This window comes from Lytechinus variegatus, chromosome 4 (genome assembly GCF_018143015.1).
Source record: "Lytechinus variegatus isolate NC3 chromosome 4, Lvar_3.0, whole genome shotgun sequence".
NCBI classification, from domain to species: Eukaryota; Metazoa; Echinodermata; class Echinoidea; order Temnopleuroida; family Toxopneustidae; genus Lytechinus; species Lytechinus variegatus.
Window position 1 is genome coordinate 30,841,784 of NC_054743.1, and position 65,892 is coordinate 30,907,675.

Below are 65,892 nucleotides of genomic sequence, written 5' to 3' on the forward strand. Positions count from 1 at the left end.
GTCCTTGGTTTAATTATGTTACGTTGTGCTAAAATAATTAATACCATTTCATTAACAAAATATCCAAACAAATTTAATATTCACAAGAGCCGCAATACGTGCTGTCTGAGGACTTCGGGGTAAAACTACGACAAGGCTATAAAGTACATGACCCCAATACATGTGAGAGTAAAGAGAACATTTTGGTTCGTGTAAACTATACCCATCTAGGCAATTAATATGCTGAAAATGATAAAATAATAACAATGATTATAGTTTACAAATGCAGGGTTGTCACATCAGCTCTAAGCAGCTTGTTCTTCCAGCGGGCTCTGCATAACATAACATATTATTATTACTTTTCTCTCCTTTCTCATACGTCGAGCGCCAGACAAGAAGGGTGAAGGTCAAATTTTTAAACTCTTTGGTAAGACTCGGCCGGAAATCGTACCGTTCATGATGCGGGCGCTCTACCACTGAGCCTTAAATGAGTACCAAAAAAGTGTAGTGAAACGTACATTAAAGTAAAGTGAAAATTAATAATAACATTCATTAGTATTAAAAAAAAACTGTTCCCGGTGTTTAGGTTTAAATTTGATATCATTTTTGGTGCTGTATATAATTTAAATCTTTCTATAACATTGTACTCTTTCAGGTAATGAATAAAGGGAGTCTAATTATTATCATCAAAAGCCTTTTAATTGTTATCATTATCATTAATATTAGTATCATCATCATTGTCATCATCTTGGCCGTCATGTTCATAACATGATCATGATCATATCACCATATACGATAAAAAAATATTGAAATATTGTACATGGATATTATTTGCATGTATCATTAACGTGTTGATTCCAATTAATTTTTGTTGGCACCGATGTAAGTATTACTTTTCACTTCTCTCTTTTGTGTCCCCCCATTAGAGGAAGGTCATGTTAGATTGACACCAATAACATGAATAAATCGACTCCCAAGGGTTATCTGCGACCCACGCATCGACAGATACATTACAATCATTTTCAACGTAGTTTGGTTTTCCCTCCAGAATTGCGAGCACTTTCATAAGATAATTGATGTAGTTATCACATCGTCCGCTATCAGACATAGCAATAAAAGCATTGGAAGTGAGAGATCAAACTGGACGAAAGACGGTCGTATGATGGCACGGAATGAAGGATAAATGAGTGTCCGCGGCAATAAGGATAGAAACCAGATGACGTAAACATTAAAGAAAAGATGATTCAATCAAAGAAAAAATACGAATAAGAAAGAAAATGAAAGAGAAACAAATGTGAGAGGAGGGAGACAAAAAGAACAAGGGGAAAGGAAGAGAGGGGGAAATATTAAGAGGAAAGACAGAAAAGGAGAAATAGAGAAAGAAGGATAGAAAGAAAGGAAGACAAAACAAAAGAATAAAGGAAGAAAATGTGAGAAATTTGAAGATTATAGCAAAATATTTTACCCGAACCATTCTTAATGTTGAGATTCTAAATGGCTGTTCCAGTGTTGTGACTTTTCAAATGTTGACAAAAAAAGTCTTCAACATTTTTTTTTTTTGGGGGGGGTTCTGAATTCTTATGGGGGTGGTGGGGTATAAAAAATGTAAGGGGGTGATCACCTGTAACCCACCCCCCCCCCCCCGCACTTCCCTGTGTACGCCACTGGTTCCAGATGATCAGAGCTAAGCTATGAAATACAGATGACCTTTTCGTGCCCTTTTTGCCTGTTTTCATTCCTTTCATTTCTTTATAACCTTTAAGAATTGTAAAGGTTTATTATCTCACTTTTCTTCAAACTCTTACCAGAACTGCCTTCCATTCTCTCTCACATTGCAACCTACAAGAAGCACACACATACACACACTCATGCGTCCTTTTAACATAGTGGCGTAGCTAGGATTTTTTTTCCTGGGGGGCACTGGGGGGTCCTTGCTTTTTTCAGGGGGGCACCATTTTTTTCCGGTGTGTATGTGTCACAAGGGCGGATCCGACTTTCGCCAAAAGGGGACGGGGCCCGAAATTATCTTCACCTATATTTTGCCCGATCAGTCACTTCTTAACTTTATTCTTATAAAAGAACATATATGAAATAATGTCATAAGCCTTATAAAAAGTGCGAGCGCGAAGCGCGAGCAATTTTCTCTTTTACTTTCATGTATTTTGTCCTGAAAATTTAATATTCTGGGCGATGTAATGTGTGATCCTGAAAAAGATGTATGTAACAAGATGGTTACTGCGAACGCCAAACGCGAGCGGAAATTTTTATTAATTGTTTAGCAGTTTTAGGGACCTGTTAAGGACAGCTTACAGTTACCCATGAAGACGGTATATATTTCAATAATGCGAGCGCGAAGCGCGAGCAAATTTTTTTGACATCCAGACCAAAAAATGGTCATTCTAAGCACTTTTTGTATTAATAAATGGGATAGGTGTGTAACTAAACAACTGATGCGAGCGCGAAGCGTGAGAGGCAGAATAATTGAGATTTTAGACGTAAAAGCGGGACACTTTAGTCATATTTTGTAAATCATAAATAGGATCTAGTTAATTGGGTATCATTAATAATGAGGTCGTGAAGCGTGAGCAGACAATGATCGATATTCTGATGTAAAATTGGATAATTTAAGTACATTTTGAATGAAGAACATACAGGCTATCGCGCATGTTTAAGATTTAGACCTAGAATATGGGCATTCTGAATATATTTGTTTAATGGAACATTATGGGAAACACGTAGCCAATATGAACTTGGCAAATCAAACAATGTGACCGCGCAGCGTGAGCTTAAAATGCTCATATGTAGACCCCCAAAAAACCCGAACATTTTACATAGCACTTAAATATGTAAATGAAAAAAAAAATAATGAAAGCTCGATGTCCGAGCTAAAATATGTTTTGTATATTGACTTCAAAACCTGCTCCATATCAGCCAATTGAGAAAGATATTAATCTCATCGAACAGGCAATTCTGGCGCGAAGCGCAAGCAAAAATTTTATATGGTAACATGAAAGATTTGTTTTGCAAGTCTCCCCCTCACATTATTTCATTCACTCGTCTTCCTACTCTTATTTTCCTCTTCTTTTTTCTTCTGTCTCTCTTATTCTTTTCTTTTCTTCCTTCTCCCTTTTTTTGCTCTGCCAATTTGTTTTCAGGAGGGGGGCACCTGGGGGCACATCAAATCTCAGGGGGAGGGGGCACGTGTCCCCCAGGCCCCCCGTAGCTACGCCACTGTTTCAACAAATCATCATCATTATCAAGTTCATTAACACTCACCGCCATACACATCCCTACACCCGCACACACACCCTCCCATACACCCACTCAAAAGAAATCACCCACACACCCTTATTTCTTTTCCGAGTGTGAGCACATACCATACACACCCTTATACTCGTATGCTTTCGAGCCCCCCTCCCACCCCCCCCCCCCCCCCGCTCTCTATATTTTTTACAACCCTAATTTTTCTTTCCCTCCCATCTCTCAAAAACACACTTTCGCACACCGCCCCGGCAGAGACACCCCACCTTCCTTCTCTCTGTCTCTTTCTCTCTCTCTCCTCTTTATTTTATTTCACTCTCTTGATGATTTTTCCCTTCACTGGCTAATATTACAAGAAACTCGAAATTAAAAACATTTAGAGCGTATAAAGCATATCTGCTAATATGTTTCATTAGTTTATTATTCGTAATTAGTGTTTGTTTTTCTCAATGCAATGAAGAAACAAGATTTTGCGTAACAGTTAATATAACTACGACAATACAGCTCCCGAGGCAGTGTGTTCCTGCCTAGATTTCCGACTGGTATATTTCAGGACGCGCACAGCACGTATACAAGAAATACACCAAATCTATAGAACAAAAGCTAGCCCGGTATTCTTGTTATTCGGTATGCTATTTGAAAGGGAAAATCAGGCCATAAATTATGCATGTAGTGTATATAGGCCTACATGTACAATCGCATTAATTTATCGAAAAATGACAAGACAAAATGCGCTTCTCTTTCTACACCCTATCCTAAAGAATTACGAGAGTTACAATAAGTGTGTTACGTGTGATAATGATAAGTAATCATTCCCTCAACTTTATTAGCATGATTAGAATAAAACATTGTGTCAGTTTCAAGCTATAGCGTAAAAACCCTGGTAATCTGAATCAGAATGAATATAATTCACGGCGGCTCAGGCCGATGGTTTGAATCGATTCTAGCAATAGGCAGAGCAAAGAAAATGAACCAAAAATCTTCTCTAAATACACATCGCAAGAAATACCTAGCCTAATATCACTAAACATTACCTTACAGATTCGTAATTAGATTGAAATCAATTCAGATTTTTCTTCTTTTTTTTTCTTCAGTAATGATTGACGATATACCCCTCATCAAAATAAACCATCATGGTATTGGGAAATACTAATGGTACTATTATTGATGATCACAATTTTCACCTGTGGAGGGTTGCAAGAAACTTATACAATCGCCTGCAAGTCAATTTTCGGTCCCGAATTAATCTTAAGTCTTGCAATTAATTCAAAATTTGCATTTTTTTGGATGGTCTGTTTTCTTCATTTGTACCAACAATTTTACATCGGTTTTCTTTAATTGTTAGTTGTTCGTTCGTTTGTAGATTTACAATTGTAATTTGCAATTGATTGCAAATATGTTCTTGCAACATCCCCTAAGGATCATTGGCCGGGTCTACTGGTAGTAGGTATTGTCATCAATTTTTAGCAGGACGTTATTAGATTGAAGCGTGCCACTGGTGGGCAGACCGTCGAGGAGTCCCTTTGTGTTTTCAAGGATGTCCCGAACCAGACTGGTCATCGTCTCAGTACCAGTAGGATTGAGGGTTGTGGTGGAGAGGATCATGGCCGCAGCACCTAGGTGAAAGGGAATGGAATGACATTGAATTATGGCCGTCGACCCTTTCTTGTGCTGAAAAATGTACACCAGGTTTTCATTGGTGTTTGTTTAGTTCCTAAGGAATGGGCACAAGTCCTTCATAAGGTCATAACGTACGAACAACGTTTTGAAACACCAACCCCGAAACTTCACTTTTCGGCTTTCGACATCCTCGAACGACACTCTGGCCCATGTTCTGAACTCAGGTATGAATTTTAAGATGTGTTTTTACTCTGGAGAGCCAATTGGGGCACAGATCCCTACCAGTAACAAATTCACTTAATTATCTCATTTTACACTCACATTTTTAATAATTGTCTGGGAATGGTAGATGAGGTATTTTTTTTTCATTATGAAAGCAAACCGAAACGAAATATAAAACATAAGAAAAATACAATGAACAGAATTTTGGCTCCTCATAACTTTAGCACAGAGTTAGACTGTAGTCCAAGTTAAAGGTCTAGTCCACCTCAGAAAAATGTTAATTTGAATCAATATAGAAAAATCAGACAAGCACAATGCTGAAGCCTTCATCAAAATCGGATGTAAAATAAGAAAGTAATGACATTTCAGAGTTTCGCTTATTTTTAACAAAATAGTTATATGAACGAGCCTGTTATATCCAAATGAGAGAGTTGATGATGTCACTCACTATTTTTTTTTATTGTTTGAATTATACAATATTTCAATTTTTACGAATTTGATGATTAGGACCTCCTTTGCTGAAGCACAAAATGTTAAAATAATGGAATTCCACGTGTTCAGGGAGGAATGAAACTTCATTTCACATGACAATGACGAGAAAATCAAAATATTTCATATTTCAAACAATAAAAAACAAAAGAAATAGTGAGTGAGTGACATCATCGACTCTCTCATTTGTATGTAAATGGCTCGTTCATATAACTCTTTTGTTTAGAATAAGCGAAACTTTAAAATGTCGTAACTTTCTTATTTTACATCCGATTTTAATGAAATTTTCAGTGTTATGCTTGTTGATTTTCTCTTTTTATTCAAATCAAGTTTTTGTTGGGGTGGACTTGTCCTTTAAACCCGACTTCAGAATACGGGCCTCTCTCTCAACATGGATACTGGACAGTAGTGTTAGGAGGGAGTCGCCATCTAGACGGAGTGGGGATGCGTGGGGAAGGGGGAGGGGTATGATATCCGTCCACACTCGAAGGAGAGAAAAAAGGAAGATGTAAGGAATTTAAAGAAAAAAAACCGGAAAAGAAGATAAACGAAACTTTCTAACTTTCTTTCATTTTCTTCCCCTCCTACCGACTTATTTTCTTTCATATTTATTTTTTTCACAGTTCAATCGAACTTCCTTCTTCTTATTCTTTTATTTAAACGACTCTGGCAAATTTGCCGAGTCGGACGAGCATTTAGATTGCAAAGGCATTTCAACCAGATTCCAGAGATATTGATTATATTTTTTTTCTATGAAGATCGCCAGTATGCATTATATTTGTCAAACCAAACATATTTAATTCGTAGAATAACATGTAAAATATAGCTTTCTTTGTCGCCGCCTTTACTAGTTTTATTCAGGTTGATCATGTTGATAGGTTCGCGTAATCGGCTTCATAAAGCAAAACAATCAGATATCATTGCAATATCATCATTAATAAAGGCCAAAGGTTTTAGATAACTGTGGTATAAAAGGGAATATAAAATGTATAACTTGGATAACATTGGACCGTAATAATTTGCTTTGACGACTCAATTCTGTCCTCTAATATTGCCTGTTATTTTCTTGCCCTGCATGCATTGAGATACAGACGCCCTATTGTGAAGTCGGGTTTAAACATAAAATACAATCTTTTTTTCTCTCATCTTTCGGGCCTGAAATTACCATGATTCCATCATCATATAACGAAAGGAATTCATGATCACCAAATTAAAAGCCATCGATACAAGATAACAAGATGTTTTATAACAAACTAATTGAATATGAATCAACACAAGTCTGAAATCTATCCATCTTGCGAGCTAATGAAAAGGAATTTAATACTAACTTTATTTCAATCATTCTCGTTTTTAATTTATATCATAATAAAAAAATAAAGAAATGACTGGAGTGATGACTATTCAGAATATGAATCATGATTGGCATGTATCTTACCTGCCACTGCAGGAGTAGAAAATGAAGTGCCGCTTGACCTCCCGTAGTAGGAGGTGGAGCCAAGCATATTCAGTGGTGGTGGGGAAGCAACGTCGATTGATTTCCCAGGGGCGTATATGTCGACACATGGACCGTAGTTCGATATATCGAAACGACGCTCGACCCTAACACCGTTTATCTTAATTTGTTTGGACCCTCCGACTGTTATCACCTAAGGTCAATAGCAACAAAATTTTAGATAAGATGTATTGTTTGTTTGGTTTTATTTATATCCGTATAAAAAAGATAAAATATATACATGATCAATTTAACATAACACACAGATGGAGGATGGTCCATTTCAGCGGTATCAATAAGATACCACTGTTCTTCCATGGGGTCCTTTAAAACATAAATACATGCATATAAAACAAATATACAAACTATGCACAAAACTTAATCGAATGCATGAAAAGAACGAAAAATCACTACCCACCCCCCCCACAAAAAAAAAATACAACAGGCAAAATGTATGTGCATGTCCCAAATCTTCCTAGGATTCTAACCGACGTCAGCCAGTGGTCTCATCCAGGAGAACGTACACCCCTCGTCATCAACGGGATTTCGCTGGTTCGATCCCCAGTCAAGGCATACTAAACACTTAAGTCCCAGATGGGAGCAAAAAATACAAATTAGAAAATCTATGATTTACAAAGCATAACAATTATTGGTCTACTTCACAGTCTAATAGGAAATACCGATTTTTATCTATGTTATTATTTCGTCTAAAACCCAGATGGTCTAATTTTTCACTTCGGATGTTGATTATTTTGCACTTTGTCAGTGAAATCCCGATGTATACCATTTTATCAAGTCATAATAGACTAAGACTAGTGGTCATATAGCCAAGACATGCCAGAGGAAAAGGGTATTACCTAACTGGAAATTAATTAAACAAAACGGTACAAAAGGGGATAAATTGACAAGTAGACCAAATGAAACGGCTAACAGACTGATTAGAATTACCCTACTGGGAAGGACACATCGTATTCACACATAGTGGACTGTCAAAATATTGTTCACCCTAGGAACATGCTCAGGTTTAACAGTGTGAAGATATTTTCACACTGTGGACACCTCGACAGTGTGAATGTACACAGCGTGTTCACATTGTCGACTATGTGAATATGAGATTCACACTGCTGTTAAAATGCTCGAATCAAACAGTGTGAAGGTGAGTTCACATTGTGTTCTGCACTGTGAATACACTGTGGGACACTGTGTTCTTTTTAGCAGAGTAGATGATCTGGGATGAAACTGAAGCCAGTGCTACACCAAGGCCGAATTCTCTCGACTAAATTCGGACCGATTCTGTTCGATTCGTCAATGAAACGGGGAGCTCCCCGAATCAATGGCGAATATGTCCAGAATGGGTCCCGAATCCGAGTACAATCACCAAGAATTGACTGCTCAGAATACCCCGACTGCCTCCCAGAATCCAACCGAATTCCATCCGAACACATTCCGAATGTGGCCCGAATGAAATTTATCTTGGCCACATGCCGGAGTATGTTGGAGGGTATACGGCTGGTTTTGAACATTTCAAAACGAGCCGAATCCGTGTGTACCGAATCCCTAGCGAATTTTCTTGCATTCGGGGAGGGAGTACAGCATGCTCCAGAATATTCGCAAATACGTGAATTCGGATGGATTCGCTGCTGATTCGGTTGTCACCTAGACTTAAACGGAAAGTAGACAAAGTGGGTCTGGGCCAGGTGGCAATTAACCAGCACACTTACCTCAGGTACCGTAGAAGGAGAGTAATCGCATGCGTCAGCAGTGAGGATGTTTGCTCCCTGGTTTCCCGCAGCCACGACTATTACACAGTCTGTATTCAGGGTGAGGTTCCCGAACGCATAGTTGATAGTCGCAGTATTCGAATTGGACGACATGGAGTAGGACACGACACATTTCTTGTCAGTGTTGCTGTTCCACCATTCCTGTACGTTGTTGACACCTGGACAGGATGTCAAAAATGCGCAAAATGGTGAAAGTGAGCTGCATCCGTAATCTTATGTGGGGGCGGGGGGCAAGTCATAGGCGGCGGAAGCGGGGGGGCAGACATGAAGTGTTGTTTTGATAGTTTGAAAATAAGTTGATTTTTATTTGGCACTATCATATATGACGAGCAATTTTATTAAAATAAGAGGGGTGCTCAAGGATGAAATATGTGATTTGAACCGATGCTGTGTAGTGGGCGAACAAAACTCTGAACATTTCATCAGAATCGGACATTGCGATTTGAGAATGGGCTGTCTCAATTTTGCCTGTTTCTAAAATTAGATATCCACAAAAGCTGTAGAGGTTTTAGCCTACCATACATTTTCATCAATGATCATGGAAGACATCATACAGAATAAAGAAAAGTTAACTTCATTCGCCTCCTGAATAAATAAGAGCGTCCCGCAAGGCTACATCCTTGCTCCCGCATTATTTGGCATCTTCCAATCACTGTTCCCTGGCCAGATTTCTGATATAAAACGAGATGTGTGTGTTTCTACACGCTACAGAAATGAAGCAAATAAGGTAGGCCTGTATTCCAATTGCATTTGAAAATGGTCTTCTTGTACATTTCGTCACCTTGTTAATTTTAGTGATTCTTGATGTTACTTTCTAATTTTTATATACATGTAATATCTTTTAAAATATATTCGAATCATTCACACAAAATAGGCCTATTAGGGACATTTTGCCTGCTGTATATTCGGGTTTTGGTTCAAAGTAGATTAATCAACCCACACAGTTTGGATCCCTTTTATGAGTGGTTGTAAGAGTGACAAACCTGCAATGACGTCATCAGCATTGGCAGAGCCCGTCGCATCGGCTACCCGAATGCTCCTTATGGTGGCGTTTCGAGCTATTCCGATATGACTGCCAACGGCCACGCTGGCGCAGCGGGTTCCATGGCCGTTCATATCGAACGTGATTGGTGTCTACAAATGAGGAATCAAGGTTATGATAGGACTGTACAACATTTTTCATTATAAAATCCCAGAAATATCATGTCGTGGATCAAACATTCAATAAATATCTATTGGTGAAAATAATGTTACAATTAGACATCGCTTGCGCGACCTCCCGTTCATGAGGCAGACGCTCTACCACTGAGTCACCATGCCCGGTCTTATGTAACAAAAATGTATCCAAGACAGTACCAAGTGCAGCTCATTTAAACAATATTCTGCGCACGAAACACTCTTTCTGTTCAGACAATGATCCCCATCCAAATGACATTAACCATTTTGCCTTTCACATGTAAATCAAGCAATAATATACACTCACCTCTGGTGTTATGGTATCGTTATGAAATATAATCCTGCTATTGCCCATGTACTGGAACTCATCATGCGTAGGCATCACTCCAGTGTCAAGGATGAATATAGTCACATCAGAGGCATTGTCTATCAAAGAAAGAAGATTGAAAATAAAAATTGGATAAAAGAAAAAAGTGCTAAGACCTGTGGAAATACAAAAAACAAGATTGATTTTGCACTAGTTTCAAGATGAACGGGGTGAAGAAATGCCACCAAGAAAGATATTGCAGTTTTAGCGGTGCATTCCGCCAATGTAGACAAGTACTCTCCTTTCCGCTCACACTCAAACATGCACACCCACTCACTTAAAAACACACAAACCTCCAACATGATGGTACCAATACTGTCCTCAATCCTTATAACAAAAGACCATGATGGCGATGACTTAAGTAATCATTACAGTCCGACAATTGTGATAACAAAAAGGATGAAAATAACAATCTTGATACCTATAGAACTATTCAATTGTCAACTTTATAGCTACAATCATCATTTAGTATCATCAACATTGTTAAACCTACTTTTCAGAGCTGTCGATTGTGGTAATAATGATAATATGACATATGATAACTATAATGATAAAATTACAAATTTGTTGAACTATTAAGTTGTCATCTTTTGAAAATTATCAATCAACATCGTCATTAATATCATCATCAAAATAAATATTCGCAGTTGACATCTATACGTACTTCTGGAGTAACTGTTGGTGGACGGATTACCGGGGTAGATTCGTTTCTGCATCTTGACGGGTTGGCTTGGCTGAGTTCCGCCGATTTCTTGTATCGAATTCTCTTCCACCAGGTACCCCTTCTTAGCCAGCTGTATGTAAGTGGATGCAAACAAATATCAGACCATTCAGTCGGTGAAAAGTAAAAGCTAATGGGGAATTCTTCACGCCAAGACGTACGGAGGGGAAGAGCAAAAACGTTCTGTCAAATACCCTTCATGATAAAGAACCACCGAGAAGTGCTCGTCGAAAATTATTGCTGAATCAAGACCGAAGCTTTGTCCGGGATTCTGGACAAACGACAAATTTGCAACTTTCCTACGGCTTAGAAACGTGGGTCGAAACTCTTGTTCGGGGTAACCAATCCCCCCCCCCCCCAAAAAAAAAAAAAAAACCTCCTCCGAGTAGGTCTATGTCATTGGTGTGCATTTTTATTGCATTTGCTGGTTTCTTGAACCCTCTGCACGCCACGGCGCAAAGGCCTCCTATTGTAGCTGTATCATGTATATAGAACAACTTTCGGAAAGAACATCATTTACCGTTGTTTACTGTTTGATATTATCACAACTGCGTTGTGCCCTATTGTCTGTAGGAACGGGATGATATCCCTGAACAAATCCAATGGGAATCTCAGAAATTGGTATTTAACAGGTTGATTTGCATTATGATGTATATAGGAAAATTCCGCTGTAGTTTAAGGCCATAGCCTAATTACAAAACGTTCAAACATAATATTTTTTTTTTTACTTTGTGATCTAGGTCTGTGTAATATCGTGTTCTCCTTTTCTGACGCTTATACCGTGATCACTTCATCACTATAATCATAAATTTGAAAGAGGGCATGAAAATGCCATTTCCTTTGAAGAGCACTTTAAGTAAATCTTGCAGCTGCTGCTTTATGATTTAAAAATAGATTCGGATTACTTTCATGGTAATAACAAAATGCATTGGAAACTATTACCTTTAAAGCGCACTCCTCTGAGGTATCGAGTGAAGCGAATTTGAGAACTCCGTTGAACGTTCGCCTTATTTTGGTACACTCTCGGCATGCAGGTATTTTTTCAAGTTTCCTGAACAGCCTGTTGTAACCGGTGTGTCCTGTGATGAAATCAATAATACAAATCCAAATTCAAAATGAAAATTACATCACTACGGACTTTTGGCGATGTTTTAGGTATCAGAAAACATGGAAGGGAAATAAAATTAATGGAGATGTTAGTAAATGCTTGAGCGTTGCAATTTCGCTGATAATTCACATTGGGATCTTCAAAACGAAATTATGTTCAACAGAACTGAACCCTATGTGTGACACCCCCAAATAACTTCACTGAAAATATAGCATTTATCACCCTTATGGCAAAAGGAATGATATATCTCTTTATTAATCATGTTGCTACATAAATACACTTTACTCTTACATCACAACTATAGGTATTTCCGAGTCATGCAAAGCCACATATTGTCAAAATTATTTTTCGACACTCAAATTGTTCATAATAGAGTTAGGGACGTATGGCAGCCATTATATATAAAAGCACAGCATTTATCACATACATAACATAAGTAATGATATCATGTTTTCAGACAGTACTTCACTCACAGATAACAATAACGTGAGTTTTTGTGCTCACTGTTGTGAAAATAATTTTTTACCCATTCATAACGGAGTATACAGGGGTCCATGGGAGAAATTACAAATTGATGCAGAAGTTCGAGCCCTGATCACGTCTTTCGGATGGTGACGTTAAAGGTCGGTCCCAGACGTAAATAATCATATCTGTTTGGAACACGTCTGACAAAACTCAAATACACTCACACCACGGCAGCCACTTTATTTTGAATATCAAGGAAAGAATGAATTCGTGTTTTTATCAAATGGTATTTCACAGACATTATTTCACATCTCGCTTACAATTACAGAAATTATATAGTCATGCGGGTGCAGTTTTGTGATTTCCATTGGTAATTTGCATATTTTGGCGGCCATATTGGATTTTGACCACTTTGCGGAAAATGTTCAAGGTTACCATGGTTACGCGAGTGGCATCATTCAGATTTGGAATCAGCACCCTTAAAAATTGAAAATAAATCATCGAACAACATTGTGTATAAATCATATAAGGTCTAGCCTGGACTAATAAACCAAAAATATTATTAAATGAATAAATATGCCCATTCTACGTCAGAATTTAATTCGGTCGGGAGCCCTATCAAAATACAATATCCGAGTATATAAAACTCCTTCGTAAGCCGAGCATGAGTGGGCTGAAAGTGTCAGGATATTATCCTTACCAGCAGCTTTCTAATATCCTACTCCTACTACTACTAGAACTACTACTACTACTCTTACTGCTACCACTACTTCTACTACTGCTACTCCTACTACTACTACTACTACTATTTCGTACTGATTATGACTATAATAACATGAGTACATGGCTTCATTACCCTCGTAACATTTTGTATTATAGTTTTAAAAAGATTATAATAAATATTTAAAAAATTATTTATAGCGATTCTTTATTTTCTCCCTCTGTGTTCACGCCTCTTACGCGCACACGGTCCTTGTTAATATAACCGTGTGCACGTAAGAGGCGTGAACACAGAGGGCGGCAAACATAAATCGCAGGAGGATAGAGGTTGAAGAGTGAGGAATTACAACTAGCATGACTAGGGCGCTGATCTCATTTTTATGAGAAATGTTGTTGTTGATCCCTTTGTTGATACACGTATTTATTTATTTGTTTATTTATTTAAATATTTTACCAGGGTGCTCATTCAACATAAAGTTGGTCTCCCATGGGGCCCTAAAAGGCTATCATTATTGTTCTTCTTGTTTGTTGGTTTTGGACTCTTGGTTATGGTGGGAGTTGGGCAACTTGGGCTGTACATAGTGCCGTTTTTTTTGTGGTTTTTTTTTTGGTGTTTTTTTTTGTGTATCCCTAATTCTCCCCTAGTATAATCTAACGCCTGTAGGTTTAAGCAAAGGAAAAGGAAAAGGGAAGAAATGAAAGGCGGAAAATAAAGAAAGAATCGCTATAAATAATTTTTTTAATATTTATTATAATCTTTTTAAAACTTTAATACAAAATGTTACGAGGGTAATGAAGCCATGTACTCATATTATTTTAGTCATAATCAGTATGAAATAGTAGTAGCAGTAAGAGTAGTAGCAGTAGTAGTTTTAGTAGTAGTAGTAGTAGGAGTAGCAGTAGCAGTAGTAGAAGTAGTAGTAGCAGTAAGAGTAGTAGTAGTAGTTTTAGTAGTAGTAGTAGTAGGAGTAGTAGTAGTAGTAGGAGTAGGAGTAGTAGTAGTAGTAGTAGTTTTAGTAGTAGGAGTAGGAGTAGTAGTAGTAGTAGTAGTTTTAGTAGTAGTATAGTAGGAGTAGTAGTAGGAGTAGTAGTAGGAGTAGGAGTAGTAGTAGTAGTAGTAGTAGTAGTAGTAGTAGTAGCAGTAGTAGAAGTAGTAGTAGCAGTAAGAGTAGTAGTAGTAGTTTTAGTAGTAGTAGTAGTAGTAGTAGTAGTAGTAGTAGTAGTAGTTTTAGTAATAGTATAGTAGGAGTAATAGTAGGAGTAGGAGTAGTAGTAGTAGTAGTAGTAGTTTTAGTAGTAGTATAGTAGGAGTAGTAGTAGGAGTAGTAGTAGCAGTAAGAGTAGTAGTAGTAGTAGTAGTAGTAGTAGTAGTTTTAGTAGTAGTAGTAGCAGTAGTAGCAGTAAGAGTAGTAGTAGTAGTAGTTTTAGTAGTAGTAGTAGTAGTAGTAGTAGTAGGAGTAGGAGTAGGAGGAGTAGTAGTAGTAGTAGTAGTAGGAGTAGCAGTAGTAGAAGTAGTAGTAGTAGTAGAAGTAGTAGTAGCAGTAAGAGTAGTAGTAGTTTTAGTAGTAGTAGTAGTAGTAGTAGGAGTAGTAGTAGTAGTAGTAGTAGTAGTAGTAGTAGTAGTATAGTAGTAGTAGGAGTAGCAGTAGTAGAAGTAGTAGTAGCAGTAAGAGTAGTAGTAGCAGTAAGAGTAGTAGTAGTAGTATAGGAGTAGTAGGAGGAGTAGGAGTAGTAGTAGTAGTAGGAGTAGCAGTAGTAGAAGTAGTAGTAGCAGTAAGAGTAGTAGTAGTAGCAGTAAGAGTAGTAGTAGTAGTTTTAGTAGTAGTAGTAGTAGTAGTAGTAGTATAGGAGTAGGAGTAGTAGTAGTAGTAGTAGTAATAGTAGCTTATTTTCAAAAAATTTCAAACTTTAATACTAAATGTTACCAGGGGAGTGAAACCACTCATCCAAGGTCCTTCGTTTCAAAAATACTTTTTTTCTACAAGCTTAGGCGGCGATTTGCGGTTTAGGTGCAATTTGCGGTTTAGGGCCTTAACAAGCGCTAGATGCCAAATTCAAACTCAAACAGATGAAACAATGTCAAATCTAAGTTCTGACGACTGAAAAAAACACTCAGTGTCTGCCACAATAAAGGGGGATATGACATGATGATACTCAAATCTTATTGATATTATTGACTATTTACCAAAGCTTTATATAGACAGGCTTTAAATTTGGCATGAGATTTTTAAGAATAAACTTACGTCAGCCGTGACGAGGTAGATTTGGGTGCAAGAACATCTCAAAGATGAGTGTCTGAGGATATCAGTGGGAGGTCCCTCATCACAAAGATCATCATCGTCGATCTCGTTGTAGTCGTCCTCATCAGAGATAGCAGCACCAACTACGATGTCAGCCCTATAGAAGAAAATTGTGAAAGTTTATTGTAGAAAGTTGGTTTAGTTTTGTTTATGCTGTTGTCAGGGCTTATACACACGCGCGCACGATCATGACGATTTGGTAGCGAGTCCTATAAGAAAACACTATTAATTAGTGGCCTCTCTTCAAGATATATTTAATGTTATTACTAACAACAATGTGCAACATTTATATAGCACGTAAAACAATGATTCCGAGTGCTGCATAATATTACACTGAATATATCACGACTAACGTTATCGAGCGCTTTAACATTCATTGAAAGCTTTCCAACCAGCTAGGTACCAATTTACTACACCTGAGTGTAGGGTGGCAAGTTATAGATTAATTCCTTGCCAAAGGATGTGAGTGCCGCAATGGGATTAGGACCCCGGACCTTGTGATTCAAATTCTAGAGACTTGTCCACTGAGCCTGACACCTCTACTCAGATGCAAACGTAATGAGATACGATCACAAGGAATTTCTGATAGATAACAAGACGTTTATTTTTCCGCACGCTTCAAAAAGAAGCAAATTGGGTATTTTTCGAGTGTACATTGAAAATTGTATTTTGTGAATTATTTAAACAGAAAAGGAAAACAGAAAAGGTAATTTAACAATGTTGGGCCCCAGAGTCCCTGACCTCAAGTAAATTTCCAAGTATGGGCAAGAATGTTGCCTCATTGCACGAGGTCCGCCTTGTCTAGCGAGATAAAAACACTGAAACTATACGTTACCAAGCCAGGGCGAGGAGTGCCGTCAGGATCCAAATACTGGTCTTCATGGTGGTGGTTTCTTGGTTCTTCTAGGAGTGTATCCTCAGCAAGATGAACTGTGCTTGAAACCCATCCGAATTTATAGGAATTCTTGGACATCTCAGTTATAAATCGAGGTATGAAAACCGTATCTTTATTATTGTTTTCCATCTTGAAATTGCTTTATTTATTCAATCTAGTGTGTTTTATTTGTAAATCTTTACAAAAATCTAGTGTTAAAAGAAGGTATCGTCGTTTGTGAGTGATGCAATATCACTTACTTGTAGGATATATGAAATAGATACTTCCTTTGAAAAGATGTAAATATTGTTGTGGTATATAGTCCGCAATATCTTTAACACACCTGTTTTGATTAAATAATACTCGTGTTAGTAGGCCATCGGTAAACAGTCAATAATGTAGTAATTCAATAACGTGTTGAGATAGAAATGGGCGAAAGACAAATAGTTATCGCTGGTGAAACAGAGAACAAATAAAGAAAATAGACCACAAATATCATACTAGCATATCGATGGAGGTGAATAGATATAGGTGACATATAATGTGATACATCGATTTGGGATAAAGACGATAATAGATCCTGAATATATCGTGAGAAAAGATTCGACTTCATGATGAGAACAGATCTGTTTTTGTTTGTTCGATCCAGATTTCTTTTTCATTCTCACTTGATCAGATAAGGCTGTCAAGCTATTCTTTTTATTATGTAAGTTACATTTTATCTTAACTGTACAATGATTGTACACTGAAACTGCAGACTCAAGAAGTAGGCCTATATTTTGGGGTCCCAACATTGAACGGCATGCAGACTGATTTGCACAATAATCCACTTAAAACTTTCTTCTTACCATGGATATAACCCTATCCCAAAAGCAAGGTTTCCACTTTGGCGAGTTAACATCGCGAGTTATGGCGAGTTATAGCGAGTTGCCAAAATGAGGCACTCGCGATAACTCGCATAAAGCTCACCATGAAACTCGGGATAACTCGCGACAACTCGGCATGGCTCGGCGGAGCTCGTTCAAGATCTGGACAACTCTCCTTGAAGTCGTGAGCAGTTTCAAAATTTTTGAACATGTTCAAAAATTTTGCTAACTCGCTGTAACTCGTGCTGAACTCACCTAAACTCGTTATATACTCGCAGAACTCGCAATTACTCGTAAAAAACTCGAGATAAACTCGTAATAACTCGCCACATCTGAGTATACGCGAGTGCGTTCCGAGTTCTCAAGAGCGAGATACGAGCATTGCGATCGTTTTACGAGTCAAGTGGAGGTGCCTACGATATTAACGCGACTTTAGCTCGAGCACCCCGAGTTACAGCGAGTTTCGTATGAGTTTATACAGAGTGTGTTGCGAGTGCTCATTTACATGCCAGCTGAATGATAAATATCCAGTTTTCTATATATAAACCCCTCAAATTTTTTTTAGGAAATCTGAGTTTGACCATTAATTTCCCCCAACTCCCAATTTTACACAATGCATATTAAAAAGATCATTTAATTCTCTTTACAATGATACCATGCTTGTTATGATGATGCCATTACAAAAAGAGTAGGATCCAAAAGTGTTAGATGAAGTCTGAATTGAAAAGCTGCAAAACGAGCAAAAAAGTTTGGAAATCTGAGTTTGGCCATTAATTTCTCCTAATTCCAAATTTTACACAATGCATATTTGATATCTTTCAAATGATCAGTTGATTCTCTTTAAAAGGATAACATGCTTGTTATGTCATGCCATTATCACAAAGCAAAATTCAAAAGTGTTGGATGAGGTCTGAATTGAAAAGCTGCAAAACTAGCAGAAATAGTCATGAAGGGTCAATACAGAACATGATTCTTTTGTCTGTGTCAATAGAGATGAAAATTAATTCAAATAAAGCCCCTGCTTCTTCAATTCTTATGTTTTGTTGTGGTTTATGTTGGTTTGTTTGTTATGTGTTTGCTTGTGCAGCGGTGTGTCTGATTCCATTTTAATGTTGATGTTAAGGTGCATGAAAACAAAAGAAACCGCTGGGAAACTCACTCATCACCATGGAAGAAAAGAACAGTGACTTTCAATATTGTGTAATTTTGCAACTTTTGAATGTTGACCTTGCCCCACATTTAACGGCACTGCAACTCCATCATGTCCATGTGAACCATAATTATATAACTCATGTAGGGTATCAATTTTAAAAGAAATTAATGATCTAGTCATTGATATTGATTATTCATTGATATCTACTAAAACCGAGGAGGGATTATCGACCAAAGTCGGATTTCCAAACTTTTTTGAGGAGTTCATTTTAAAGTGAGAGCACATTTTAACTGACCCACGCATGTACACGTACTTTTAAAAAGGCTGTTGTCACTCCATTATTACAACTACCAACGAATGAGGAGAGAAATATGCCTCGACCCAAAAGATCCAAGAGTTGTGGCCATTCAGGTCGGGAAACTCCGAAAGAAGATGTCATTCAAACAAGGGTAGAAGTAGAAGACGTGGAGGAAGAGACAATTGAAACGGAAGAGGAGGCCAATGACGAGCAGAGCCAGGTAAAAGAACAAGACACCAAACTAGACCAGGACCAAGTGGAGCGCCTCTGGCAGTCTCAAGTCTCACCTACATCACGCGATTAGATATAGCAGCAGTGCTGACTTTCAAAACTACTATAAAATAATTATTCACAAAACATCATTCATATAATGATACAATACTACGTTCATTGACAATAAATGACATTTGACCTTGATCATGTGACCTAAGACTTGTCAGTGATACTTGATTGTTCTTATGTCCAAGTTTATGAACTAGATCCATACACTTTCAGAGTTATGATGGTAATTCAACGAATATCCCCCCAACATATTGCCAAAGTCCATTTGCCATATGACCTTGGTCATGGGGCCTGAAACTCGCACAGGATGTTCAGTGATAATTGATTACTCTTATATCCAAGTTGATGAATCATACTCCATAAACTTTGAAAGTTATGATGGTAATTCAACAAATACCCCCTATTGGCCAAAGTTCATTGACCTTAAATGACCTTTGACCTTAGTCATGTGACCTGAAACTCAAGCAAGGTGTTTAGTAATACTTTAATAACCTTTTGTTCAAGTTTCATGAACTAGGTTTATATATTTTCTAAGTTACGATGATTTCAAAAACTTAACCGTAGGTTAAGATTTTGATGTTGATTCCCCCAACATGGTCTAAGTTCATTGACCCCAAATGACCTCTGACCTTAGTTTTGTGACCTGAAACTCAATCAGGATATTTAGAAATGCTTGATTAATCTTATGGCAAAATTTCGTGAACTAGGTCTATATATTTTCTAAGTTATGATGACATTTCAAAAACTTAACCGTAGGTTAAGATTTTGATGTTGATTCCCCCAACATGGTCTAAGTTCATTGACCCCAAATGACCTTTGACCTTAGTCTTGTGACCTGAAACTCAATTAGGATGTTTAGTAATGCTTGATTAATTTTATGGCAAAATTTCGTGAACTAGGTCTATATGCTTTCTAAATTATGATGTCATTTCAAAAACTTAACCTTCGGTTAAGATTTGGTGTTGACGCCGCCCCCGGCATCCATCTTTTAGTGCCCCTTGGTCGTATGAAACTCTTATCACTCGTAAGAAAATCTTGATAACTCGTTTATAGCTCGCTTTAAGTCGTATAAAGGTCATACTAAGCTCGGTCTGACTCGTTTCGCGCTCGGTTCACTCGTACAGCGAGCGTAGTGAACTCGATGTTGAGTCTTTTGTCACTCGAGCAAATTCCAGAAAAAAATGTAAATTTCACGCGAGCTTGTGCGAGTTAAGGCGAGTTAGAGCTCGCGCAGCTCGCGTATGACTCGCAACTCCAACTCGCCAAAGTGGAAACCTTGCTTTACTCCCCTTCTCTCACTCTTTCTCCAACCCCATATTTTCTCTCCTTTTTCCCATTGCCCCCCCCCCTCTCTCTCTCTCTCTCTTTCTTAAGATTATTCCAAGTTTATTATTATTCTTTTATATAAATTTTGTTGTACATGACAGACTGTATTCATGCATTCCATATATGTCTGTAATGAATTTATTCAACGGAGCACATACTTCAAAATACTTCAAAGCGATCTTGGAAGAAGGTATCTTTTTGTTCCCCAGATGGTTGTTGTGGGTTAACGGTCAGAAAAGGGACCCATGTTCACTGTTATCTTGTTCCAGTTAGTAGATTGGTGTAAATCCGGACAGGAGAGGGGAGGGGGTCATAGAATTTCCTAGAAAATAATCCGTATGAGTGATAATAACCGATGACAACTTTGTCATTTTTTGTGACAATCTCCCTCCCCCCACCCCCTCTTTCTCTCTCTGACTCGGTCTGTCAGAGGATTGTGGGTTCGAATCTCTCTACAACTTTTGTCAGCAATATACTAAGCGGAAATTTACAGCGTGTTTAAAAAGCGCATAAATACTTGATATGATATTTTTATGAAGTGTTTATGTCACAGACTATTTATGATGATGATTATTATTATTATTATTTACAGACACGTTGAAAAATTGACGTTTCATGTGTATTTTGTAAAATGTACGTTGGGATTGAAAAAAATGATCTTACCCTTAAACTTGATTCTTTTGTCCTTTCATTATTTTTTTTAAATGAAGCATTCACCTGCAGCTCAATTATCCAAAACGATATTTAAGAGAACATTAGTTGTAGGCTGATAATAAAATCCTTAACACTCTAAACCTTTTCCTTCTGTTCCCATTCTCTAAGGACTGTATCAGAATTTTATTTCTTAAACTGTCAAAAGTTGAAAGAAGAAAAGGGGCTGCTTTGAGAGTCTTGATATCATTTGGGTGATTTTTAAGGTATTATCGGGATTCCCCATAAACCTTATTGTATAGACTTTGAACCAGTAGGCCTATATGTTTATTCATCTACACTACTTGATAATGAATATTCATGATATACGCTGTAAACCTTTCACAGACTTGATAGTGTTATGATTATGATTTTCGATAAATACTATAAAAAACAGAAATAGATCTATAATCGAAACCCTATTTTATCATATTAGATATCATAATTAATCATTCAAAGTACACACTCGGAATGAATGCATCAAATAAAATAAATTGTTCCTTTTCTGAAAAAGTTGCTACTAACCGTAAAATTGTTTTAATGTTCAAGTATTTATATATGAAACAATGCTCGCTTTTAATAAAAAAGACTAAACCACGCTATTTCCAGTTTTGCCAAATTTCCTTGGAAGTAACAGCAACCTATTTATGACCTCAACATCATTTTTTTTTAGACAAATCAGTTGCAATATAGAGTGAATGAGTTCCCCTACGATACAACAAATTGAAATTCTGAAGAATCCGGGAGTGTTTTTTTTTCACTCAAACACATTTTTTAATTATAGCAAGGGTGGCATTGCATACACATGTGTATGTATTTCGTTACTCGTTCGTTGTTGTCCTGGTGATCTGTGAGATTCATTGTTGAGTGCAGGGACAACTAATTTCTGGAGACGTTTAATCTCTCTCAGTCATTTCCTCTTCTTTTCTCTTTCAATATCCATTTTGATTGGTTATAATTATGCTCAAGTTTTCATCTTGTTGTACTTTATTTTTTTTGTTGATACTATTTTCAAGAGTATGTTTCATAAGAGCCTGCACTCTACAAGCTCCACTTTCTTGCAGCCTCCTCTATTCCCAGCTGTTATGATGATGTAGCATAATGAGTTGTACCTTCAAATGCATTACGCATTTTGACCGTAGAGAGTGATATATTTTCATGTTTCTGAAACTTATGAGTTCGCTGAGAGCTGCGGTGGCGTGCGGTTGTAAGACGTAAGCTATGAATAAATCTATAGTTAACTGTATACCAAATAAGGCCAGGTTGCTTTACTTGCATGATTTGAGGTGAGTGAGTAGGTGACTTGGTATGATTTCAGAGGAATGAGGTATTGTATCACGTTGCACACCAGACTGTTGTGAGAGAATCTGCCAAAAAAAAATATTATATTGTAATAGTTGGAATTGAAATAATCTAAATGAAGTTAAATATTATGCATATCTCGTTCAAGTCGTATGTTTTGTACAATTATTTCATGAGTGTTTTGTGAAATTAAGCGAGATTACCTTTCATAACTTTTAAATTTTACATCCGACTTGAAAACATTTTTTACATTATTTCACCACTTTTATAATTCATTTAAATCAGCTTGTTGGGTTAGACTTGGCATTTGATTACGTTCTTCACCATGGTAAAAAAAAATATTTTTCAACAAGTTAAGACAAAGAAAAGAACTGAGAAGGGAGAAGGAAAGAAGGAGAAGAAGAAGAAGAAAGGGAAGGAGAGGAAGAAGAAGGAGAGGAAGGAGAGGAAGAAGAAGAAGAAGAGAAAGAAGAGGAAGAAGGAGAGGAGGAGGAAGAAGAAGAATGATGATGACGATAATAATAATAATGATGAAAAACCTCATGGCATATCATAATAATGTCAATTAACAAAAGATACAAGATCCCCAGGGTTTGTTATGCAGGCCTGCAGGCCATAAAAGCGAACTAAAGCTTAATAAATTTGAGCTAGAGCATGTCTTATTCATGACTTACAAAGATAGTTATGTTGACATTGATTAATGATGTATCTACAACTTGTCCTGTGTACCATCACAATAATATTCAAAACAAATTTTTCATTGGAATTTGAAATATATTTTTTTGGTTAATTTCATATTTACATCCATTTTCGACATACAAATCAAAAATACATGAAGGCAAATTAATTATTTTGAAATATCAACAATATAATGAAGATACTGTAGCAGACGGGTATACCAAAACAAACATAATTTATACCATAAACTCTGTCATTTCCTAGAATAAAGATATCAACGTTTATAAAAAGTATGAATAACTGAATGTATATTTATGTTGAACTGTTTAAGACGTTGAAGTGGCGTCACGTTGAAGATATCCGTGCACACACAGGACGTCCTCTTATCTTCAGGTATATTGGGGAATCCCCATGAACGCATCTGTGTAACGACATTGGATAAAGTCCGTGATGAATATTCATGTTGTACACATCAGCCTCTCAAAAACTTTGTAGTGAATAATATTAGGTTTTTCTCTAAGAATTCGAAATTTTTACGTAATCACATTATAATTGAAGCCTCGTTTTATTCATTTAAGCATTAGCCCCAATCACATTCAATGCCCAAACCTAAGACATATGCAGAAATAAATAAATGAATCATAATGGCTCAAATAGCTGTTAACACCTCTAACCGTAATATTGTCCGGTTTTATTTGCGATGGTTTATATATGAAAAAAAGACGCTTGAGCAGACGGCTGTTGAGCATGATCGATCTTATGTGGTATTGCGCATGCTTTGTCTTATTCGCATATCGTGTAAGAAGGTTATGGTTGACTGCTGTTTGCCTTACGGTTTTGCTAGAAACATGTAGGAACAAATACATAGAATCTTTGGAAATACAAATAATGGATCATGACACTGTCCAAAGTTTTATTCATTCTTTTGAAACGAAATTAGATACACATTATGATTTCGTTTTTTGATAAGTTGCATTTGTATATGGCATGGCCCTCAGATGAACATTTTAAGATAACACATATTTATTGTAATATGACTATTAGCTTACCGAACTGTCCCTATTTTGCTAGAGGGTTTCTTTAGAATAAAAAGATGGCGAAGTAAATTCCTACAGTATATTTTGTGATTCTTATTTCTTACAGATTGTTACAACCTACACTTTCAGGCGGTCTTGCTGAAATTCCTAATAGTATTTAGATTTTCAAATTATCTTATCCTAATTAACCCGTAGTTGTATTAAGTTCTTATTAGGTATATTAGTAAAAAAAAAACGCTATGCAGCACAAATATCGGATGATTTTGATAAATGATTTTGCAATTATCAATAAGATTTCATTTTTACTCGTTTTTATCCATTAAAACAGTAATCTTTTGTAATTAAATCGAAACCTGATAAACATGCATTGACACAATGGTACCTCAAGCTTTCAATACTCCCACCCTATTGTTCTTACTAATTGGAATTATTTGTTTCATTTTATTTCATCTTGAGAGATATTAATGACATAAGATGAATATCTAAATTTCTTTCTAAAAGAAGATCCTTCAGTTTCGATATAACATTCTCCTCAAAACCTCTTACTGATGATTGATTATAATCTCTTATTCACTTGAAAGTTTATAAGAATATTTGATGGGAGGTTAGGCCTACTGTAATACTTAGGGATCATTAACTGCTGTGTCCCTTTCGGAAAACAATTTAAAAATGCAAGTATACTTTGGCTCTTGTCTGATTTCAAAATGAAGCGACTTTCACTTTCTCGTTTTCTTGAACCCATCCTAATCTTTCCTCTTTTTCAAACTTTTCAAACCACTTTTTTTTCAAATTTTACAAATTTAATTTTTCTATTTTTTTTTACTCAATCATATACTCTCTCCGAATTCTCTTCCTTGGAATATACGGGAAAATGTGACTCTTGGGAAAATATTTAATCCCCATATCCACATGGGATACGATACCGGTGAAGGCTCTTATGAGACATTGCAAGAAATCGATGTTTAATTCCATTTCAAGCACGAGTCCTTTGATTAAATGCAAAATATGCATCTCAACTCTCTTCCAATTAACTCTCATTGGGATTGATACGGGACTTAGCTTAATTTCATTTGAACTTAAACACAACAATTAATGAGTAAAAATGATTAACAAGTTTCACTGTTTTAACGTTTGCACAAACAACAGAAAATTTAATATAACGGCATGCTAAAGAGGAGAAAGAGAAGACTATATAAATATGTTGAAAGGTTACTTTTATTTCTTTAATTTCAGTACATCATAGTTTGCATAATATGGGATAAACCTGACGAGATGAAGTATTATGAAATAGTGTGATTACGTTAAAAAAATATTATTATGACAAGATAACATTTCCAAACTTTTTCCCCGATATACTTGAATTTACAATTATGCAGTATGTGGATTATCAGAGACTTATACATTTAACGTTACGCAAGTGATTGTATATTCTGCTGTACATGGTTAAGACAAATAAAGATTATCATGCCGAGATATTACAGGATAATATGAAAAGATATTTTACAATATACATATGACAATAAGATATGACAGGATGATATGAGAAGATAAGATAATAGGACAAGGTAGGGTAAGATCACATATAAGATGACAGGATAAGATTAAATCAAAAGGCAAGTTAAGATACTAGTAAGGCATAATAAGATAGACTATAACAAGATAATAAGATAAGATAAAATGACGCGTGAAACCAAACTAGAACATGATTAGAAACACGAACGCTAATCACAGTCACGATTACAATAGCAATCATCTTTACATTGATGATTCAAGATTCACTTGTGAAAAGGCCCAAGAAGGCCATGAAATAATGTTATCTCAGAAGTCCGTATGTTGTCTAGAATTCTTTATACTGTAATATGTTATTTGTATTTATCCCAATTTTAACCTAGGCTCACTTCATTCTGTGTAAGATATTGTGGAAGAGGGTGAGAGTTATGACGTGAGGAAGGCGTGCGTGTGTTTTGCAGGTGGGTATGTGGGTTGGGGTATACTCGGGTGCGTGCGTTCATGTGTGCAAGTTTCTATTTTTTTAATTCAAATTTTTCGAACTTATTTTTTCGATTTTCTTTTCAATCTTTGCCTCACTCTTCTTTGGAGTGTACAGGAAATTGTGGCTCTAATTGATGAATTATTTATTCCCCATATGATATTGGGTAAACAGCTCTTATGGGGACTGAAATGCAAAGCAAGCGAAAGTCTTGTGATTGAATGCTAAATATGCATCTCAACTCTCTTCCAATTAACTTCCATTACGATTGATTTTGGACTTATAGCTTAGTATGATTGACAAGTTTTACTCTTTTAACGTTTGCAAACACAATCACACACACGTTTGATATAAAAGCAAGACTATGATTGCGTTGTAAGGTTACTTTTTATTTCTTTCATATCAATGCATCATAATTGCATATATAATATGGGATAATCCTAACAAGATGAACTATAATGGCATAGTGTGATTATGTATAAAAGATATTATTATGACAAGATAAAATTGTCAAACTTTTTCACTCTTCCTAAATTTATAATTATGCATTAATGGATTATCAAATACTTAAACAGTTACGCTTATTATACAAGTGACTGTATACCGTTATTGTTAAGACAAGTAAAGATATCATGACGAGATGATATTATGACGATAATGATAATTACGACAAGATATTTTACATTATACACATGACACCATAATAATTACAAGATGACATGACAAGATAATGGGAAAAGATAGGGTAAGATCACAAGATAAGATAACAGGATAAGATCTGATTAAATGGCAAGATAAAATAAGATAGCCTAATAACAAGATTAGATAAGATGACGAGATAGGGTCCCACTATAAGACATATCTGGAGTCTGTAAGAATGCCTTAGCATAATTCTTTATTATGTTGTTTGTATTTATAAAAGTTTGTGACTTGAACTGACTTAATTTTGTGTGAGCCTGGAAGAGGGTGAGAGTTATGAACTGATGAAAGTGTGTGTGTGTTTGTGTGCATGGTGCGAGTGTTACGCACACTGGTGCGGAGGGTGTGTGAGTTGGTGTATAGTGGGGTGCGTGCGTGCATGATTGTGTGTGTCTATGCGGTAGGGTTGTGTGGGTGGGTGGATGCGATATGGGCTGTTTTAAAATATTATCTTGAGTCAGTGCGAATCTAACTCATTCACATAATGATAAACAGTGAGGATAAAATGGAAAGCAAAATTGTTCTTTATACAAATATTTTCAAAACCGAATGCGATAGTTTATGAGTTTGGTCGATGTTCAGGAAGATTCCCTTTTCCATGAAGATGTATGTAGCAAACGGTCGTAAACACAAGTCCAATAGCTAGAAATGATATTATTGAAATTATGATGGCGACGATTTTCTTTACATTTTTTACCCATTCATAAAACAGCTTCTTGGCCAAAGTGCAATTAGCACTTGGCCCTATGGAAGCTGCAAATTTGGTTGGAAATCTGCTTTGTCTTGGTTGTAACGTTGTGATAACGCTGTTTTGCTTTGTTTGTAAAAGTGCAATTAGCACTTGGCCATGTGGAATCTGTAAATTTGCGTAGAATGGAGGTTTGTTTTGGTTTTAACGTGGTTTCAGTTTGCGTTGACGTTGAAGCAGTTGACACTCTCAGGACCAATTTGGCACAATTCAAAATTGGAGAATAGTTGGAAACCTCAATGAACGATGTACAAGTATTCTGGTCTCCGAGTACGTTCAACGTTCCTGTGATGTGGACGTTCGGTTTTTGATGAGAAGTATTTTTACAGAGGAAATGTGTGTGGTTCTCAAAAGAAGGCATACCAAACAATCCAGTATCATTGTCATGGATATGGAACCATATTGAATGCGTTTTTCTATTTCCATCGCAGCGTTCAAACACTATCTTATCTTTATCATTCAGAGAGTTCATGGGTTCTTTAAAAGAAGCCACCCTACACTGATTTATCATATTCTTTCTATATGTCACCCTACTTGGTGATTTGTTTGTGTGAAACATTATTTCTTCAAAATTTAGAAGCAACATGAAGCTGTTTTCAGAATTGTAAATATCTTGATTATCACTGTCAGAGTTTATATTGGAAAGAGTCGTTTTTATTCCATCCTCATCCAATGGTTTACAAGACATCTTAATTGTTTTACTATTATTCTGAAGAAGCTCTGTGGAAGGAGAGGGGTCGGTAACGGTCAAATTCAGATTCAAAATGATACATAAACTTCTTGATCCACTACGCAGCTCAATTACATGTATACCTGTGTCATCATTCTGAACATCTACAATAAATATTGTTACCATCGTTTTATTTTGTATTTCTGGAATTAATTTGTAACGTTTACGGCTATTTTCCGATCCGGAGCACTGCATGTCATATGTGCATATCACTTCCCAAATCCTCCCGACTTTTCGCCATACCAGTGCATGATTCTTGCTGAGTGGTCGGTCTAGCCTGTCTAGATAGAAACTGAAAGAAATGTTCTGTCCTTCAACGACATTTAACGTTTTCATTTCTGGGGATGCACAGTCAAGACTAGCAGATGCAAATGTTAGCTCCCTTACCATAAGACCAAGGAGCAGCATCTTCCATCCAAGTTTGACAGTATCCTGAAGACGATACATTGTTAATGGATAAGACTCACTGAGAAATGCAAAATCATAACCTATTGATCAACGTCGGTTCTTAAAATAATCTAATACTGTGTGAATTCAAATCAGCTTAAGTCATTAGCATGATGCTGGTAGTGAATAGTAAAAGTAAATTCTTCAAGTATATATCGAGTATGCATATTTTCCTCACAGTCATTAACATAGACTTTTGAAAGTGAACCATGTAGGCGGAAGACTTTGAAAAAGAAAATGCGATTGGTTACAATTACAATTAGTCACGGAGTATGTCCCCTGTTAGTTTTACTTTCCGATATTTCAAAACAGCGTATTCAAAATCGAAACAGCACTACCAAATCGAAAGTATACAACAGATTAAATGCCCCGCCATTGGAAAGAAAAGCTCATGCCCTAGTGAAGTAATATTGAAACTAAGCATTGTTTCGAAGATTTTGGACCTTGAAGAACTACCTTAAACGATATCCTAAAAATCGTCTAAACAAATTAATCTAGATAAAGAGCTTTATTCTGGTCTCCATTGACTCTTGACTCCTTAGTATGACTAACAAGGTTTTTTTTCTTCCAATTTTCAATATACATCATGAAACAATAAGAGATAATTGTATGGTTACACTTCTTGTTCACCTTAATGTATTTTTTCAGTGTGCAACCAATCTTTCTAGATTAATTCTATTTAGTTTTTGGCCAGTAATGGGGGAATGGTTATGAATGGTGAATATTGTTTGTGTAGGGCGATTGACCTAATGGGGTGCTCATTGGACGTGTTAGAATGTTTGATTATCAATTTCTTTACTTTTCTGTCTAAAATTAATGTACTTAAATGTAAAGGTGTGAACTCGTTCATTAATATAAGAAACATTCAAATGTTTTGTTCCAATGTCTTGGAACCTTTCTGAGAGGTTTTATTAATCATGGAATTTACGCTGAAATCACTGGCTACATTTTGATATAATACACCTTTTTTTTTCTTTAAATCCGCCAGACAAAAAAAAAATATACTGTCAACAGTGATAAGGAAAACTGAAAATAACCGTATGTTGATTAATGATACTCCCTCAACAACAATTTTCCATTCTTTTTGCAAGAGATGATTGGTATTAAAATGTTTTTTAATGGTTTGAATCCGTAAGGCAATAAACATCTCTAGCACATCAATCATACTAATCGGTTTTACGATAGATATAACAACCGTGAAGGTATCGTATACAAGACAAATGTACTTGTTTACGGTATGTAATTATTTGAAGGAGGGTGACCAACAATATACTTCAATGTGTCCAACTTGATAAATTCAAAGTAGTCTATTTTTCTGTCATTTCACCTGCTTGTGACACTGTCAAGTCCTGGGGGCGTTCTTTCATAGGTAGCGTGCCCTGCTGATACTGTCCTACCATCTATTATCTAATTGTCTTTTGATTGGTTCCAGTACTGTTATTTAAACTTATAGTGGACGAAATTAGAGTACAAGAAATGGGGGTATAATAAAACAAACCAAACTTTTCAATCAGTTGTAAGACAAACACTTTTATTTGAATTTTGTTGAGCTAGCACACAAACACTGATCAAGTAACTGGCGACCATGCACCGTATGCATTTTTCGTTTCAAACTCTTCTACACCAAGAGTGGATTGCTTCAAATTGAGTGATAATGCCAGAAGGGGATACATCCACTCCATAAATACTTCAGGGTATTTGATTCAATGAGCGTCCACATAATGCTGAAGATTTGAGGTGATTTGTATGAATATAAAGACTTAAATGATTTCATGAAATACTGTTAATCAAATACTTGAATACGCTAATAACGACGATTCTCTTAATCGGCTTGTTTGGGAACTACTATTCAGAATGTGTTGCGATCGTACCTTCAAACCTGGATGGAAGATGCTACTCTTTTGTCTTATGGTAGATCAACTTACATTTATATCTGCTGCTAATAGCTGTGCACCCTCAGAAAAGAAAACGTTAAGTGTCGTTGAAGGACAGAACATTTCTCAAAGTTTATATCTATATCGACCACTCAGAGAGAACCATTCGGTTGTATGGCGAAAACAGAAGGATATATGGGAAGTGATATGCACCCATGATCTGCAGTGCTCCGGATTGGAAGACGGCCTTGAACGTTACAAATTGATTCCAGAAATACAGAATAAAACTAAATTCACCATATTTATTGAAGATGCTCAGAATGATGACACAGGTAATCATGTAATAAACCTGCAAAGAGGATCAAGAAGCGAATGTATCATTTTAACCCTGACGTTGACCGTTACCGACCCCTCTCCTTCCACAGAGCTTCTTCTCAATACTACTAAAACAGTCACGATGTCTTGCAAACCATTTGGTGAGGATGGACTGAAAACGACTCTTTCCAATACAAAATCTGACAATGATAATCAAGATATTTACAATTCTAAAAGTAGCTTCACATTGCTTCTAAATTTTGAAGAAATATTGTTCCACACGAACAATTCACCAAGCAGGGTGACATATAGAAAGAATGTGATAAACCAGACGTGTAGAATTGCTTCATCGGAAGAACCTGTATACTCTTTGAATGATAAAGATAATATAGTGTTTAAACGCTGCGATGGAAATAGAAAAACACATCCAATATGGTTTTATATCCATGACAATGATAATGGGTTGTTTGATATTCCTTCTTTGGATAATCATACAGAGTTCCTCTGTAGACATAATAACTCTCATCAAAAACCAAACGTCAACATCAGAGGAACGTTGAACTTACTCGGAGGCCTGGATACTTGTACATCGTTCATTGACGTTTCCAACTATTCTACAATTTTGAAATGTGCCAAATTGGTCTTGAGTGTGCCAACTGCTTCAACGTCAACGCAAACTGAAGTCACAACGTTACAACCCAAACAAACTTCCAGACTAGGCAAATTTGCAGCTTCCACAGGGCCAAGTGCTATTTGCACTTTGCAAACAAAACAAAGCAGATGTATAACCTCCACAACAATGTCGCCAAAATATTTCGGTAAATGGGAAGGATACAAAGTAATTTTAATCTTAGTTGCATCAGTATCAATCATTGCACTTGGATTCTCAGTTGCTTCGTGTTTTTACAAATACAAGTTAGTTAACGGTAGGGGAAACATTGCCGACCATCGAGTGAACTTCAAAGCTGCACATCAGGATGAAGAACCTGACCAAATCAATTCTTCTCGGGATTTGTCGCAACATGGTAACATGGCAACTGTGATATTAGGGAATCCAAGTGAAGCTACAAGTGACAAAGGAAAACAAGGACATTGTAGAGATCAAGGTCCAGCTTCAACTGGATGTCAGAGTGAAACTCGCGCTAAAGAACCACATTCGACACCCTCAGGGTCTGTCAAGGTTCACACCAGACTTCAAGGATTGCCTGATCTTGAGGAAGCAGGTACTTCGACTGACAAAGAGCTCAACAACTCAACCCCCAAAGTTATTCATTCAGAAGATATCTACTGCTCTTTGGATGGTTCTGAAGACGAGGGTAACGCTGAAACACGGCCCTCACAATGTTTATCTTCGTTGTTGAGTAAATATGATGCCCAATTTGAAGAAGATGCTCCAGATGTAAAGAGTCCTCCTTCGTCACCTAATGACCTTGGGAATCAGATTGAGCTAAGTAATCCCCTTTATGGAGTCGCGCCCCTATCATCATCAGGTAAGTCAGATGACCTGACTAGAAACGAAGGAAATCGTTCCCTTTCTGACAAAGAATTGCCGTCCTGTATTGTACATACAAATACAGGAGGAAAGAATGCGTCGGCCTGTCGTGTCCTGGTTCGGCCAGAAATCGAAGCCTTGTATGCCAAACCCGACAAAAACCGAAAAACAAAACAGTCAGACGCTCCGTCAGCCTTGCCCAATTCTTGTCAAGCGGAGTCGACCATTGTAGACATGGATTGCTATTATGTAAACGTTCCGGCAGCCAACAATTCAAGAAGTTCCACTGCGAGTATTACTCGAAAGAGTGAGCGCATATACGAATCCTGTGATTAAATCCCGTTGATAATATGATTGGGCCTATTGGTATATTCTTCTCTACTTAATTACTAATTGATTACCAAATATTGTAATTATATGTAACGTATAACTATGGTAAGGGTACGCTAGATGGCATTTCGATAGACGATAAGCTACCTATTAACGTCTTATTTTCCTTAGTTTGAACTAGACGGGATATAGGCGATAGGCATGATAGGATAGTAAACTTACACGACCCATGCAGACCTCTGTTTGGGGCACTCACCCGTCTTCTGTCTTCTTCTTGTATGTGTTTTATTTGGATAAGTGGGTATTTTTCTCCTCCTTTTTCATGACTAATAAATAAAAATCATAGTGGTCGCCCGCTACATGTGGCACCGCCAAACTAATACGCATAATCATGCCCTATCTTGTGAAGTAAGTCATCGCCATTGTGATGTGTTCATTGCTGGAATGCTAAGTACTACTTGCCTTTTTTCGGCGCCGTAATTTGTAAGGCAATATTCCTCGATAAATGGTAGGCCCTTAAGCAGTTATTGTGATCGTAGTGTCGTCCCAACTGTCGCAAGCTGAATAACTATTCTTCATGATATGATGATAATGTTAATGTATAAGTAAATGACGCCCTATGGTGATGTAAGAGACATTCCATCTAGTTAGCCGAATGTCTTTGGAAGCGGATTAAATTGTGATGGATATCTCTTACATCATGTACATAGAAACGTGGTATGATCAATAAAAGAAATGCACATTATTTTTTTTACATAACCTTATTTATTTTGGCGCGTCGATGGTCTAGTGGTCTGGCTCTCGTCTATAAAACAGGGGGTCGTGGGTTCGATTCAAAGCCATTGGTGTTTTCCTTCCAAAATTAATTTATGCGTTTAATAAACACCAATGAACATTTAACGAACACCTCTATGAAACACCCACCTACAACCCGTTGCATAACATTTTTGCCATAAAAAACACTCAGACAAATCTTTGCCAGAGTTTTTTAATGTGTAAGTTTCAATTGCGTGATTCTGTTTGCCAGATTTTTGTTTGTTTGCCAGAATTTTTATGGCATAAGTTTTATGCAACGGGTCCCTTGGGAAATGATAGGACACCAGGTATATGCATATTTTGACTGTGATGGACATATGATTATATTGCATGCATGTCATACCAGTAGCTTACTTCTTCATTTTTATTTTCATACCGTAAATAAGTCAACTATTTTGTATGACATGTACGATGTTTAAAAGGCTTTCAGTAAAATTGGTTTCCCTGATTATTGAAATTGTTTTGTTCATAGGCATGACGAAAAGCTCGTTGCTCGTTGCCGTGCAGCTATAGAAGGGTTTGGAGAAAATAAAAGTACCACATACAGGCCATTGCATGTTTCAGTCAACTAAAGATAATGAAGTAAAGTAATGATTTAAGTCTCTCTCCTTCATTTCACAGTACAAATGCATATCAGTAAAATTGTCTCTTTTAAAAATATCATCACTGATTCATCGTAATTTTTTTAGCTAGAATCATTTTAAAAAGTTGATGCTCGGCTGACATTTTTAGATGTCCCGAACATCTGGTCTAAATTTTAGCTTCTCTACCCCAAGAGTCGGCCTAATTTATACCGTGTCAGTAAAAACAAGCTTGACACCTCACAAATCCCCAATTTAAGGAAGAAATATGTGTGTGTGTGTGTGTGTGTGTGTGTGTGTGTGTGTATTGGAGTTTTTTCAGACGTGTATCAATCAGATATGATTATTTACGTCTGGGGCCGACCTTTAACGTCACCATCCAAAAGACGTGACCGTGAGGGCTCGAACCTCAAACCTCTACATCAATTTGTAACTTCCGCACGCCACAACGCCCCAAAATGTGTAACGAACACGTAATCATTATAATAGCTGGAAAGAGTATCTTCTCCCAAATAATTTGATAGCATATTCATGTGGTCTGCCTTCAGGCTTGGATAATCAGTAGGTATTATTTGCAGAGATGTAAATTCTGATTTGCGCCAAATTAAAGCATGACAGCACTGAATGAATCAAGATGCCAATGATGTCATGATCTAACATGAGTTGGTAAACACATTTTGCAAATCCCTTTTCAATGAAATCAACTTTAGAACTGATACTAAAAAGTGTTTATTAAACAATTGTAATGTGAAATATTAAAAAGGGGTTTTGAAATGTCTTTTAATGCAACCCTTGGTTATGATTATGACATTAACATCTGAATTCATTTATTGCAGCCATGCGTTACTTTGGCGCAAATCAAAATTTACATCACTGCAAATAATACCTACTAATAATCATCCAAGCGTGAAGACACACCACATAAATATGGAATCGCGTTATTTTGGAGAACTTGTTTTTTCAGGCCATATACATGAATAATAAGTATGTGTTCGTGACATATATTTCCGTAAGTTGGGAATTTGTGAGATGTCTTTTTTTTACTAACACGTTATCTCCAACCCAATCTACCCAATTCCAAAGAAAATTCTGGCTACCAGTTTTACTATGTTTTATACCGTAGTTACTATATCTTCATACAACAAACGGCAGGGTACAAAAGCCTGCCTAAAGCTGAGTAAGTTTCCAATGTTTAGTTAGTTAAGAGTATCATTTAAAAAAATAGCGACCGCTTTTATCAATTGTTCAGCTTTTATTCTAATTATTTTAGTGGGCCCTATTCTTGTCCATAATAAAAATGAAAAGTGCTCTTTTTATTATTTATCATAATTATGAGTTGTACTTTGTGGAAATTTGATTTCATCTTTGGGAATATAGGACACCGTCTTAAAATAGTATTTTTTTTAAAAGCCCTGAACACTTTCTGGCAAAAAATTATTACAAATACAGCTAACACAATGATAACACTCCGAATTTGACAGTCCATCCATACTTGGAAAATGGTACGTGACCTCAAAGAAAAAAATCAAATTCAATTCAATCAAAACTTATTTCAATTTGGAATAAAGATAATTTTCGAGTTTTAGATTATCATCGATCAAAATACTTTTATGGGTCAGCCTATCATAGGAGCGCCCCCTTGCTGGCCGCAACCAGCTTTGTAATAATCATTTTCTCCATGATCATTGTTCTTTGCTCTTTTTTGTAATATATTCACTTTTTGTGCGTGTGTACTTTCTTTGAACTAGTGTTTTACTTTGGCCTATTGTCATTATTGTAATTGCAAAATTAAGTAAATGCTAATTGAACTTAAATCCAAGAACTGAATAAAAAAAATACTATGCGTAAAATCTATTTCGGGACCCCTTTAAACTTATCTTTAAGGGGAAAATGTATCAAATAAATCGTTAAGCAGTATCACAACAGTTTCATGGCATTAATACTCCATCAGGAACATTATTTCTATCAGTAATGTACTTTCCTCGACGAGCCAAAATATACAGGGGCGAAATAATTTAAAAAACAAAAATGGAAATATAATTTGAGTGATATGTTTTTACATCATATTAAAAATAAATTGTATATCATTTTTCTTATCCTTATTTCCATCTTTTTTTTCTTTTGTTGTCTTGGTTGTGGATCTTTGGGTGATCAAGTGGGGCGGGGGGGATTTAGCAAACCTTATTAAGGCAAGCTTTAAACCTTTCCACATCTGTGTTATAGGGCGATTCCATACGTGTCGTACGAGACATTTTGACAACAATTTCTAGTTTCCTTGCCGAATGCTTGAGCAATAAAATATTCTTATTTGTCAATGATAGTGGGTCGTCATGTGATAAACTAATAACCAACAGAAAAAAATGATTACGGGTAAATTATAGGTGAATTATAGGTCGTATACATGGTATACGGGACGCAGAAATGTCCCGTAAGACACGCAACATTTTAAGCTGTAATTTACCTATGGACGTTGGTTGTCATTTTTTGCATGTCTACCCAGTAGTACTTTAATACAAAACAAATTGAAGTTCTTTGTTCGTTTGGACAGCAGGTTAAAAAAGTTGTGAAAATGGCTGATTTTTCTTGCATTGAATCGCCCTATAGATGAAAGAAATATTATATGAATGAGAAGATTATCTTAAATTACCAGTCCATTCCAAGATTGGAAGAGGCATTTTGGAAAAAAAAACGGAATGTTTTTCGGGTGCGACCTTTTCTTGAGGGGTGGGGGGCCAGGGGGGGGGGGGCAACCAGAGACCGATTTTATCTGTTAATGAATTGAGAGCGAGGAGATATTGTCCGGTATCTGCTAGGATGGCGCTTTTCGTTGCTTTCCTGTCATTTGGACCAATAGATTTTGATTGTATTTCACCATTATCAGATGGTAGCTAATCACTCAAGGGAGAAATGTTCTTTAGCAATTTTATAATATCCTTGGTCATTCTATCAAAAATTCACCTCCCCATATTTCTAAGTATTTTGGGGAGGATGATATAGGAACCCTAGTTATTAAAAAAAAAAAAAAAGCTCTTCAACACAAATAAAGGATTTCGTACCAGAAAAAAAAACTGACAAGCAAAAAAAAAAGGTCTTCAAGCTCGTCAGGGGGGGGGGGCGATAAAGGTCTTGAAGCTAATCAGGGGGGGGGGCAAAAAAGGTCTTTCAAACTCGTCAGGGGGAGGGATACGTCCTTTGCATGGGTTGTGGCTCGTCAGGGGGGGGGCAGTCCGCTAGTGGGGAGGTGGCTGACCCTACACCGTAAAAACGCTGTTTGAAATTTTAAGCATTTTTTAAGTCCGTCACTGTAACTACTACCGTTCAAACTTTTTAAACAACTGTTTAAACCTTAACTGTTTAAACCTTTTAAACTAGTTATTTAAAACGTTTAAACAAAGGTACCGGCTGAATCTGTCCTGCCATCTATTATCTAACTGTCTTTTGATTGGTTCGAGTATTATCGCTTAAACTTAAAGCGGACGAAATGAGGGTACAAGAAATGTGGATACAAGAAAACAAAGCAAACTTGTCGATCAGTTGTAGGACAAAGACTGTTATAGTTGTTTGTTGAGCTAGCACACAAACACTGATCAAGTAACTGGCGACCATGCACCATTTGTATTTTGCGTTTTAAACTTTTATACACGGTGTAACCATGCTTTGATTACTTCCAATTAACAGAGTGACAATGATGGAAGGGGATACATTCACTCAATGCATACTTCAGGGTATTATTTATTGAACATCAACATAATTCTAAATGATTTAGGTGACTTGGAATGATATTGCACACCTTAATAATTCCAATTAACTTGATCAAATACATGAAGACGGTAGTAAATTTTTTTCTAAATCGATTTGTCTGAGAATTATTCACAATGCGTCGGTACCGTAAGTTTAACACTTGGATGGAAAATGCTGCTCTTTGGATTCATGGTGTACCCCCCCCCCCTCCCCCACTCGATCAGTGTTATTTAGGGTATGCGTATGCTCGTTTCCACCCTTTGAAAGCACCCCCCCCCCCATCTCAAGTCTGTCAAAACTTTTGAACCTTCCTTTCGCCGGCTTTTCGCGGGCTTTCCCTGCCTTGGAGACCCCCCCAAAAAAAAAAATCCAGAACACTGCTCAATGTACCCCCTATCTCAGGGAGCTTTCGTTCCAACCCCATTTCTCAGGACAGACACCCCCCCCCCCTTTATCTCAGGTAAGCTGTCATTACAATAGAGTTTCCCTGATGTCATGATGGAGGACAAGCTTTCAAAACTAGCAGGAATTTGATCCCGGGATTTGATCAATTTTTTTTATGATTTTCAACATATTTTATAACCCCCTTTTAAAAGTTTCTCACGAGTCCAAAAATAAGAGAGAGAGAAAAACAATACACACTCTTGTTAAAGAAATCTCTGGGTGAAAGTCAAATACACCTTTTTTTTTACAATTCGCGGCCGGACTTGTCTCGCGAAAAGTACCCCCTTACCGGACATTTTGGGAACACGCATGCGGTCCCTTCGACCCCAGAGGGGGGGGGGGTGTACCAACTTACATTTTATCTGCTAGTAGTAGATGTACACCCAAAGAGGGCAGAATGTTTCTCTCAATTTATATCGGCCACTCAGTCAGGCGCGTGCAGGGGGCGGTCGCTCCCAAAAAGAAAAAAAAAAGAAAAGGAGAAAAAGAAATGGCGAAAGGAGAAAAAGACTGAAAGGCACAGCTTTGTTTTTGTTTTTTTATTCTTTGTTGTCAAAAGAATAAAAACCTAAACAAAACGTTGATCTTCTCTCTTCATACAAAAGTTTGCTTCCGTGCGGGAATATATCAAAAGCGTCTTCACCCTTTGTTTCCCACACCTTTTTTCTACTCCGTTTTTCCCCTTCTCGGCTGTCGTGGGAATTTTATGTTTTTGCCAGCCATACATGGGTGAATAAGAGTATAAAACGTATCTTTTTTATTGCATTGACACAAAATGTCGGCTCTTTTGTTCGGAGCGGGTAAACATTACCGTCACTTCTGACTCCCAAATGAAATTTCTTGAAATCGCTTTTCAGCAAATAATTTTTTGCAAAGATTCGTGCCGTGCTATATGCAAAAGTAGTGTACGATATGAAACGTTATACTATATACCTGTCTTGTTTTTTGCCATTGATGCAAAAATTTTAATATCACTGCAGTTTCTTAATAAAATAAAAGGAAGCGCTTTATGAGCGAAATTACACAATTTTTTTCTACTAAAATAAATCATAAAGGTTTCCGTGCTTCGCGAGCACGGGAAAGGAAAACTAAATCCCTCTTCTATAGCTTCTAGCTTGCACTTTCCCTTTCACATTTTGAGCTCGTCTTTCTTCTTAATCGAGTGATAATCTAAGAAATGTAAAAATTGTCAACAGATTAGAGTTTCAGAGAAATTTATTAATTTCAGAGCTTCGACGCCATTCGCGAGAAGGAATAGGGTTTATTTCCTTCCTGCATGCTCGTCTTCTACTCTGGTTTGCGACTTAAGTTGAGCTAACGAAATTTATATCAAATCTGATGTGACCATGCAAGGTAGGCATTTTATACTACTTCTGTTCTCATATTTTTTTTATAAAACGTTTTAGCTTCCGCGCTTCGGGTGGTAAGAGGAATTATTTCGAATTCCTCAATCTTTTCCTATTTCGGGGGCGCTAATGATTTCATGATTTACAAAACATGAAAAGAGTGTCTCGTTTTTGTTTTTGTTTATCCGCTCGCGCTTTGCGCTCGTACTAATTATATATACCTGTCCTGTTCATGATTACAAAAAGTGCTTGAATGCCCAATTTTTAAGTCAGAATGACAACAATTTCAGCTCGCGCTTCGCTCTGGCATTATTGTTGAACAAGTCCAATTTAGATCAGGCCAGAACGTATAAAATTTCTACTCGCGATTCGCGCTCGCCGTAATCATTTAGTTACATACACATCTTGTTCACGATCACAAACATTGCTCAGGAAATTTTCAGGAAAAAATACAATGATATATAACAAAAAATATTAGCTCGTGCTTCGTGCTTGCATTATTCAGTTACGGCTTACATGGGATTATTTAGTTATGTTTTGTTAGAATAAAGCTAAGAATGACTGTTCGGACTATACCTCTTCAAAGAAAGAAACAAACGTATTTGAGCGGCCGATCAGGAAAATATGGGTAAAAAAAAATCATCGGCCCTACCTCCTATTGGCGAATTAAAGCTTGATCCGCGCGCCCCTGTCAATCGCCGCATTAACCAATAATCATACCTCATGCATAGCATGAAAGACGATATTGGTCATCATGTCTCCCAACTTCTTAAAATTTGCTCGGTCGCTTCGCTCGCTCGCATTTGCATATATCAACTAAAGCTCGATCAGTATAACACAACAGGTTCATTACTAAAGCCATTGAAAAAAAAATCATTAGAGGCCTTTAACTCAAACATAAAAGACTATGCTCATGCTGGTTATATTTCCCGTATACATATCGTTAAGTGTGGGGGTCACGGTCCCCCAAATTTTTAATAGGTCAATAAAAAATTGCTTTCACCCCCCCCCCCCCGTTCACTGCTCGTAACGTATTTACTACAGTGATTTCTGTCATTTTATAAAGATGACATTATGTCATCATAATCATAAAAGATATCAATAAAACTTGAATGAACATCTAGATCACGGCCGCTTTTGATTGATTCCGTATTTTATCACAAAACCGGGTAATTGGCTGAGTATTCAAGTGATCAATAAAACCATTTTTGGCGAGGTTTAATTAGGAAAATCCCTTTATTTTGTAGAGCTTTATCCGACAAGTTGTCAGATCGTACAACTTTCCTTGACGTTGATTGGCTGAAAAACACTGTTACTATGGTAACTGTCATATAAATGAGGCTTGTTCGATAAAATGTCTGACAAGTCCTAAATCATTAATGCTCCCCAGGATTTTAAGATGAGAAAGGGAAACTGAGCAGAGAGAAACTGATTCGGGGTGAGAGGAAATTGAAAGAGCTGTTTGTTTAATAGCGATGGCCGCCGAAATTAGAGAGGGATGAAAGGAAGATAGATCGAGTTAAGGAAATAAAGAGTTGAGGAAGAGAGAGGTGGGAGGGGTGAGTGAATGAGATAGAATGAAAGAGATATATGTATAGCCGAATTAGGCTAATATCAGAAGCGTATCTAGAGGGGGGTTTGGGAGTTGCAACCCCCCCCCCCCCAAAAAAAAAAAAAAAAAATCCGGGGACCATTTTTTTAAATCTTATCTTTTTCTTAAACTTGTAATTTTATTTTATTCTATTTCTATGTATTTATTTCATTTATTATTATTATTATTATTATTGTTTTAGATGCGAGAAAACGCCATTTTCACACACAGATTTTCAAAAATTTTCCCTACTGTGGGAGGGGGGACACCCCCCTCCCACACCCTCCCCCCTCGCTCGCTCCACTCGCTTGGACTCGGTCGCTACGCTCCCTCGCATACCACACAAAAAAAACCTTTATAAAAAGCTGGATCCGCCCCTGAATATAGATCATAGATCTACATGTATATAGGCCTAAAATGATGGACTGCAGTACATCGGACTTTAGTTTAAAGACAATATTTTATTAATGCTGCTGAATTTCATTACGACAAACAAGAGACTCAAAATATACATACATGAATAATTAGGGGATGTGGAGAGCGAATGTTGAGTCATCAGTCCAAACTGTTGGCCATGAAAAATTAGGAAAGCAAAAAAATGAAAAACCAAATAAATAAAAAGTAAAATAAAACAAATGAACAAAAAAAAGGTCATTTCGTCCCGGAAAAGCTGTAGTCCTTGTTTTCTTTTCTTGCTTAAAAAAATTGAACCCCTCCCCCCCCCCTGGCTTCGATCGGCCTAAGGACTTGATGAATCGCCAATAGGGGTGTATACCGTATGGGGGACGTCTAGGGTCATCGAGCCGAAAGCGGAGGGTGACCATGCAAAAAAAAAATGGCGACGGGGCTGCACCCCCCCCCCCCCCCCCCCAGTCGTCGCTGCCCTTCTAGCTCATATCCCCCTGATCAGCTGATGCGCCAACACGACATGACGAAGTTGCTGAGCTCCGAGCGCGCGAGCGCGAGCTCTTCGGTACGGTACGGTACGAACGAACTGCATCTTGTGCCTACTGTTTCCCAGGAAGTTCTCGATCGTTCTGCTTTTTTTTGTCACCTTTTATATTTTCTATTTGTCAGCAAAGCAAGCGGGCAAGAATGTTTGCTTGTCTAGTTGCTGGGAGGTTGGTAAGTGGAATATTTCTCAGAATTCTACATTTATGTAGCTAAGTTCCAACAATTTGATCGAGATATGTCGCAGTAAACACGAATCTTAACGGGTGGGCGCATGTTCAAATGGCAATTTACCTGCATTCAAACCCAAGACGGGTGCTCGAGCTCTACCGTGAAGCTCGGGTGGAGCTCAAGATCAAGAGTCAAGTAGGCCCCCATGGCATGGGCCATACACCGGTACGGGTCATCATAACCTTGTTCATTGAATGAGTGGTATGGGTGTAGGATTGCGTTGGAGCTGTAATTTTCCTCATTTCTTTTCTCTGTCATCTCCATCCTAGGTTCACTTGCAAACTAGTTAGTAGTAGGCCTAGCCTAGCCGCCCTAGCCTAGGCCTATAATATCTAACATATTTTGAGTAAAACAAAAGCCATGCCCATGCCATGGCCATGCCATGGTTTTAATTTTTGAGACACTTCTCAACTTAAAATCCTCATCATAGATACCCTAAAAAAAGTAATAATGAAAAAATAAGTAGAAAAGAATAAGTAAGAAATATTTGAATTTTACTTATATATATAGCCTTTATAGCAATATAGGCCTACGGTACGGTATATATATATTTTTTTTTCAAAGAAAACAATGTGAAATTTTATGATGGCAAAAATAGTCCAATTGACTGGTTGCCAAATGATAAAAAGAAGACAGGTACTCGACCCATAAAGTGGGAGGTATGTGCCGTGGGCGAGACAAAAAATGGGGGGGGGGCTTGGAACGGGCTTCAGGACAAAACATGTTTGTGAAAACGGGGGTCCTTGGAACGGGTCACCTTGAAAGGTTTAATTCAAGTTCCTAACTAACATTAGAATCTCTTCATACTGATACTACCAGCAGTTCTAAAACAGCAGACAAGACAAAGCCTTTATTTATTATCACAAAGCAAAACTGATGAAACTGCAATTATTGTGATGAATTGGGAATAATATATAATAGAAAAAATAGCGCATGCAAAATATGTATCATTCATCTAGTTAAATAATGAAGACTAGAGCATTTAAAAAAGTGAAACTATGAATAATTTATTTCATTACCCCAACATCACATTTGGACGTTGAGAAGGGTACCCAACTGCATGGAGGTAAACAAATTACAAATTTACATGTAGATTTTAACTGCAGTACAGGTAGTGGGAATTCGCTGGAGGGAGAATTTGAGAAATAAACCAATATTGTGAATTTCACGTTATAGATTCTACTTTTTTCATTTGATGGAATATAGTAATATTTTGGTATATAAATGCACTGTTGGGTGGGTGCTTAAGAGATGGAAAACTTTAGACTTTTTTATCTGTAGATGCAAAAGACTTGTCTTTTCTATTTTCTAAATATTTTGTTCTGGTGAAGATACATGTACGGTCATTTACAGTACAATGTATTTTCTCAAGATAGTAAGGTTATTTTAATATCTGATACTTGTGATTGAAATCAATATTTGTTATAATTTTACACCTGGAATAACTTTTATTTCCATCGAGGTGCAAGGTGAGCCACAGCAAGTTGATCCCACCCACTTTATCTTCAACATTGACAACGCTGCCTCCATCAATCATGTTATTGTCTTCCTCACTGGGGCTGCAGCTTTCCCGGAGGGTACAGGAGCGGCGGTCCACTTCAGCCAGCCCAGCCCCACCGGAATGACGTGGCACAACCTAGGTTACATCTCCAATGAGAAACCAAGTGTTATCTTCAAGATATCAGGACTGAAAAATAGTGAGTATTCAAGATTCTCGCCTTGCTTTTGAATCAGTACTGATTAGTTGTATTGAAATGAAAACGCAATTTAAAGCAAATTTCCTGAACATACATGTAGGCATCATGTAAAAATGTGAAGATAAAACAAATACAGAGCACTGTTTCTCTTTAAAGCCATTCAGATCTTTTCTCTTTGAAAATTATCAAAATCAAATTTTTGAACAATTGCAATTGTACTGAATGAAAGAGATTTCTGCCAAATGCATTTAATCTTATTTTGACCAGAAAGGGGCATTACATATCAGGAAGTAATAGAATTTAAATTATAAATATGGTTAGTTATTCCTGATAAATTGTTTTTCAGCCCCCCCAAAAAAAAAAAATAAAATAAGAATAAAAATAAATAAATGAATAAATAAATAAAGTATTTAATCAAAGATAAATGAAAAATAAAAATGGGTATTAACAGCTACAATTCACTTGCAAGTCTCCATGTTTATCAGACCTTTTTTCATACTGATGGTAAACTGTTATAGCATGTTAATTGCTGTGGGGTGCTGTTTTTATTATAACCACTAAGTAACCTTGTACTCTTCTTATCCTTAGTGCAATCAACACCAAATAGCTTTTTTACACAAGCACAACAGGCCAATGCACTGCTCCCTTCCACTTCAGCCCATATAGGGATTGCTGTAGAGCCTTTGGCAGAGTTGAAGCAGCAAACACCTGCAGCAAATACACAAGTATGTATTCCACATGAGCGTTTCATCAACATTTTTCATCCAATAAGTCAGCTCTGATAACTTTCCTTGGTTTTGATTGGCTTATAGGCACTGTTACTATGGTAACTGTTGGATAAAACGGGACTTGTATAAAACGTCAGACAAGTCCTTTTGTTAAACACTTCCCAGATCTTTATGAGTAGAATATTGGCAGTGTTCCTTGAAGCAATCATGGTTTGCATATGTTTTCAATCTATTGAATTGCAAGATCAGGTTCAAAACACAAGTTCACAATCATGATTAGTGATGATCTAATTCAATGATGATGTATAAAGGTATTGATCCGCAACTTTTATACTGTTTAGGGTTTGCAAAATTTTGTGATTTCAAATTAATACATTCTTTGAGAATGGTTAGGCTTAACCATATTGGAGGGGGCATGCAGGCATGTACGCAGGGGGGGTTACAGGGTTTCAACTCCCCCTCCCTCAATATTTTTGAATACCTTTTTTATTTTTATTTAAATTTTTTTTTGCTTCTTAATTTTTTTTGTCAAGAAAAGACCTAATTTTTCAATTTTTTTTGGTGAAAACGTTTCAACTCGAACCACCCCCCCCCCTCTAAAATCCTGCTTACACTAATAGGGGAAAGATATGTATTGCGCAGGAATTATTTTCTCCTCTTTGCATTCAAAACTACATTATGCACTGAAAAGTTTACAATTTATAGGTGCTCTTTTGTAACTTAGAAGGCCTTTTTTTTTGTATTTTGTTTAACATTTTGAAGATGAATCTCCCTTTGCCTATTGTATTCTTGCCGACATCTGGTGTTTCTGTTCATGATATTGACAGTATGGATTTTTATACAAACTTAAACTCTATATTTTTTTGTCATACAGGCATCGAATGTAGAATCCTTTGTGCAATTCACCCAGAAGATGCTGGAGAACTTCTACAACTACGCCTCTTCTTTCGCCATCACCCAAGATCAGATGACCCCTCAACCTGGTGTCCAGTACCTGCCCGCTGACGTCCTTACCAAGTGGTATGAAAACTTCCAGAGAAGACTCACGCAAGATCCAAATTTCTGGAAGAAATGAGATGAAAATTCTACACCAGCGGTCATACTGACGCTCATGTACACGCACAAACGCTGAAATGCTAAACTACATGTATCAGACTATTGAACTAAAGCATTTAATCATACTTTGCCAGTTTACACGTATTAGAATTTCAGGGTCAGTATGTCATCGTCCGTTGCTTTGAAAGAGAGAAAGGTAGTAGCAAAGAGTGAGCTCTTCAAGATCAAATTTCTGACTGCAGACTTACGATGTGTGCATGTCTCAGGATGCCGAGTATTGTGAAGTCAGATGGCAGAAAGGGCATCACCTCTTAACCAAGGTCATATGGGGCTATTGCTTCGAGGACAAACATCCTTGCTTTGCTTTTAGGAGAGCGGTGAAGATGGATGCATCACTGTAGGTTGACACAAGCCAAGAGGAAAACATGAACTCTTTCTGATTTAAAGATGGCAGTTTAATATTGAAAGCAAATGCACAGAAATAAGAGTTTCATGCATGGAAACAAGCAGTGCTATGCCTGTGGACAAGCTGTACACAGAGGAAGTTTGATGTAGTTACAAACTGACAGAGCAATTGATATTGATGTTGCATAGATATCACAGCATGTAAATCATGTTTATAAGCTTTGAACCAAAGACACAGAGAGTGAGCTTTTTGAAAGATAGCGTATGATTACCAAATGAAGAAAATACTTAAATTTAAGTCATACTCTACATGTAGTTCATTGTTCTCTGTTCAAGTATTTAAATTCCATTGGCAGCGGAATGAAATAAATGTCATAATAGGACATGGACATGTATTGGACATAAAAATGTTGCATTCTAGGCTAAGTTTCAGACTCCAGTTAAAGGTAAATGCTAGTTTTGGTAACGATATCAAAATGAGTTCGTACAGAATCCAATGAAATGACCACCAAAGTGTCTGTATAAATAAAACGCATGTGCCAAAGGATTCTGGAAGAAATTGCGTAATTGCTGAGAAATCAGCAAATAAGCACAGGATTCGGGTAGAGCGTCGGGCCCGACGCCCTAAGCAATAATTATACATTGTCCCACGTGCGCTTATCTGTGTTGGGGATCTTCGGTGTGAACATTTTTCAGCGTAGATTTCAAGATTTCACAAATTCAGTTAATTTAACTGTACCAGATCTAGATCCTCGATGATATACTGACAATTAAGCCTTGTTTTACAGACTTTCTCATGAAATCAGTGTTTACTGCAACTACTGGAATTTCTCTTTAATGTCATGAGGCTGTGGTACTCTAAATTAAACATAGTGGACTGTATTCTGAACTCAGCCTACCGTAATTAAAACTTTGATCTCATGCTGCGGTTTGACTATGGATAGCCAATGGAGATGCAAACATTTAAAGCAGTAAAGGTATAATTTTAATATCAGCTCATTTGACACTCAATTCATTCAAAATGTCTAGACAAGTAAAATAGCATGTTTTTCCATCACAAGGAGCATTTGGGAAGAACAAAGAAATAATATTAAAGAAAAATAAGAATGAAATGTGAACAACATGTTAACATTCTCAGCTTCCCATAATCTTGGCACAAAGTTGGACCATAGCTTACTCAAGTGATGGTTTGTGTGGGCTCTGTTTTGCTAATGCATATTCATTTATCAGATCCCGATGATCTATTGGAATACTCATAAATATTCTGGATCTTTAGCTGCAATCCCCGCATATTATGCGCAATTGTGCGTTTACAATGTTTTAAAATCAACAGTGAATTAATATGTGTGAGAAAATTGCTACTGTCTCTAAATCACCAACTTTGAGACTGGTTGGAGGATGGACATGTAGTGAAATTAGAATGAAATGTAAGAATATTTCATTATAATTGTTAGGTCATTTTGTTACATGAGTCTTATGTTTTCCCCACATGAAGTGACACCTTTGTCACTTGGAGTATCAGAGCAAGTTATGCATCTTGAGGGTTCTGGTAGGTGTAGCGGTAGTGAAGTGTAGTGGGGCGTACGCGAACCATCACTCGAGGTAGACCATAGCCTAAGTTAAACTGGACTTGACCGTTTCATCAACAATTTTGTCTGACAAGTTGTCAGATCTGACATCATAGTAGCTGTCGGATAAAATGGGACTTGTCGGATAAAATGTCCGACAAGTCCTTTCATGAAACGATCCCCAGAATTCGGGCGAGTGGCTGCTGGTACCCGATTTTGATTGGAAGTATCATTAGCAGCAGACTTAGATGGTATAATGATTATTTATGTGCTCCTGTGGTGCTAAATGTTGCTACCATATCATCTTACTGTTATTCCCAGAGGTAGATGTCACAATGAATGCAAGTGATAGTATTTTTATCAGAACAGGTTGTCACACCATGGACCTACTAGCAAACACAAAAGCCCATATTCTGAAGTCGGGTTTGAATTAAACTCTGGTTTTAAGTCGTGGTTTACTGTGGATAGCCAATTGTGGCATAAATCTTCAATGTTAAAGTTCGATGTATCAGCCCATTTGGCTCTCAAATCATTCTTAATTGCCTGGGAAGGGTAATAGTGTCTTCTCCATTCAAAGATTAAAAGAAAAAAAGAAAGATACAATATACCGTAAACAAAATTCTTACATTTTTGGCTTCCCATAATAATAGCACATAGTTGATTGACCAGAGTCTAAGTTAACCCTAAGAAGACGGGGGGCTGATTCAAACTTATATTTTTACGCATAAATTAACGTACATGTATAAATGAGCAATGAAGTTTTTCGCAGTATCTGATATTGTAGTTTTGTAGATAATGCCGTGGGTACCGTGCGTGTCAATTTTCATCGCGATTGTGTGATCGATTGCAGAGATCGTAGTGCCCCCCCCCCCTCCCCCTCGGTCTTCTTAGGAGTTGAATTGGCCCAGTCTATTAAAAGGGTTAAACCCGACTTCAGAATACGGGCCAAAGGGTTGTAACACAATTAATATTTGCAGTTGATTACAAGGTTTTGAACATGGTTTCTTTTAGACATAAATATGGCTACTTTATGTATTGATTGCACATCTTTTGTGATTCAGGGCCCAGTGTTTTGAAGCCAGTGTTAAATTCTCTGTTCCGTATTTGAAATAGGAAGACATGACTTTGAGCAGTAGATGAAGCATCTTGCTGCAGGATGGGGGCTGATGTGTGAATATTATTTTTTTGTACCTGACTGAGATTAATATGATTATCAGTTATTCTGATTTCACTGCATTACAAGACGGTGCCTACTTTTAATGACTTCCTTCTAAAGTAGATGGATCCGCATTTATACGAAGTGATGCATTCTACAATTTAGCCTCCATTTTTTCATCTATCTCTAAAGCCCCCGTTCCACTATGCTGATGTTGCTATGATTTGACAAACCTTCAGATTGGGTAGGATTGGGGAAAAAATCAACCATTTTACCAGGAATCAGTGAAAAAGAATTTGCAGTAATTTAAGTTTTCCAAAGAAATGGGGGATTCATTATGTCCGCGTGCGGCTGTTATACGCCAGGAAGACCTGATTATTATTATTCCATGACTGAACATGTTCACAATTTCTAGCTGGTCACGGCGATCAGAATAAAGAGTCCGCTGTTACCCCTGTCTTCACAACAAATATTACACTGCTCCAAATTTCAACTGATTCCTATCCTGCTCTCCGCCAATCTAATGATCGGGATAGATCAGGATTTCAAATCATGATAGTGGAACGGAGGCTTAATCCTCAGGCACCCATACAGAGTTAACATGAAAATTCACTTTTAGGCAAGTCTGTAGAGTGTAAGATGTATCAATTAGAAGTTGCCTAAATCAGGCGAAGCTATGCGTATACATGTCTTATGAACCATTATTATTTCTGACACAGAAGGTTGATAAGCGAGACTAAAAATATAATCAAGGTGTGGTATTTGATATGAGTGTATATATTCTAGTTGGGGAAAAGTGCATTAACAACATCGTATTGTTTGGTATGAATATTAATTCACATTCTTGTGAATCTGTACCAGAAGTGAATTCACAAAGTCCTATTTTCAATTTTTCACCATTTTAAGGGGGTGCTGCCTGTGGTGTACATACATGTATGCAGCGCTCCCTACCGGTAGTAATAATAATAATGATAATGAACATTTGTAATGCGCCGCCTGGTATCCATCATAAAAAGAATCTCATGGCACAATACGAAAAGAAGAAGAAAATTGATACCTCCTTTTTAAACAAAGGGGGGCGAATAATAATTACTTAAAAGCTTGTGTGAATAATCAAGTTTTCAGAAAACTTTTGAAAGTGGTGAGACCAGAAATATTGCGGATCCATGTCTTTTGGAAGTTGGAAGGTTTGGATGTAGTTGAATTGTGCTTCCTCGGCCCAAGGTATAAAGATACAATCTGCCAGAGGAAATTAAATTTTTTTCATCTAAACTTGCATGGTTTTCTAGTCGTAAGATTTTTAGTGGCAAGTGTAAAAAAAATATAATTCCTGTATAGAATGGGAAGAGTTAGATAGAGCTCATTGTTAGTCTGCAGGTACAGACCCTGATTGAAACTTTGATCAACAAGTTGGTCTTCATGCAAAGACTAGCACATTCAAATACTGTTTCAGGGCCTTTAGTACACAAGGCTACGCAATCCGAGTCAAGGGTTTGTACAGCAGACTGGCTCACTGTAGGGCCTCTTGCCTTTCCCTCCTGTAATTCTACATCTGTAATACACTAATACTGTGCTTTAATCCTTTGTTTTATATTCCATCGTGTGTCTGTTTTTATCATTGTTATTATTATTATTAGTTGGTTGGTAGGGGTGGGGTAAACTTACACCTTAAAACATTTTATCTTAAAGGTCAACTCCACCCCAGAAAAACGTTTATTTGAATCGATAAGGAAAGTTCAGACGAGCATAATGCTGAAAGATTCTTCAAAATCAGATGTAAAATAAGAAAATTATGACATTTTAAAGTTTCGCTTATTTTTCACTAAATAGTCATATGCATTAGCATACCAGAGGGAGAAGACTACCCCCCCCCCATGACTAGTCACAACTGATCCCTAATGAGCCACAAGTGGCCCGCTCCTTTTTCTGCTTGTCAATTTTTTGGGCGGATGAATTTGCCCCCCCCCTTTGGAAAATCCTAGGTATGCCACTGGATGAACAATTTTGTCACATGCAAATGAGAGAATCGATGATGTCCGTCACTCACTATTTCTTTTGTTTTTTGTTGTTTAAATTATAAAATTTTTCAATTTTTACAGATTTGACAGTAGGACCAACTTGACTGAACCATGAAATGCTAAAAAATGGTAATTCTACGTGTTCAGGGAGAAATAACACTTTGTTTCACAGGGCAATGAGGAGAAAATTAGAATATTTCTTATAATAACATTCAAAAGAATAGTGAGTGATTGATGTCATCAGTTACATACCGACCCAAATGTGCATATAATTATTTGCGAAATTAGGCGAAAATTCAAAATGTCATAACTTTCTTATTTTACATCCCATTTTGATGAAATTTTCAGTGTTATGCTTGTTTGATTTTTCTCTTTTGATTCATATTAACTTTTTGTTGGGGTGGACTTGTCCTTTAATCAAACTATTTATGACAAGGTAACATCCCGGGGTAACATATTAGTATCATTTTCGTAGAATTATTTTGGTAAGTGCTTGGGTTATATTTTCTTCTTAAGTTGCATGTATGTGTAGTTGGATATTGTATTTTTGCATGAAATTGAAACAAGACTATTAATAAAATTCACAGTACTTTTATCATTTATACCATTTCATTTGCAATTCAGTTGTTCCTGCAAAAGTATCTGCATAATTATGAAAAATATATTTATATTTTTTATTTTAGTTTTACATAAGGAGGTACTGTGAATATTATGAAAATTTGCATTGACTTTGTACACGAAATCACGTTTTTGAGCAAATTTTGGTCTGACATGCACATAATGTTGCGTAATTTCGGAACTACGTACCCGGGTGATGCAAAATTGGTCTCAAAAGTTGCGCAAGACTCGAAAGTAAAAAGTCAGCGAGCGAGCGGCGCGGTCAAAAAATTTCGTGCGGCGAAAATATCGCGCGATTTGTTGAGGGGGGGGGCTCCGAGGCCCCCCCCGGCCTAGATAGGGTTAAAAGAGCTGATTTGTGTACTACAGATCTATGGTCATGGGCCGAAATAATCAAGATATATCGGGGGGGGGGGAGATAATATCAAATGTCGATGCACCTACTATTATGGGTGTTTTATGATATAGAAATACATCATTCAAAATAGAAATAAAACATATATTTTGGACGAGATGACCCGACTTTTTTTTTTAATTGCCTGTCCAATTTTCCTGCCCCTGGTCCCCCTACCTTTGGGGAGAGATTTTCACCATTGTCTTAATAAATGAGGTCATCGCCCTCACAGCAATTTGGGACACTCATCTGGATTTTTCATAGGCGCTGATGGAAGCAGCAGGGGGATAGAGGGGTTTTTCAATAATTTGATGTCCTTTTTTCCAGGTAAAATTTGACAAGACCTCCAAAAAAGGTTTTTTCAATAATTGGTGGTTCTTTATTTGCCAGGAAAAAAATTACAAGCAAAAAAAGTCTTCGATTGCGTATGCATGATATCAGTGTTGTAGTCAAGGCTCAAGCCTCCAAGGCGTCGAAACCCAAGCTCGGTATAAAAATGGCAGAGGTGAAAAATGGCAGAGGTAATAATGGCAGAGGTAAAAATCGCAGACGTAAAAATGGCAGAGGTATAAAGCGGTAAAGTGAGTTTAAATGGCCAGTCTTAAGCCCTAATGCAAAAAAATCAAAAAATCCCCCATGTACAGTTGATTAAACAAGAAGTGTTCTGATAAGAAAATTAGAATTATAATGTTGAACTTATGGAAAGGGTAACATTTCCAAATCATACTGTTGATCTTCTGCACCAAATTGAAAACACTTGAGTTGGTATTTCTGATTTTCATGCACGGCTTTCTCACGTCAAATCCCTCTTATATTAAAATTTGAAGCACATTTTGGATCCCAAGTGTTGTTCATTAAAGTGGAAATTCACCCTGATAAACACTTATAGTTTATTGTAAAAAATAGCAGAAAATAATTAAAACTATTGGTGAGGGTCTTAGGGAATCCATCAAAGACTTAAAAAGCTATTAGAATTGAATTGAACTGAACTGAACATTCTCAAATCCCTGGGACAGGGGCGGCAGAAAGTATTTTTAATGGGGGGGGGGTCAAAGCCAAAAAGGGCATTTCAAAATGAGATTACCAACTGCGTGAAGTAGTCGTGTAGAAATTAAGTTGAGCAAAGCCTTTAAGTGATTTCTATTTGATAAGATTTTTTATTTAGGCTTTACATTTCCGCAAGAAAGCGTAGCGAGTAAGCGATTTAAAAAAATCAATTCTTAAGTTATAAAACTTGATTTTTGGTCTATTATGGCGCTAATCACTGTTAAAAGGGGATCCTTGCGAGATGTTGCCAGCGTAAATCACGAGCTCATACTTCTGGATATTTTGTGTAATACAAAGAATGAAAATTAAACATTCTGAGCTGTTTTTGTAATCTTGAAAAAGATTTGTATCTAACTATATAGAATTAACGCGGAGCGCGAGCTGGAATTTTTAATATACTGTCCTAACAGGAAGCTGTTTTAAGGACTGCATTCAAACAATGCGAGCGCAAAGCGCGAGCTAACAAATTTGTGTTATTCCAACCTGAAAACTGGACATTCTAAGCATTTTCTTTTAGTAAACGGGAACAGAATAAGAACCTGAATAATTATTAATGCCGAGTGTAGAACGTGGGTTATAATTCCAACCTGAAAACTGGACATTCTAAACATTTTTGTAACCATGAACAGGATTATTACCGTAGGTACTAAACAATAATTGATAAGAGCGTGATTCGAACCTAAAATGTATTATGTTTCACAAGTGTCACTTTTTCCCTATACAGGGAAGTTTTCGGGGGGGGGGGGGGCAAGAGAGCATAAGCGCAAGTTGAAATTATCAAATGCTGACCTAAAATAGTCTCATTTTTATTTCTTCTACACTTTTTTACCTAAAAAACGGAATAAAGAATACTAACAAAATCAATTATACTAGTATTCCAAATGATATAAAATAAACAGGGCGCACCCAATATCCTAAGTTGTGGGAGGGTAGATCATAATTATTTCTTGAAACAGTAATAGAGAGATCTCTATTGAACCATATTGACACAAAAACAAATACTTAACTCCTTGAAAATTGTGAAATGAAATTCACTGTCGAACCATATTATTAAAAAGAAGATCTTTCTTCCGCCCTCACATGTTTCTCCCCGCGTCCATTCCTCTTTCTCGCCTGTTTACCCCCCCCCCCTCCCCCCAAAAAAGAAAAGAGTGAGAGACATGAACATTAAACTTTCTCCCCATGATCAAAATGCACATTGTGATTTGGCAATTGAAACCACTTAAACTGGAATCTGGATGCCTTTTATTTATATTAGGACAGACTGGATGTGGTTACAAAAGTATTATTCTCCCGAAGCATTCTCTCAGTTAAGGAGCATTTTCCAAAGATGAATGAAAAATCAATTCGGTCAAAAATTGGCCAAAATGGTGTGAAGACAATTGATAAGAGCAGTACACTGCAAAAAAAAATTATGAATCAGTAGTTAATACTTAATGAATATAAATGAAATTTATATTATTTTTCTTTTTTTTAAGTAGTTTTAACTTGTCTTTTAATTTACTTGATTTATTTGGGTTCAATATACATTTAAGAAAATTCACGTATTGCTGGCTTGCTTTGATTGAGTAAATCTTACTCAATTCGGCAAAGATGATTATTACTTTAAAATTCTTGTAGAATGTACCTATATTTTTCAATTAACGCCTTATTTAAATAATGCATGAATATTCATTAGACATGTTAGAGCAAGTAAATGTTTCGTTTTTTTTAATAACTGTCATATCTATTTGTATTTTTTTTCGGAGGTGTGCTAACTATTTTATTCTTTTGTTAAACCAAAGAAAGGGCAACATTAAAAAGTCATTTAGCAGAAAATATCAGATGTATTTTTAGGTTTTCGGAAAATGATTATATTGTTCTCACTGTTTTATTTGTGAGAATGAAACAATCGCCTATAAATATCAATGTAAGTATACATGTAACAGGTAAGTGAAAATGCACAAAGTCTAATAATTGGATTAAAGATATCTAAGATGAAAATGATGCCACTAAGATAAAAGTCGGACGATGGGGGAGCGGACTTTCGAACAACGAATGTCCACTCCCTATTTAATTTTTTCAAACATTTTAGTGATTGTTTTACTAAATTGAATTAAGTAATTGTAACTTCATTTTCTTGAGTGAAATGGATCCAAAGAAAATAAGTAAAGTTTACTTAAAACTGCCAAACTCATCATACTTGAAAAGAAATGAAAACAAAACAATTTTATTGAGTAATTTTGTATTTTTGTATTTGTATTTATTTATTTACCGAAATTCACAATAAAAACATAAGTGTACAAAGGAACATATAAAAGCAAGATATGTAAAAAAAAAAATATCAAGTAAGAACAGATATATACAAACAAACAACAATATCAAATAGACATGTGAAATCGGAAGGACACCCGGTTCAGCTCTGCCCATAGACAGTACTGTTCTTCCACGGGGTCCAAGGATTTAAACACAAGAAATTAAGAAAATACTACCGAAATCTCTTAAAACAATAGGGGGAAATGGGGACCATGGGGGGGGGGTTCCAGTATCAAATTCAAAATACTTCATAGATCAGGGAGGAAGGCATTGAGCCTATGTAAGAAGACTTTGAGACTACAAGGGACCTTTAGATTCGCAGGGAGATTATTGAATTGAGAAGCACCTCTGTATGAGAATGAACGTTTACAATAATTTGTTTTTGGTTTCGCTAATATTAAATTTCCATGGGACCTGAGAGAATAATTATACTGGCTACTTGTATGTTGGAAAAATACTTTTAAATATCATTGAGGAGCAAGTTCGTTTAGAGCCTTAAAGACCATTGTATTTAGATGATAACAGCGTCTATTTGATAATGTTTTCCAACCTAAACGAACATGTAACTCACGTATAGACACGCGACTGTATGGACTTATTCCTAATATACTTCTACATGCTCTATTTTGAAGTTTCTGCAATGACTCGATGTATTTTGCACATGCTGAACCATATACTATATCACCATAGTCAAAAATAGGGAGGATAATGGCATTGTACACAATTTTCAAATTTTTCTGATCAATATAGTGACGCAGTCGGGCTAATAAACGTATGAGTTTGCTTATTCTAAAACATATATATTCGATATGCAAATTCCATTTTAAACTGGGATCTAACAACATGCCAAGATATTTGGTTGATTCTACTTGTTTTATATGTATTCCATTTACATTCAAATTCAATCTATTGCATTTACCAATCATTTTTCTAGAGCCAAAGAGCATACATACTGTTTTATCACAGTTAAGACTTAGTTTGGAATCACACAACCAGTTGTTTATTCTTTTCAGCTCAGAATTCAGTTGGGTTTCAATAGTTGTTACATTTTTATGGGAGAAATATACTACCGTGTCATCAGCATATAGGTGAATAGAACAATTTTTAATATGCTTTACGATATCATCAATATAAATTAGGAACAAAAGCGGACCCAGTATAGATCCTTGAGGGACACCGTAGTTTATATCGGAGTCCGCAGAAGTAGATGAGTTAAATTGGGTATATATACTCTCTAAAAACTGGAATGTTAAATCAACATTTTGAAAGGTTGGAGGAGTGACAACATTTTCTAAATGTTGCATTTACCACTTTAAATGGTTCTACCCAACACTTAAAATGTTGGATTTAGCTTTATACAAAGTTGGATGTAACATTTGGAAAAGGTTGTCACTCCTCCAACCTTTTAAATGTTGATTTAACATTCCATTTTTTAGAGTGTACGACGACCCTTTAGATAACTAGAGAACCAGGGTAAGCAAACAGAAGATACACCAATATAAGATAATTTCTTCAAAAGAATATCAGGATCCACAGTGTCAAACGCTTTGCGTAAGTCTATAAAGACTGCACCAGTGTACAGACCATGATCCATTGCATTTAGCCAATCATCGGTAACTTTGACAAGTGTTGTTATAGTCGAGTGATTTTTTCTAAATCCTGACTGAGCTTTAGACAATAAATTGTGACATTTCAAATATTCTGTTAATTGTATCTGAACGAGTTTCTCGAGGATTTTTGAAACAGAAGGTAATATGGATATCGGTCTATAGTTGGTAGGTGACTTTTTGTCACCCGATTTATGAATTGGTACAATTTTTGATTTCTTCCATCTTGTAGGAAACACATGTTCAGATAATGATCTATTAAAAATAAGTGTAAGAGATGGTATAATAATAGGAGTTGCCATTTTTAACATCATTAAAGAGATATCATCAACACCAGTTGATTTTTAATTGTTCAACTCCAAAATTATCTTCTGAACATCATCCTCGGTAACTGGATTAAATTCAAAACACGATTGTGGAGGGCTATAGCTTATATAGTCAGTATCTGCACGATTATTCGTTGCAGTGGGGATGGCAGAAGCCAGTTCAGAACCAACATTTGCAAAGAAATTGTTGAAGTTTGTAGCTAACAAATAATCATTATTATCTTCAGTAGCACCGATTTTACATGATTTTTTAGAAGGCAATAAAGGTTTGAGTACAGTCCATACATTCTTGCTTGAAGTAGTGGAAATATTTTGTAATTGCTTTGAGAAATGAGCCTTTTTTGCTTTCCTGCACATTTTAGTAACCAAATTTCTTGTTTTACGATACATGCTCATAACACTTTCGTCACTGTTCTTTGATGCTTTCTTTTTCAATTCATTCCGTTTCGTCATCGTTTTCTTAATATCTGCATTTAGCCAAGGAGCGGGTTGGTGACGAATGCGTTTCTTTTTCATTGGGGCAAACTCATTTATAGAATCCATCAAAAAGGATTCCCATAAATTAACAGCATCGTCAATTGTTCTAGAAGCACTTATTTCATTCCAAGAATGTTTGGACAAATGACTATGAAAAGATTCTAGATTCACATACTTAAGATTTCTATAGTTGATTATATTAGGAATATGAATAGATTTAAAGTTCAAAATCAAAAAGCACAAGTCATGGTCACTTAACCCGAGACTGATTACACCATGAGATTTAATATTCTCAATTGCATTTGTGAGCATGTGATCTATTAAGCTCCTAGTATTGTGAGTGACCCGAGTGTACAGATCACAATTTATTTGTTGCATTGAATACAAATTATTTATTTCTTCGTAACGCTTCATAACATTTGACTTGAAACTTTTACTTATATCAAAGTTTACATCCCCCATCACAATGATATTTAACTGAAAAGCATCCGCAAACGAAATGACATGTTCATACTTATCTAAAATATCAGCTTTACTGTCTGGTGGGCGATACCATGAAATGAACAGGAATGGAGTGGAGAACTTAGGTCGCACTTTAATTAATAAGAGTTCAAGCGGGTCAAGAACTTGTGAATTTACTAATTCATGCGATATTGAACATAAATAGCAACTCCGCCACCATTACAATTACGGTCTTTACGTATCAGTTCATAGTTCTGTATACGAAGTTCATTATCATGAATAGACTCGTCTAGAAGAGTTTCATTAAGTGCTAGGATATCTATGTCGTTATCATGCAAGAAAACTCGAATTTCATCAATATTTCTGTATAGACTGCGAATATTAAGGTGTGCACATTTAAAACCATGATTCTCAAAATCGGAAAACTTCATAGTCTGAACCGAGTTAGAAATGCCCAAATTTATTTGTCTTTTTTGAAGAGTCACAGCTTTTTTATGCTTGTGACTTGTATGTATATTTGATTGAAAATCTGCAAAAGGTAAGTATTGAATTATGCATTTTGTGCATTCCCAATTAGAGAATTCATGGTTTACATCATCATATAGCTCATTTTTAACTCCCACGCATGACGAGTGCATCCAAACAAGACAATGTGTACATTGTAGTCCTCTTTGATTACTTTTAACTGGTTTATCACAAGAAACACAGGGGTATTGTATAGTCATAGCATTAATATGATAAACTGGATATATTCAGGGAAAGATAAAATTCAAAGTATACGGAAACAAAAGGTATAACAGAAAATGCAATAAATAGGGATATTTTAGCTACTTTTTAAAGGATAACTAATAGTAAATTACATTAGTAAAATAGCATAGGGTTTGAGACAAAGTATGTTAATCAACTCTTAACAAATCACTAAAAAAAAAGAAAAAAAAGTGGAAACAGACGTAGAGGGATGGGGGTATGGAATGTTTTCAATTAATACAAGGTGTAAAAAGTCAAATTAAAATATTACGAGAGGTAGATCGCAGACCTCCCAGGGGAGATATCAAAATCATATAACGTATCGTTCACCTCAGTTTTCGTGCTTCTTCAACAGAGCTGATAACTTTTCTGGTGGATTTTCCGTTTGTTACTGGTAGAGCTACAAGGATACGTCCATCTTGTGACCACGCTGCAGATATCTTTGGTGATGTTCGTGCTTCTTTCAATATCTCGTAGTTTGATGAGGTTAGGTCTTCAGCAATGGATATACCGGAGTTTTTCAGTCGACGCCTCACTGCCATTATGGATTGTCTCGCTCGGTACGTCGCAAATTTCACGATGATCGGGCGATGGTGGGCTTTTTTTCGTTTGGCTTCCGACGCGATCGTGGCCCATGATGTCGGTGTTGACGTCGACTGTGAAGTTGCTTGTCTTTGTCTATCCGGCGTTGAATTTGCTGTAGACTGCGACGTTCCAATCGCTGGATCTCTCTTCTGGATCGGTCCGACGCGGTGGCTACGGTCGATGTCGTCGACGCGCAGGTCAATGCCGAGCTTTTCTTTGGCAAGTTGAAGCATGATCTCATCCGTATTTTCACCTTTGATTTCGGGTATACCAAATACTCTTACACAGTTTCTCCTCGAATACTGTTCAGCATCCTTAGCTTTCTTTTGCAGTCGAGTTATCGATTCCTCTTGAATTTCAACTATTTTTTTACAGTGTAGGCCCATGAAATAAAGAGTCACTTTTTGGAATCAGCACACAATAATATTTTACCCCGGATAAGCCTGGGGGTCAAACCCAGGCGCGTACGCAAGGGGGGAGGGGGTTTCGGGGGTTCAAACCCCCCCCCCTTTGCGTTTCCTTTTTTTTTTTTTTTTTGTCTCCCCAGAGGTCGGTCTGGTCAAGGAGTTATCGGGCAAGCGCCTGATAACTCCTTGATCTGGTTACGGACAGTTCCCCTACCCAATAATGTATATGACAGCAATAATGAACAGAATCTCATGTTTCCGACGAAAAACACAGAAAAAATTTCCGCTCGCTTCGCTCGCTCCATTTTATTATATCTTTTATTTCCGCATGTCGCCGACATGATCACGGTATCGCCATTAACAAGGCCATACATGATTATCATGATGTATACTTATGAATACAAGTGAACTAAGACAAAGACATACGTTTTCTTACAAAATATGTTTTACCAATATGAAAACCAAAATGACGGAAAACGCCAAAATGTCGGTTAGCTCGCTCCGCTCGCTCGTAATAATTTATGAAATTCCATAAGTATCTAGTCTCCTGTTCAAGGCCTTATTATGAGTGTTACGAATAGAAGGACATGTAGCATCGACTAATACTTGATTTACTAACAAACTATTGACAAGAAATGTATGTTTTGACGGGAAAACGCGAAAATTTCGGCTCGCTCACTCCGCTCACTCGTAATCATTTATGAAATTTCTTAAGTTTCTAGTCTCTTGATCAAGGCCATATCATGAGACTTACTAGCAGAAGGACATGTATCATCAACTAATATGTAATCATTACCAACAAGCTATTGAGAAGAATTGTATGTTTTGACGGAAAAACGCAAACATTTCGGCTCGCTTGCTCCGCTCGCTCGTAATTATTCATGACATTTCTCAAGTTTCTATAGTGTTCTGATCAAGGCCATATCCAGGCGCGTAGCCAGGGGGGGGGCGGTCGCCCCCCCAAAAAAAACGTCCCCAAAAAGAAAAAAAAGAAGGGAAAAAGGAGAGGAGAAAAGGAAAAGGGAAGAAAGGTAGCTTTGTGTTTTTTCTATTTATTCTTTATTTTTTTCTCAAAAGAGAAACTCCTTCACTCTTCTTGCTTTAAATTCATATATGAATTTTGCTTCCGCGCTGCGCGCGGTTAAATGACAATATTGAAGTTCTCCATTGTTCCCCCACCTTTTCTCTAACCCTGTTTTTCCACCTCAGCTATGTGCTTCTTGCCAGTTAAAGTTAAAATTGTATACATTAGGGCATGAATTTGAGTAAGGTTAGGCCGAAGTAAATGTATGAAGTTATCTTTTTTTTTCAATTGATCGCGCAACTTCTGGTCTGGTCGGCTCCGAGCGGGTAAAAATCTTTATATCAGTTTCTGCCGTCACCTCCATAAAGTCAGCTTCTCCCGCTTTTCAGCTCATTACTATAAACAACCATGATTTGGGGGGGGGGCAAACAGGTTCCTAATTTAAAAAGAGGAAGGTATGGAATTCGTGTCGTATTAAATAAAAAAGTACAATATTTTTTTATCAAATTGTATTAAACTTCATGTCATTTCCCTGTATACATTCATCTCCTGTCCTGTTTTGCGCCCTCAGTTTGAAATTTTGAATGACACTTAAGTTTCTTTATATTCAAAATGAAGCGCTTCAGGATAAGTCAAAAAAATTAATCATCCTTTATTATATAGATAGATAATTTCAATAAATCACAGAAGTTTCAACTTTATGCGCACTATTTTCCTTGTAATGAAGTTCAATAATCTTAGAAAATCAATTGAAATAGAGACGATTGGGTATTCGTTCGAACATCAATTCGGCGCCCCCCCCCCCCTAGTTTGAGTATCAATTTGGCGCCCCCAGTTCGAACATCATTTCGGCGCCCTCGGTCCTAGTTCGAATATCAATTCGGCGTCCCTTTAGGTCCAATATCAATCAACATCGAATCCTAGCCATGGCGTAATTTCCTTCAGCAAGAAATTGATCCACAATGTGCTGCACTCAACCCAGGTGAGGTAATGGGTACCTGGCAGGAATTTATTCCTTGAAACGCAGCGCGCGTAACAGCTGCACTGCTAAAGCCAGGGTAATTATATGCTGCATATATACCGTAGAGCGCTTAGAGACTTCTGACAAAGTAAGTATTAAGCGCTATATACATGATATAAGCAAGTATAATAATTGGCGCCCCTAGCTCGAATATCATTTCGCCCCCCCCCCTAGCTCGAGTATCAATTTGGCGCCCCCTAGTTCCAACATGAATTTGACGCCCCCTAGTGCCAACATCAATTTGGCGCCCCTACGTCAAACATCAATCCCCCGGGCCCGTTCGAACATCGATTTGCATAGCCCCCAGTTCGAACATCATTTTGACATTCATTCGAATATCATTTCGGCGCCCTTTTGGTTCAACATCATTGTCTTTCCTCCTTCCTCTTTTTTTCTTCTCGTTCTTCCCCCTCTTCCTCTCCCCTCCCCTTAATCTCTCTCTTTTTTTCTTTTCTTCTTTCTTCCCTCTTCCTCTCTCTCCTTTTTTCTCCTTAGTCATGTTAGTCTTCCTCTTTTTTCTCCCCCTTCCCCCTCCCTTTTCTTCTCTTCCTTCCTTCCTTCCTTCCTTCCCCCTCTTCCTCTTTTTCTTTCCCCTTTTCTTCCCCCTTCTCTCTCTTTTTCCTCCGATTTTTCTTCCCCCTCCCCCTCCCTTTTTCTTCTCTTCCTTCCCCCTCTTTTTTCTCTTTCTTTCCCCTCTTCTTCTCCTGTTTTCTTCTTTTCTTTCCCCTCTTCTTTTTCTTCTTTTCTTTCCCCTCTCTTTTTTTCTTCTCTTCTATCCTCCCTCCCTCTCCCTCCCTTTTCTTTTCCCTCTTCCTCTTTTTTCTTCCCCTCTCCCTCCCCCTTTCTTTTCTTCTCTTCCTCTTTTTTTCTCATTTTCTTTCCTCTCTTTCCCCTCTTCTTTTCCCCTTTCTCTCTCTTCTCTTCTTTCCTCCTTCCTCTCTTTTTTCTCCTTTTCCTTCCCCCTCTCTTCTTTCCTCTTTTCTTTCCCCTTTTCCACTCTCTTTTTTTCTTCGATCCCTTCTCCCCCCCTCTTCCTTTCTTCCTTCTTTTTTACTTTCCCCTCTTCCCCTCTTTTTTCTCCTTCTTTCCCTCTCTTCTTTTTATTTTAGCCGAGGGGAGGGGGCAATATATACAGATTATAATCTGTATATACAGATTAGCAGAAAGGCCGTACCTGTATATACAGATTAGCAGAAGTACCGTAATCTGTATACACAGATTAGCAGAAATAACGTTTATGTTTATGTTTGTTTATGTTTATTTAATTTCCAGGAACACATTACATAATAACATAAATTCTCATATGAAACTTTACAATATACAATATACACAATAACATAAACAACAACCAATGCCTGGGGATTACCTAAAAGAAATAATAATTTCTGTATAAAGGCTCTCCTCATTGGTTGTTGTCATAAAATTCATACAAACACAATGGTCAGCATGTACACGAAAAGAATGTAATAAAAAGAAAGGAAAATATAAAAGGACAAGCCTAAGGCATTCGCCTGAAGACCATTAGATTATAACTGAAATCTTCAATATGCATTAATAATTGGGGGCATATCAAACAAAATATTACGTAAAGCATTTAAAAATGGCCAAACAGAAACATCAAGACATAAATCACAAGTAGAACGGGGGAGTGTATCCATTGAACGAGGGAACATATACAAGCATGTGAACTTCAAACAATTGGTTCTAGCAAATTCATGAGTAAAAGTAAGAAAATGAGTCCTTCTAAAACTAGGCTTTGGTAAAATGGTACAAGGAATATCATTAAGGCAATGCAAACTCTTTACAACAAAACAAACAGATAAATCATTCTATTATATAAGGGCGGCAGGTCCAAAATAACTAAACGTTCATGATATGATAGAGAATAAAAACAAAAACGAGTAAAGCGTCTTTGTATACTGCCTCCAGTGATTGAATATGGTTCTTTTGGTATAGGGCAACCAGACAGGAATGCCGTATTCTAAAATTGGGTGGCAAAGTGAACAAAATAATTTATTTAAAATTAACGGATTTCTAGACATAACAACTCTACGTATAAATCCGCATAATCTTGAACATTTAGTGACAACACTTCTTACATGATGAGTCCAACTAAGATCATAAGAAATTATAAAACCTAAATACTGATAAGTGTTGACTTTTTCAAGAAGTTGAGAATCTATATTATAAGTGACATTAATTATTTTTCTAGATCGGATTATGTGCATTACTTTACATTTAGAAATGTTAAGGGACATGTAATTATTTTGACACCATAGAATGATATTGGACAGATCAGATTGTAAAATGGCAACATCATTTGAATTAATAATTGAACGATATATTACAGTGTCATCGGCATACTGCAGGTGAATCAACAAAATCAGGCAAGTCAGCTACGTATAAATTAAAAAGGATTGGGCCAATCACACTCAATATGACTTGGGGACCGCATGACCGTTACCAAAATCGCGGGAAAAGGGGTCAATTTCAAGGAACGTCCGCGGACAGAACACTCCTCGAAGTAGTGAAAATAGGGGTGCTCACCGTCCTCGATCTGATGGAAATAGGGGTCAGGAAAAAAGGGAGAACGATTACGGGAAGTAAAATCCGTCGCCGAGTCACCAGCCGCAGAGGGTTCGCGCATTGTATGGACAACTCTACATTTATTTTCACAAAGAATTTTACTGTTACTTTTCTTATTTTTCAAGAAAAATAAAGTTCTTTTGGATTATTGTATCAGTATGACTTGGCTCTTGGTCATCTTTAAGGACTGAGCACTCTGACGCCTGTGTTGCAATTTCCTCTGATGAGGAAAGGGTGTTAAATGCCCTGTCCTTGAAATACGGTAAATAGGGGTAAATTTGCGAAATGGGCAAAAGTGTCCTTACAATCTTATAATTAGGGGTGTTTCAAGGTACCATTTTACCGCAATTTTGTCCTTGTTTTGCGTGAAAATAGGGGGGTAAATTTCACAAAATGTCCTTGAAATTGACTGCAATAGGGGGTCACTTGCATTTGTGGTAACAGTCATACGTGTCCCCCTCTGCGACTGAGTGACCCGCGCGCGCGTTTCCGTTTTACACCCTGGCGAAGGCATTTTCCGGAAAAGTAGCCAAAAAGCGACTAGTGAAGAGTCTACACACGTCGCTGGTTGCATGCAGCGTGCGACACAGGCGAGTCCACCACCGCAGAGTTCCTCGGCACTTCATGTACAGAGAGAGCGGCACAGGAGTGAAATCCGAACATGCTTTTGCAGACGCGTTGTTTATGATATTTTTTTTCTAAAAATAAATTATTAACTAAATGAATAGAAAGACAGACAAAATCAAAATAAACAGATAATAATGGAAAGACAAATTGAAGTTTGATGGATTGATACACTTAGAAGCTGCCGAAAGATAGATATAGAAGACTGATAAACAGATAGAGACAAAATAGACAGATAGATAGATAGATAGATAGATAGATAGAAATAGAGAGAGAGAGAGGTGGATAGATAGATAGAAAGAGAGAGAAAGAGGGAGAGAAGGATGGATAGATAGATAAATAGAGAGAGGGGGAGATCGAGACAGAGAGGTCGATATATAGAGGGAGAGGGGGAGAAGGAGAGAAAAAGAGAGAGAGAGAAGGATAGATAGATAGATAGATAGAGAGAGATGTTGTAGATAGAAATATTGACGGACAAAGAGAAAGAGAGTAAAAAGACAGACAGATGCCT

General features: G+C 36.9%; 2 protein-coding genes across 2 annotated transcripts; one reads left to right on the top strand and one right to left on the bottom strand.

The window, feature by feature from the left end:
* Positions 1 to 4,165: 4,165 nt before the first annotated feature.
* LOC121412647 (subtilisin-like protease 2) lies at positions 4,166 to 12,133 on the bottom strand. Its single transcript, XM_041605423.1, has 7 exons — positions 12,051 to 12,133; positions 11,052 to 11,181; positions 10,328 to 10,446; positions 9,828 to 9,978; positions 8,785 to 9,002; positions 7,007 to 7,217; positions 4,166 to 4,856 (listed from the first exon to the last, which is right to left on the bottom strand). The coding sequence occupies exons 2-7, from the start codon at positions 11,101 to 11,103 to the stop codon at positions 4,675 to 4,677; spliced, it is 933 nt and encodes a 310-aa protein (XP_041461357.1). The 5' UTR covers positions 11,104 to 11,181; positions 12,051 to 12,133; the 3' UTR covers positions 4,166 to 4,674.
* A 30,203-nt stretch (positions 12,134 to 42,336) lies between these two features.
* On the top strand, positions 42,337 to 46,841 carry LOC121413823 (protein Hikeshi-like). The gene is made up of 4 exons (XM_041606787.1): positions 42,337 to 42,476; positions 43,996 to 44,230; positions 44,819 to 44,955; positions 45,833 to 46,841. Exons 1-4 carry the CDS (start codon positions 42,447 to 42,449, stop codon positions 46,031 to 46,033), a joined length of 603 nt encoding a protein of 200 aa, XP_041462721.1. The 5' UTR covers positions 42,337 to 42,446; the 3' UTR covers positions 46,034 to 46,841.
* Positions 46,842 to 65,892: the final 19,051 nt, after the last annotated feature.

What these genes read in the sequence shown, in the direction of transcription:
- LOC121412647 (XM_041605423.1), bottom strand. Translation starts at nt 11,103, where the DNA reads ATGCAGAAACGAATCTACCCCGGTAATCCGTCCACCAACAGTTACTCC. An exon ending in CTCCTTCTACGGTACCTGAG is followed by an intron (nt 7,218 to 8,784) that starts GTAAGTGTGCTG and finishes TATTGACCTTAG; the next exon opens with GTGATAACAGTCGGAGGGTC. An exon ending in TTCTACTCCTGCAGTGGCAG is followed by an intron (nt 4,857 to 7,006) that starts GTAAGATACATG and finishes CCTTTCACCTAG; the next exon opens with GTGCTGCGGCCATGATCCTC.
- LOC121413823 (XM_041606787.1), top strand. Translation starts at nt 42,447, where the DNA reads ATGTTTGCTTGTCTAGTTGCTGGGAGGTTG. An exon ending in GTCTAGTTGCTGGGAGGTTG is followed by an intron (nt 42,477 to 43,995) that starts GTAAGTGGAATA and finishes ATTTCCATCGAG; the next exon opens with GTGCAAGGTGAGCCACAGCA. An exon ending in CACCTGCAGCAAATACACAA is followed by an intron (nt 44,956 to 45,832) that starts GTATGTATTCCA and finishes TTTGTCATACAG; the next exon opens with GCATCGAATGTAGAATCCTT.